Genomic DNA, 72,089 nt, shown 5'->3' with positions numbered 1-72,089 from the left:
TAAAAAATTTCAGTAGCTTCTATTTCACTTGGCACACACTAGATTTCACATTTTCTCAACACTCACTAATAATCTGCTTAGTATGAACTAACTTTGTCGACACCCACTGATGAATTTAATCAAGCTTTGCAGATAATTTTGTTATAACTTATTCTTCAAGAGTTTCTAAGTGTAGCCAACCTTTATATCTTCAAGTGTATTATCAATACATCATTTTACCGTTGTCTTAATTGATCATTATGCTTCATTACAAAATCATAACACAACCTTTCCCTTAGGTGCTTTTGTTACATCTTATTGATTAAATCCTCTTCATCAATCAACTAAGTGATAGTACTTGGATCTTATAAGCAATTGCCATTCCAGCAAATAGAAGGTTTGACATCAATGACAAAACAATGATTGAAAACATTCTTTATCAACAATCTCCCTCTTTGAAATTGATGGCAAAAAAAACTGATCAACCAAGTTATGAAAATGCTAACTAGGTTAAAACAATAAGTCAAATGCCAAAAAGAAAAACTTTGTATCCAAAAGTATTCATTCAATCAGAAATTTTGAATTTCTTATGACTCCCTCTAAATTTTTTAATATTCCATCTTTCAAAGTATTAGGGATATCTCTTTTACTAATGTATTGTCTTCTCCTTTTTCTATTTGTTCTACTCCCTCTCTGATCTACTATCTTCTCTTTTTTTGTTCTACTCCCTCTTTGATATTGTCATCTTGATTGATTTCTATTTGTGTTGTTTCCTCTCTCTTAGCTACTATTTCCCTTCTCCTTCATTTTTTCTATTTCTCCCTTTACACATTTGATCCTATAGATTTGATTAGTTTCTATTATTTCTCCCTCTTTGATGACAATGGAAAAGACATATTATTTCAGCATCTTATCATGCAAGTGTAGCATTTGTAGGAACTCCAATTTCTCCCTCTGTCACCTTTCCTATGACTTGTTTGGAATTTAAATATTTTAATTATTTCATGAAAAACCTAAAGTAAGTATCCTCTGCATCAATTTATATCATTTCAATAATCAAATCATTTGACGTAGGCCAGTCCTGCTATTACTCAAATAGCCTTGGATAGGGGTATCACCCCTAACTTACCTCTAAGATACTCAAATTCATCTTTAGGTAATGGTTTTGTAAAGATGTCAGTGATTTGTTCATTTGAGTTGACATATTCCATCTTCACTTGTTTGTCTTTCACCAATTCTCTTACATAGTGATAATTGCAATGTGCTTTGTTTTAGCAAGCTTCACAAGATTCTTTGATATGTTGATGGCACTTGTGTTATCACAATTGAGTATCATAGGTTTAGTTATTTCTTCCTTCATACATTTCAACAGGTGTCTGATCCATACAATATTGGTGTAGTTTATGGTAGCAACAAAATACTTAGCTTCAGCTATGGACTGTGAGGTACAAATTTTATTTTTGCTTGTCCAAGTGACTAATCTTTTACCTAAGAAGATTGCTCCTCCACTAGTGATTTTTCTATCATCAATATTACCTCCCAATATGCATCAATGTTGACATTCAACTGAAAATTTTTAGTCCTCTTGTAGTATAAGCCAAAGTCATCTATTCATTTTAGGTACCTCTTTATTCTTTTTACTTTTGTAAGATGATTTTCTCTTGGGTTTGTAGAAAATCTTGCCACTATTCCAACAAATAATGCAATGTATTGTCTACTATGTACAACATACTATAACTTTCCAATAATTGATCTATACATTGTCTGGTTTACTTCAACTGATTCATCATTCTTGGATAAATTATGTCCTATTACCATTGGTGTACTAACTAGTTTTGAATCCTTTGAGCCAAATTTTTTGAGTACCTCCTTGATATATTTTGATTGGATCAAAAATATGCCATGTTTCAATTGATATGCTTGCAATCCAACAAATAATTTGATTTCCCCAAACATTGACATCTCAAACTCATGTTTCATCTAATCAGCAAAATATTTTCTTTCTTTTCCTCCAAATATTATATCATCAACAAAGATTTTACATATCAGAATGTCTTTACCTTTTTTTTTCTTGATATATAGGTTGTTATTGTCATCTATTTTCTCAAATCCTATCTTCATAAGATATTCATGAAGTCTCTCATACAAGGCTCTAGGCACTTGTCTCAAACCATAGAGTGCTTTATGTAGTTTGTAAACCATATCCTTGTTGTTGTCATCAAAAAATCCCTTTGGTTGTTCTATGTGGACTTCCTTTTCTAGTATACCATTTAGAAAAGAAGACTTTACATCCATTTGGTAGAATTTAAAACCTTTGTAAGCAGCATATTCAAGTAGAGTTCTTACTCCTTCCATCCTTGCAATAGGGGAAAATATTTCTCCATAGTCCAATCCTTCTTCTTGTGCATAACCTTTATAGACTAGTCTAGCTTTATTTCTTGTGATCTCACCATTCTCATCTAGCTTGTTTCTAAATACCCACTTGTTACCAATCACATTCTTATCAACTAGTCTTGGAACTAAAGTCTAGGTTTTGTTCTTCTCTATTTTCTCAATCTCTTCTTCTATAGCTTTATACCAATCATCATCTTATAGTGCATCTTTCACTACTTTGGGTTCAATCTTTCTCTATAGATAGGATTCATTTTTTAGTTTGTTACTTTTCATTGGTCTAGCTTCCTTATCACCAATAATTTGTTCAGTAGGGTGATGTCATCTCACATACTTGGATAACCTTGGTTTTGTTCTTGTTTCCATGTCTAGTCTCTCAACATCAGAGTCATTGTGCATATCTCTTTCAAGTAGCTCAGCATCTCTTTCATGTGTACCAATTTTAGAGTTAGAATGTGCATTTTCTTCATTCTACAGCTTGATTTCTGAATGCAACTCAAAATTTACTCATTGTGACTTGACAGATACTAAAACTTGTTGTTGATTCCCAACTTGATTGGTAGTTTCTTCTTCATCAATAATTCCTTCATAGAAGTATACAAAGATTCTTTAGTCTTCTGGTTTCTTGATGGATTCATCAACTTGAACTTCTATATGCTCATCAAAGTTTACATTTGCACTCTCCGCAATTTTTTTAGTGTTAGTATTTAAACACTTATATGCTTTACTTCTAGTGGAGTATCCAAGGAATATACCTTCATTACTCTTTGCATCAAACTTTAAATTTCTAGAATCTTTAAGAATATGGCACTTACAACCAAATACTTTGAAATTTTTTACATTGGGTGAGTGACCATACCATAATTCAAAAGGTGTTGCATTTGTACCTTTCTTAATTTGTACTCAATTCAGGGTGTAGATAGTTGTACTTATAGATTCTCTTTAGTTCTTTAGAGCAACATTCTTCTCCATCATTGATGTTCTGGCATAGTCCATCATTGATATATTCCTCCTCTCTACAATTCTATTCTGTGGGGGAGTCTTGGGTGTTGATGTTTGTCTCTGAATTCCTTTATCATTGCAAAATGTCTCAAATCCTTTTGATGTGAACTCTCCTCCCCTATCTAATCTTAGGCACTTTAGACTCTTCCCTATTTTTTTCTCAACCTTGGCCAAGTACCACATAAAAATATGAAATGCATTAGATTTTTTCTTTAAGAACATGACAATCATCATTCTAGAGTAGTCATCAATAAAAAAATTATATAGATGTCTCCTTTGTAGATTTGCACCACTATTGGACCACACAAATTAGTATGGACTAACTCTAGTACTTCTTTGGAAGTATAGGTTTTTCTTTTGAAACTTGACTTGGTCATCTTTCCTAGCTAACACTATTTGCACATTGTGTTGTTGGGCTTCTTCAGTTTAGGCAAACCTCTGACTTTCTTCATTTTGTTGATGCTAATCAGATTATCAAAGTTGACATGACATAGCCTTTTATGCCATAGCCACACATCATCAAATCTAACAATAAGACAGGTAGCATCCTCCACATCTAGGTAAAAAAAATTACTCCTAGTTTGGTCTCCTTTTCCTATCAAATTTTTATCAGTGTCATAGATTTTGGTAGTTTTGTTTCCAAATTCTACTTTGCATCCTGCATTGCCTAATTGTGACACACTAAGTAGATTGTAGTTCAATCCTTCAACATAATATGCATTATCACATGAAGTTTTCTCTATAAGCTTAATGGAACCTTTTTCTTTGATTATACATCGAGCATAATTTCAAAATCTAACACTATTTCCATCATACTGAGTTAAAGTAACAAACTTACTTTTGTCTCCTATCATGTTTTGTGAATACCCATTCTCTATGATCCACCTGTCATTCTTGTTTACATAGGTTACCAGTGTTGTTGCTGCATCTTCATATGACTAATCATTCATAGCTACACAGACTACCTTATCATCATTTTCATTAGAATTCTCTTCTTCAATAGGGTAGCACTTTTTTCTTTTGTCTTTGTAATCTTTGTTATCATCTTCTCTTCTATTTTTGTTCTTGTTTCCTTCTATGTAATTCTTTTTCTATGTGCACCTTGTAGCAATATGTCCTACTTCATTGCAATTTAAAAAAATGATAGGCAATATACCTTTGAATTTACTTTTTCCTCTATAAAATCTTCTATCCAACAATGCTTCCAATTGTTCTACATCTTCTTCATCTATGCGATTGTCACTGGATGCATATTTTATCTTTCTTTTCTTCTTCTTTGGTTTCACTTCTTCGGTGTCTTTCAACAACAACTTGGTCTTGAAAGTAGATTCGAGATTCTCTAGTCTATAGTTATCAAGGTTGGATAACTCAAATGTAGTAAGTCTTCCCACTATACCTTCAAAATTTAGTTTGTTTCTTGGTATGCATATCAACTCTTGGATGGTTGATACTTTGATAGCATAGATGGGGAGAAAGGTTCTTAAAACTTTGCTAAATAATAGTTTCATCATCTAAATGACCAAGTGCACTTCTTATTGCACTTACTACTTCCTTTATCCTATAGGCATATTGAGCAATGTTCTCACCTTCCTCCATTCTCATGTCATCAAAATTTCCTCTAAAGCTTTCTACGTTGCTCTTTGGACATTCTTATCTCCTCCATAAATATTTTTCAAGGATTCCCACATCTTGAATGTAGAGGTACATCCCTTGATGTCATCAAACTTAGCATAGTTGAGGGTAGAGGCAATTTCCAACATTTCCTAATTGTGCTCCTTTTTCTTCATATCTTCTATAGTAGGGATACTAGCTGGATCAACATGTTCCACTTTAATTGAGGTTTGTCCATGATCACCTATTGATCCAAGGTATAGCTTCATTAAACTTTTCCATGCAGCAAAGTGATCTTTGTTGAACTTGGGAACTTCTTGTTGAAAATGATTGAAATGATCATAAGAAAAGTTGTTGGAATAATAATGGAACTGGTAAAGAATGTCCTCAATCATTGTTTTGTCATTGATGTCAAACTTGCTACTTGCAGGGATGACAATTGCTTTAGTGATCCAAATACTATCAATTAGTTGATTGTCAAGGTGGAAGCAATCAATAAGATGTAACTAGAACACCTAGAGAAAGGTTGAAGTTATGATGTTGTAATGAAGTACAAGGATCAGCTAAGCCATTGATGAAAAAGTGTATTTGAAGATATACTATAAGATATAAAGAATGGGCACACTGAAACATATCTAAGTCTTTTGTAAAGCTCAAACTAAGTTCATAAGAGAGAAGGAGCTGAGCAAATTCCTAGTTAAGTGCTGAGCAGAACCAAGCGCCGAGCAAAACCAAGTGCCAAGTGCCAAGCAAAACCAAGTGTCGAGTAGAACCAAGTGCCGAGTAGGTATAGGTGTCGAGTAACACAGAGGTGCCGAGCACTAGTAACTCAATAATGCCAAGTTGCTGCATTATTTTGGAAATCGAAGATTTGCCAGATCTAAGCCGACAAGGTTGTTATCTAGAATTTTGTGAATTAAAAGGAAGATAAGAACAATGAGTTGGTGGCACAGAAAACCATGTAGAACATTTTTAAGATACAACTAGCAAAGTTTCTAGAAGAGAACAAGATATAGGGTAGATACATTGTATCCTACCTAATCCATTTTGAAACCCTAAAATTGGAGAGGGAGAATTGAGTGGCAAAGGAAAATCAAACTTCTATATAAGAAGACATAAGTTAATGAAAAGAACAGAGGGGATAGTGAGAGAGAGAGAGCCGTGGTCAAGCATAAAAGCATGAAATGCTAAAGAATGTGCTAAGGAGAAGATAGCACAGGAACTCTGTTTGGATAGATGACCACAAGGATGATTGCATTGGCAAGATGAGTAAGAAGACTCAAGAAGACGAAGCTTGAGAGGGAGACAAGCAGTCAGAGCTGAAGTGAATGAAGCCAAGCATAAAGATTGAATAGAAAGTGTGATCTAAAATCTACAAAGTATGTTGTAAGTTATATCAGATCAAAAGACCATTGTTGTTACTTTTTAGCAATTGTAATAGTAAGATAAATCCTATGGGCTTAGGTTGGTTTAACAGCCATTAGATAAATCCTTTAACATGGTGACATTCCAAGTGAATGTTCTAAAGACCTTTAATCAGGCCCATTCCTAACAGTTTGGTAAAATCTTCTAACAAGGTCACATTTAACAATGTGTTGTAAGCCTTTAACAGGGTAGGCTTTTAACAGGGCATCACTTCAGAAGAGTTAGAATCAAGTAGCATGTTATTGGTGGTTTTTCCCAAATTGGGTTTCCACATAAATCATTATGTCATGTGTTGATCTTGAATATTTTATCTTTGCATGTTGATTTACAGTAATTTGCTTATATGACTGATTTAAGTTTGAACAGATGAAAAGGGTATGGAATGATTAAAAGTATTAAAAAGATATTAATAGGGAATTTGGACCTTGAATAAATGATTCAGCCCCCCTCTCAATTATTCTAGAGAATTCTAAAAATTGGTATCAGAGTCTGATTGCTGATTTAGTTTAAAGGGACTACTAGCAGAAAAGATCAAAATGCCAAAGAGAGAAGTTCCCAAGCTCAACAAAGACAACTTTGTTGCATGGAAAAGTTTGATGAAGCTACATCTTGGATCCATAGGGGATTATGCCTAAAATTCAATTGTCACTGTACATGTAGATCCAACACGTGCCCCTACTATAGAAGACATGAAAAACAAGCAAGAACACAACCAGACAATGCTGGAAATTGCCTCTGCACTCAGCTATGCTGAATTTGATGATATCAAAGGAAATGACACTGCATTCAAAATGTGGAAAGCCCTATCAGACATCTATGGAGGAGATCAGAATGTACAAAGAGAAAAAAGAGAAAGTCTCAAAGGAAAGTTTGATGACATGAAAATGGAAGAAAATGAGAATGCTGCTCAGTATGGTGCAAGAATAAAGGAAGTGGTAAGTGCAATAAGATGCTTGAATGGTCAACTGGATGAAGATAATGTTAATAGTAAGTTCTTAAGAACCTTGCTCCCTATCTATACTATTAGAGTATCAGTAATACAAGAGCTAAGATGTATACCAGGAAATAATCTAAGCTTTGAAGGTATAATAGGTAGACTCACTGCATTTGAGTTATCTAACTTTGACAACTACAAACCTGAAAATGTTGAATCTGCTTTTAAGGCCAAGTTATCACTGAAAGATGCCAAACAGATGAAATCAAGGAAAGAAAGAAAAATGAAGTATGTATCTAGTGATAGTAGTACTGATGAGGAAGATGTGGAACAATTGGAAGCATTGCTCGCTAGAAGATTTCACAGGGGCAAAGGAAAGTTCAAAGGTAAGATGCCTATCATTTGTTTCAATTGCAATGAAGTAGGTCATATTGTTGTAAGGTGTCCACAGAAAAAGGATTCCAAGGAAGGCAACAAATACAAGAACAAAAGAGATGATGACAAGAGAGATTACAAAGAAAAAGGTAAGAAGTGTTATATTGTTGAAGAAAATTCTGATGACAATGATGATGAAGTTGTTTATGTATCCATGAAGGACCAATCTAATGAAGACGAAGCCACAGCACTGGTGACATGTATAAACAAGAATGATAGATGGATCATAGACAGTGGATGCTCACATCACATGACAGGAGACAAAAGTAAGTTTGTTAACTTCACTCAGTATGATGGAAATAGTGTTAGATTTGGTAATGATGCTCCATGTCAAATTAAAGGAAAAGGTTCCATTAAGCTCACAGAACAAATTTCATGTGACAATGCATACTATGTTGAAGGATTAAACTACAATTTACTGAGTGTCTCACAATTAGGCAATATAGGCTGCAAAGTGGAATTTGGAAACAAAACTGCAAAAATCTATGACAATGATGGTAAACTGATAGGAAAAGGAGATCAAACAAAGAGTAATTTGTTTTAAGTTGATATGGATGATGTTTCTTGTCTACTTGCAAGATTTGATGATGAATAGTTATGGCATAGAAGATTATGTCATGTCAATTTTGATAATCTAGTCAACATCAATAAAATGAGGAAAGTCAGAGGTTTACCAAAATTGAAGAAGCCTGATAATATCATGTGTAAACAATGTCAGCTAGGAATCAAGTTTCAAAAGCAAGAACTATACATCTAAAGAGAAACTTGAGTTAGTTCACACTGACTTATGTGGTCCAATGGAAATACAAAGCTATAGAGGAGATAAATACATAATGCTATTTGTTGATGACTATTCCAAGATGATGACTATTATGTTCTTAAAACAAAAATCTGATTCTTTTCAAATGTTCAAGTGGTATGTAGCTAGAGTTGAAAAGGAAACTGGAAAAAGCTTGAAATGCCTAAGATCAGATAGAGGTGGTGAATTTACATCAAATGAATTCAAGATATTCTGTAATGAAAATGGAATCAAAAGACAAAGGTTAGCCCCTAGAACTCCCCCACAGAATGAAATTGCTGAGAGAAGAAACAAATCTGTAATTGACTGTGCCAGAACATTAATGATGGAAAAGAATGTTACTCTAAAATACTGGAGAGAGGCTATAAGCATAGCTGTTCATACACTGAACTAAGTACAAGTCAAGAAAGGTACAAATACAACACCTTTTGAATTATGGTATGGTTACTCACCAAATGTAAAACATTTCAAAGTGTTTGGTTGCAAATGTTTTATCCTTAAAGATGTTAGAAATGGAAAATTTGATGCAAAAAGTGATGAAGGTATATTTCTTGGTTACTCCACAAGAAGTAAGGTATATAAGTGTTTGAATATTAACACTAACAAAATTGTGGAAAGTACAAATGTAAATTTTGATGAGCACACAGAAGTCCAAGCTGAAGAACCAAAGAAAATGGAAGATTATAGAACCTTTATATATTCTTATGAAGGAATGACTACTGATGAGGATGATGTCAATCAAATTGAAAATCAACAAGTGTCAGTTTTAGCCAATTCACAACCAGTGAATGCCGAGTTGCATTCAGAAGCCGAGTTATAGAATGAAGAAAATGCACAATCTGATTCTGAAGACAGTACACATAATGAAGAACAACCTGACAATGAAGTACATAGTGATCCTAAATCTGAAAGATCAAATATGGAAACAAGGACAGAGCCAAGATTATCCAAATATGTAAAACTACATCACCCTATTGAACAGATAATTGGTGACAAAGATGCATGACCAATGATAAGGAACAGACTAAGACATGAATCATGTCTGATCAGCAAATCTAAACCCAAGACAGTATATGGTGCATTAGAAGATGATGACTGGTATAAAGCTATGGAAGAAGAAATTGATCAAATAAGAAAAAATAAAACTTGGAGTTTGGTTCCTAGACCAACTGACAAGAATGTGATTGGCACCAAATGGGTATTCAGAAACAAACTAGATGAGAATGGTGAGATTACCAGAAATAAAGCCAGATTAGTATGCAAGGGTTATGCTCAAAAAGAAGGAATAGACTATGGAGAAACATTCGCTCCTGTTGCTAGAATGGAAGGAGTAAGAACTTTACTTGCATATGTTGCCTACAAAGATTTTAAAGTCTATCAAATGGATGTAAAATCCGCCTTCTTAAATGGTATACTAGAAGAAGAAGTCTACATTGAACAAGCAGAAGGATTTGTTGATGAAAACAACAAGGATATGGTGTGTAAGTTACAAAAAGCACTCTATGGTTTGAAACAAGCACCTAGAGCATGGTATCAGAGACTTCACAAGTATCTAGTGCAAATTGGATTTGAAAGAATTGATGATAACAGCAACATGTACATCAAAGCAGAAGAAGGTAAAGACATTATTGTATCTGAAATCTTTGTGGATGACATAGTGTTTGGAGGTAAGGAAGTACTTTACAAAGCCTTTGCTGACAAAATGAAACATGAATTTGAGATGTCTATGTTTGGAGAAATCAATTTTTTTGTTGGATTGCAAGTATATCAACTCAAACATGGAATATTTGTTACACAATCAAAGTACATCAAAGAAATTCTTAAAACATTTGGATTGGAGGAATCCAAACCAGTCAGCACACCAATGGCCACAGGAAATAAGCTATCCAAAAATGATGAGTCAGCTGAAGTCAATCAAACAATGTATAGATCCATGATTGGAAAACTACAATATGTTGTACATAGTAGACCAGACATAGCATTAGCAGTTGGAATAGTAGCTAGGTTCTCTGCTAATCCTAAAGAAAATCATCTCATAGCAGTAAAAAGAATAATGATATATCTCAAAGGGACTGATGACTTTCGTCTATACTAAAAAAAGAATGGAAAATTTGAACTCAATGCATATACAGACGCAGATTGGGGAGGAAACATTGATGACAAAAAAAGCACAAGTGGAGGTGCATTATTTCTAGGCAAAAGGCTGGTTACCTAGACTAGCAAGAAACAAACATGTATATCTCAGTCCACTGCAGAGTCAGAATATGTGGTAGTTGCAGTCAATTGTACAAACATTGTATGGCTCACACATCTATTGAATGGAATGAAAGAAGAAGTAACAAAACTGGTGATACTGGATTGTGATAATACAAGTGCTATAAATATATCCAAAAATCCAGTAATGCATGCAAAAACCAAGCATATTGCAATCAAGTATCATTATGTCAGAGAATTGGTAGAAGACAAACAAGTGAAATTGGAATACATTCACACAAAGGAACAAACTGTAGATATCTTCACCAAACTGTTGCCCAAGGATGCCTATGAACATCTTAGAGGCAAGTTGGGGGTTATACCCCTAAGTCAAGCAGTTTAAGGCAACACAGATGCATCAACAGGAATAAATCATTGAAAAAATAACAGGTTGATGCAAAGGATGACAGTAGGAATAGACACTCCAAATTAGTCACAAGCATGGTGACAAACGGAGAAAAACAACAAGAAGCCAAAGCTTATATACTACATCTTTGGCATTTATGTCAAAGAGGGAGAAATATGCAAAAAACTGATCAATGCAAATAAAGAGGGAGATATATATGAAAGAGGTAGATATATGTGATCAGTAGTGAAAATGCAGCAAGCTAACATATACAATCTTGGTGGTAACTGAATTGATTACTTGATCAGTTTGGTTTTCCATCAATGCCAAAGAGGGAGATTGTTGGAAATGATTGAAATGATCATAAGAAAAGTTGTTGGAATAATAATGGAACTGGTAAAGAATGTCCTCAATCATTGTTTTTTCATTGATGTCAAACTTGCTACTTGCAGGGATGACAATTACTTTAGTGATCCAAATACTATCAATTAGTTGATTGTCAAGGTGGAGGCAATCAATAAGATGTAACTAGAACACCTAGAGAAAGGTTGAAGTTATGATGTTGTAATGAAGTACAAGGATCAACTAAGCCATTGATGAAAAAGTGTATTTGAAGACATACTATAAGATACAAAGAATGGGCACACTGAAACATATCTAAGTCTTTTGTAAAGCTCAAACTAAGTTCATAAGAGAGAAGGAGCCGAGCAAGCTAGTAAGAGCTGAGAAAATTCCTAGTTAAGTGTTGAGCAAGTTTAGATGCCAAGCAAAACCAAGTGCTGAGCAAAACCAAGTGCCAAGTGCTGAGCAAAACCAAGTGCCAAGCAGAACCAAGTGCCGAGCAAAACCAAGTGCCAAGTAGAACCAACTGTCGAGCAGGTATAGGTGCCGAGTAACACAGAGGTGCCAAGCACCAGTAACTCAATAATGCCGAGTTGCTGCATTATTTTGGAAATCGAAGATTTGCCATATCTAAGCCGACAAGGTTGTTATCTAGAAGTTTTTGAATTAAAAGGAAGATAAGAACGATGAGCTAGTGGCACAGAACACCATGTAGAACATTTTTAAGATACAACTGGCGAAGTTTCTAGAAGAGAACAAGATATAGGGTAGATACATTGTATCCTACCTAATCCATTTTGAAACCCTAAAATTGGAGAGGGAGAATTGAGCGGCAAAGGCAAATCAGACTTCTATATAAGAAGACATAAGTTAATGAAAAGAACAGAGGGGATAGTCAGAGAGAGAGCCATGGTCAAGCATAAAAGCATGAAATGCTGAAGAATGTGCTAAGGAGAAGATAGCACAGGAACTCTGCTTGGATAGACGACCACAAGGATGATTGCATTGGCAAGATGAGTAAGAAGACTCAAGAAGACGAAGCTTGAGAAGGAGACAAGTAGTCAGAACTGAAGTGATTGAAGCCAAGCATAAGGATTGAACTGAAAGTGTGATCTAAAATTTGCAAAGTATGTTGTAAGTTATATCAGATCACAAGACCATTATCGTTACTTTTTAGCAATTGTAAAAATAAGATAAATCCTATGGACTTACGTTGGTTTAACAGTCGTTAGATAAATCCTTTAACAAGGTGACATTCCAAGTGAATGTTCTAAAGACCTTTAATCAGGCCCATTCCTAACAGTTTGGTAAAATCCTCTAACAAGGTCACATTTAACAGTGTGTTGTAAGCCTTTAACAGGGCAGGCTTTTAACAGGGCATCACTTCAGAAGAATAAGAATCAAGTAGCATGTTACTGGTGGTTTTTCCCAAACTGGGTTTCCACATAAATCATTGTGTCATGTGTTGATCTTGAATGTTTTATCTTTGCATGTTGATTTATAGTAATTTGCTTATATGACTGATTTAAGTTTGAACAGATGAAAAGGGTATGGAATGATTAAAAGTATTAAAAAGATATTAATAGGGCATTTGGACCTTGAATAACTAATTCACCACCCCCCCCCCCCCCCCCCCCCCTCTCAGTTATTCTAAAGAATTCTAACACTTCTCTCTTAGACATCTTGATCTTTCTGCTTCTAGTACCTTTAAACCAAATCAGCAGATGGCTCTGATACCAATTGTTAGAAATGCTTTAGAATAACTAAGGGGGGGGGGGGGGGCGGGCGTGGCAGTGAATTAGTTATTCAAGGTCCAAATGTCCTAATAATTTTTTTATATATACTAAGTATAGTGAGCCCATTTAAATTAATCATGCATCCAAGCTAAACACTATTCTGAGCAAGTTACTGGTAAATCAACATACAGAAATAACACATTGAAAATCAACACATGACATAGTGATTTACATGGAAACTCAATTTGGGGAAAACCACCAGTAACATGCTACCTTGTTTCTCATTTTCCTAAAGTGATGCCCTGTGAGAGGTCTCCCCTATTAAAGGCTACAAAATACACTATTAAATGTGACTTGGTTAAGGGATTTCAACCACCCTATTAGAAATGGGCCTAGTTAAAGGACTTTGGAACATTCACTTGGAATGTCACACTATTAAATGATTTCTCAATGGCAATTAAACCAACCTAAGTCCATAAGATTTTTCCCTAATTGATACAATTTCTAGAGAGTAATAATAAGGGCTTTTGATTTGATATAATTCACAACATAACTTGTAGATTTCATATCTCAATTCAGTTCACAAATTTGTCTAGTTTTCAATCTTTGCAACTCTGACAGCTTGTCCTCCTTTCAAGCTTTGTCTCCTCGAGTCTCCATGCTCATTGTGCCAATGCAATCACCTCTATGGTCACCTATCAAAGTAGAGTCTTTGTAATCTATTCTTCCCTTTCAATGCCTTCTCCTTAACACCACACACTCTCTCCAATCTCCCTTTGCTTCTTGACTTGTAACTCCTTAAGTAGGAGTTTGGAATACTTTTCCCGCTCTAATTTTCCTACTCTTATTTTGGGTTTGAATGGATTAGGTAAGATATCTTCCCCTTATCTTGTTTCTTCTATAAACATCATGTAGAATCCACCTTTAATTGCCTAAAAGTGGTTAACCTAGTATTCTTTACCATAAGCTCAACATCCTTATCTTCTCTCTAGTTCACAAAATTCAAGGTGACAAACTTATTAGCTCAGATCTGGCAAATCTTTGACTTTTCAAATAATGCAGCAACTCAGCACTATTGACTTTTTAATTCTCAACACATACTATGTTACTTGACACCTAATGTGGATTCACTCAACATCAACTAAGTTTTATTGATGCTCAACACCTATTACATTTTATCTAGCTAAGCACCTGAACTTGCTCAAAAACTTTTGTTTCACTTGGCATACACTAGATTTTGCATTTTCTCAGCACTCACTAATAATCTTCTTGGCATGAACTAACTTTCTTGGGACCCACTGATGAATTTAGTCAAGCTTTGTAGATAGTTTTGTTATAACTTATTCTTCTAGAGTTTCTAAGTGTAGCCAACCTCTATATCTTCAAGTGTATTATCCATACATCATTTTACCATTGTCTTAATTGATCCTTTTACTTCATTAAAAAATCATAACTCAACCTTTCCCTTAGGTTCTTTTGTTACATCTTATTGATTAAATTCCCTTCATCAATCAAATAAGTGATAGTACTCAAATCTTATAAGCAAATGTCATTCCAAAAAATACCAAATTTGACATTAGTGACAAAACAATGATTGAAAAACATCTTTATCAACAATCTCTCTTCTTCAATAATGATCTTTTCAATCAAACTTCAATAATATCGTAATCCCTTATAAAATATTATGATGTAAAACTCTAATATAAATCATATTACAATACCTCAAAATTGATTTCTAAATTCTTACACATGCCCTGAGATATTCAAATCTATCATCCATGCGATACAAAAATGAAATGGATAGGAACCTAGAAGCCACTCACAAAATTTAGACTTTACTATAGCAAGTCAATATAGCAGTGATGGAAATGTAGCAATATCTAACTTATTCCTTCAATTGCACTCCATAATGTAGGCCTAGGCCACAAATTTGGCACAATTAAAAGACTAATTTGTCTTCTCCAATAGTTTTAACCCTTTGGAGGATCTTTCACCAATATGTTCGAATAGAAGACATGTATGATATCCTCCCAATACCAATTCACTAGATATTTTACTAGCTCAAATGGGGCCACACAAAAGAAATCCACTCTCCAATAGAAAATGTTGAAACCCTTTATTAGAGTTCAAAGAAATGAATAATCAAATAAGAAAATCATGGATGCCTAGAAATGAAGCTCTTGCCTCTATTGATTCTTTTCATTCACCCTTCTAGAAGGAAATAATATTTTATTTGATTACACTCTCTAGAATCTTCCCCCTTTCCAATACTATAATTAGTTGTGCTTCTAAAAAATGTACTCTCTCAAAGATTCCCCTTTGTAATACAATAGTTAGTTGTGCTTCTAGAAAATTAAATTAATTACATATAAATTTTTCTTTAGATTTATTTATTTATTTATTGACTTTAATTTAATTTATTTCTCCTTACTTCTCAACTTAGGCTTCTAAGAACAAAAGGCTAAGAACTCCATAGAGGGCCTAAAACATGGGGGGCACTAAATCAACCCTTTCTAAAATTTCTTTTCCTCAAGCAACTTCAACTTCAGGTGCTACAAAATCTCCTCATTCTCCCATGTCGTATCCTCTACTGGCAAGTCCTTCCATTTCACTATATACTCCCTTATAGTATGTTGTCTCAAGTTCCTTTCCCTAAATTCAATGATAGCCTTTGGTATCAACACCGATTTTCCCTCATCATCCAAGGGTGGAAACATTATAGAAGGAATGATGAGGTGTCCTAATGCTATTTTGAGACATGACACATGAAAAAATTATGATCTTTTCTTTTTGTCAAAAAATATAATTCATCTGCTACCTCTCCAAATCTCTTGATCACTCTTGATTCTTCTATAGGTACTATCTTAATCTCAATTCTCATGAAGGTAGAGGAGTAGGCATGTTTGTTTTCCTAGAGTGCATCCTATGATCTCTAGGAGACCCCATTTCTCTAATGTTATCCCCTTATGATTTTTTCTATCTTGTGGTTTCATGTGATGAACCATGGTGATGAGTGCCTAAAAAACTTGATCCATCTACTCTTGTCATCTAACAATTGTTCATAAAATTTCCTTTGTTTCCTTATCCTCATTCTTATTTCCTTTGGGTGGGATACCATCTTTCCTATCACCCATGGTCCCTCACTCCCTATAATATTCTTGTTCCCTATCAAAGTTCACCTACATGTGAGAACTTTGGGAGAGCCAACCTAAGGCACTTGCATGCAATTTCTAAACCCTCAAGATGGTAGGATTTAACTATGAAACCAATGTAATATCCCTTACAATTCTGATTTTAAATATCGGATTTCTTAACTTGAGAATTTTATCAAACACTTTACATGCAAGGAATATATCATTGATCTAAATTATCTAAATAACATTCTATATTTGAACTTGCCCAAATAAAATTGTTCAATATAGAATGACTACTAAGTGGTAATTAGGAGAAATTACTTCAATCCAAAAAGTACATGACAGTTTGTTTACTTACAAATGTGAAACCTCCCATTTTGTATGAGGGACCAAGTCTCATATAGTCATTGCATCATGTTGATAGAAATTTTGTTTTGAGAACTAGTTTATTCTTCAAATATGGCAGCCACTTTTCCTTATCGAATGGCTTAAACATCACACACTAAGCTTTGATTCCTAATATAATAGTGTTAAATAGTTAGGTTTTTTTATTCAATGCATCAACATGTTTTCAATAGATGAATACACACTAAGAGTTATTTGATTGACTCCAAGCTATCATACCATGTGAGGCATCACCCTAGACCATCATAGGATAAAATATCAATTTTTGAGACCTCGTTATACTTTAGACTTATATGGGACTTTTATTTAGACTAATGGATACCATGTGATGATTACTATAAGGTGCTTATTTATGATGATTAGGGTATAATGTTGTTTGATGATTAAATTATGTTCATGCTTCTATTTTATTATTTATTAATGGATGTGTAATCATTTTTTAATATAAATGTTAGATGAAATATACCATATTTAGTTGAAGAAGCAAATTGGATTAGAAACAAAAAATTTTATTTAATATTGTTTGATAAAGGTTACATGAAGTGATTCTGTTATACTAATATACATTTAGGGCATGCAGGAAATAACCTTGGTAAAATGGAGAATCAAGACTATACCTTTGTATTAACTAAAACTGCCAAGGTTAGATCTAACGAAGAGATCTTAACCTCATTGTTAGATGTTTTACTTTGTGAATGCAATGTAAATGATTTTTTTAGATTAGATTAATTTTGCAAAAATTGATTTTCTAGTCATAATATAAAGTGTATATTTTATAGTGTCACTTGACACTTGAGATGTTATGTGCATAAGTGGGAAGTCAATTTGAGATATTGGCAAAAGAAACCCAACCTTAATTTTAACCAATTAGAAATGTTTAAGTTATATCTTGTTACATAATATTGTTGTGTTAAGGCTTCAATTAGGTGAAATTACAATTCTAAATTAAGGGTGACTTTAGAGGGCTTTATTAGAGTGCTAGGATATTGTTTTGGTAAAATTGAGTTACCTACATGTTAGTGTCATAAGTTAGGGATCTAATTTTGACCTTACTAATGTAAGATTAACTTTCATGACCCTCTTAATATTCCACTTAACAAGTGTTGCAAAAATTGGAGTTATCTAAACCAAATTTCCATCTCGTCTACTCTTAGTTGGAGTCTCATTGAAAGAAGTAGTCATGAGTGGAGTAAATGTATGAGCTTAGATGCCTATTAGAGTGGAATTTTAAAATAGAGGGGTTTTTCACCCGCTCTCTAGTTTTAGAGATCTTGCGGAATTGGGAGTTGGTCAAGAAAGGAAATGAAAAGTATATTCTCAAGTCATTCATTGTCATAGTTTTGCATCAAGGTTGGTGGATTTTTATATGGAAAAAATATCATGTGTATGGTTATTTTCATTATGTGATTGTAGCAAGAAATCATGTGAATGCATATGTGTATTGTGTAATTTGTTCATATTGTATTGTATTGGGTATCTTGATTTTCTTTTCTTCTTTTCTATTTTGATTTTTGCAAGCATGATGTTCATGGGTGTGGAAGGAAGAGGGAAAAAAATGGCCTTTAGGTGAAGGGGTTATTTGGGTTTTTTCCCTAAGTACACAGTCTCTTCTCTAGAAGGAAGAGGGACATGCATGAATGTATGGGCTTTATGTGCCAATACAATGTTTTTGCAATTTGGGGGAGATAAGGGGAGAATTTTTGTGAGCTATGGTATTTGTTTTGAATGCCTTGTAAAGGAAAATTTGATTTCTATATTTGTATTCTCCTAATGGTTTAGGAACACTTTCACCCATCTTATTGGTTACTATGGTAACCTATTGTGTAAGATCAAAGTGTGAGCTAAATGTTGTATCCATTAATTATTGTATTGCATGTTTGTGCTTGATTATTACTTGGTTTGTATTGCTTCTTCAAGCTCAGTGTGTGGTCTCATAGAGATCTAGGTTGGGAGGTGATATTTCCATGGTTTCATTGATGTTTCTATAGGTTTTAGGATGTATCTATTGAAGAAAAAGCATGGAAGATTGCATACTATGTTGTTGTTTTCCAGATGAAATATACCGAGTTCTTCTAAAGCTATTGTATTGTAAAAGATGATATGTTGATCTTGATTATTGTAATTGTGAATTGATTAGATGTTTTCAAAGGAAATTATAATATCATAAGTAAAATAAAAATTCTTGTCTACGCATTTTCCATTTGAATGATTTCTTGAAAAATGGCTTAAGAGTTATTAAAAGCTTCTTTCCTTGTATTCAAACATTTCTTGAAAATGGTTTAAAATCTATTTAAAATTATTTCAAATATTTAAGAATAAATTGATACAAAAGCTTTAAATGGTTAAGAAATTTTTTTAGTATGTATTGCGTGTGTCTTGTTCAAATTCTGGGCATGACATACCAAATATTAGTCTACCAAAGATGCCCATAGATACTTGATTGCCAGATTTTGGATGATTAGAGTCTCAAGAATCTCAAAATTGGGTACGCTTTGTCTAAGTGTAAACATAAAAGATAGGTTGGTGTGATGACTTGACAATAACACAAAAACAACAATGGTGAAAATTTGCACCACTAGTCTACCCAACAAGCTTACAATCCTCTTATCTGCACAATCAACAAAATTGATTTATATTTCTTAAGTGCTATATATTTCACTTTAGTCTAGTTATCTTTTAGATACTTAGAAGTAATAGAATCATGTTACTTTGAGCTGTGAAGACTAGAAAAAAAACATGCATATCAACAGCCATCTAATTGAACTAGAAAAGTCTAAAAGATCCATATGTTGTATGCAAATGTACAACAATAAATTTTTGAACAAATATTTGATTTGGCTTGATGATCACATTTGATTTCCAAATTAGATGCATATCTTAGATAAGATATGTATTTGATATTGGATATTTCTTTCTTTTTTGTTTTCTTTGGCCAAATGTAGTGACACCTAGGCCTAACAAAAAGTCAACATAATTTTTTTTTGCATTTTGAGGAAAATGAAAAATGATTTTTTCACATTGCTACTTTTTGGCACCTTATTATCCTCAACATACGCACAAAATTAAAAATTACTTCTAAACTATCCTATTACATTCCAAATTCAAGTTTATGGCATTTAAAAACTAAAACATGGTCATTTTGTTTCAAAAATATACTCTAAAATTATGGGAAAAAACTAGTTCAAATGCACAAAATGTTGGGTTTCATAGATCTCCTCATTAGGGAAAATATAAGATTATAACTCCATGAAATGATTTCTTATTCAACAATTCAACATGTAGACCAATGGAAGCATAACAATGAAGATTTTAAGAATAATTGATCGCCAAAATTGGTGATTTGATCAAACATGTAATTGATTATACTATTGTACTAGTTGTAAAGACCAGTAGAATAATGAAATAAAATTAAAATTTTAAAAAATCTATGAGTGCAAAAATATCTCAACAAAGGCCTAGACATATTTATCGACCATCATATTAACATCATTGAATGAGGATGACTAATATACTTTATGTAAGCCTATTGATTTTTCTAGAAAATCATAATTTATTTTCCTACATGTTGGAGTTGTGTTAATTCATCTCTAATCTAAATTAATCCCCTTTTGGAAATCTCCATCCAATCAACATTTTCCTTTACAACTTATTAATATTAGCAAGATTTTCTTGGAATCATTGAATGATGTCATTGATGTTGTGTGTCTTCTCTCTCTCTCTCTCTCTTTTCATCTTGATACAACTCACATGCTAGGGATTTAATAAATTTATCTACCTTATATACTCATTGAATCGCTAAATATCTTCTATTTGTGACCAAATCTTGTCTTTTGTCAGAATACTTTACAAAAAGATTAATTTGTTTGATCCATGTATCTAATTTTCCTAGTTTAATCAAAGATCTTGGTTAATAGACTGAAACCTCTCTTAGGAAACTTCATTAGTTCTTTAGGCAAGAGCCTACTACACAATGGTAAATTGTGAGCCTCCTATCGAAGAGGTCTTTGGTTTGAATCTACTCACACTTAATAAAATTATAATAATAATTAATCAAAACAAATAATCATTAATCTTGGCTTTGGCCTCTTACCAATTCAAAAAAAAAAAAAAAAAAAACTTCATATGTTCTTCCAAAAATGGGTTTGTCCCAGGAAGATAGATTTTGGATGCGGTCATTACCTCCTAGAAAGTTATGCATTCCAAGGAAAGAAGCAATGACCCAGGTATGACCATGAAGCTAGACATTTCCAAAGCCTATTATAAGAGACAACCATGGAAACCTTGGTAGTGTCTATTTCTGTGTGTCATGTCCCCTTTTCAAATAATTAAAAAATAATAATCTTTGCTAACGCAGGCAGGCTCAAGAAAGTGAAGTTTCGAAAAAAGGGGGGTTAATCTTTGGAAACTGTTGGACTAATAAATGAAAATTATTATTAAAATATGTTTCATTAACCTCTCTTGGACGTGAGTTACAGTTATGCCCTCTTTTAAGGTGTTTGGAGGCATTTTGGGGGGATTCCAGAACTTGATTTTTGCTCATTCTTTGTTATTCTTCAGAGGCTGCCAAACCTGTGGAGAAGGAGACCCAAGAATGGGAGTTTGCAGGTTTCCAGGGAGACCCAAGAATGGGAGTTTGCAGGTTTCCAGGGAGACCCAAGAATGGGAGTTTGTAGGTTTTCAGGAAGGCTAAGGATGGGAGTTTGAAGCCATTCCATGTACATGCTCATACAGAGTTTGCCTTTGTGCTGAACAGTGTAGATTTGTGGGTTTTTGGGTGTGTTTTTTGCATGAGTTTGGTGTTTTCAGTTGAGCATTTCATATCAGTTTTGGTTGCTGCTGTATTTTAGACTTTAAGCTATTAAAATAGAGCTGAATATATGTATTGGGACGTGATTAAACTTTTGATATAGTTTATTAGTGTTTTTGTGGTGTTTTCGGGTATTTTTGTGTTAATTTCGGGAGCCCGATGAGCATAGTTTTTGTCCTACATTTGTGATCTGTTGTGTAAAGGCTATATAGATCTGGAAATTTCATTGTGTAGGCTGTTATGCTGCTGAAATTTCTGTAAAAATGGCCATTTTCAGATTTATTAATAATAGGTGAAGCTGTGAAGCTTTTGGCACCATTTCTGGCATACCCGATTTGGGGTTTCTTGAGAAATTTGGAGGATCTTTGTGATATTAGTTGTTTGATCTTAAAGAACTGATTAAAGGTTGGAAATATCATACAAAATCAGAAAAGGGACATTTCAGTGGTATCAGAGCCATGATCTTGCCAGCCTGAGGGTTTGTAGAAGTTGCATGTCAGTTTTGACAACTACCCAAATCTTGCATTTCAGTTTTTAGAACTACCCAAATCTTGCATGTCATAATTTATAGTTGCATGTTGCTTCTACTCAGCTACATGTCAAAATTTATGGTTGCATGCTACTTCTAATCATTTTCATGTTAGTTCTTGGTGAATTTGGTGGTTGTAGAAGTTTGCATGTCAGTTTTGACAACTACCCAGATCTTGCATGTCAGTTTTGACAACTACCCAGATCTTGCATTTTTGACAACTACCCAGATCTTGCATGTCATAATTGATGATTGCATGTTTCTTTTAATCAGCTACATGAAAAAATTTATGGTTGCATGCTACTTCTAATCATTTGCATGTTAGTTCTTGGTGAATTTGGTGGTTGCATGTTGCTTCTAATCAGTTGCATGTCAAAATCTATGGTTGCATGCTACTTCTAATCAATTGCATGTTAGTTATTGGTGTTTGAAGAAGTTATATCCTATTGGGGTTACACTCTACTTTATCCAAAATGGATAGGTATAGTACAGAGTCTCAGAGGACATGATCTTGGACAATTGATATCCAGAGTCAAAACAGTAGAAAGGATGGTTATTTAGACATTCGAGATAAACTTATGAAAATAAGCCATGACATGTCTAAACAGTTGGTTGAGCACCACCGTATAATGAATGATATGTTGTCCGACCCAGCTAAGGTGGATAAGTTAACTGGATTTCTATTTGGTAGATTTTCTCACAGGACATATGACACAATTCCCAAGAACTTACATGAGGAGTTTGAGAAACTAGCTAATAGCCAGGTAGAGGTCTCAGATTCTACTCTGCCACAGGAGGTGGTGGGAAAGGATATTACACAGATTGATAGTAACGGTCAACTTGATACTCAAATTGAGACAATTGTTTACAGGTTGTCAAAGGGTGATGCCACAGGTATTCAGGATGGTATAGTTACAACAGGCAGTGACTATAGTGTAGTGGGTTCAGATGATGATTATGAGGATGTTGTTGTGTAGGATGGTGAGATACCTAGTCGAGATGAGCAGACATTGAGCATTCATGATTTTGCTGAGAAAGAGTACCAGGCACAGTTAGATGCTTCATCACATGAGGTTGAGGCTGGTAGTACTTCACATGATTTGTCCAACCAGCTGAAGGTGAACAAAGATAGTATTGTGACTTCATTATCTCATCATGATAGGTATGTGGAGTTAGTTGGTATTGGTCATATTACTCAGGTGAGGAGTTTGCTTGAGTTACCAATTGATTCTAGTTTATGGATATGGACTAGAGATTGTTATATTGGTGTTTGGGATTCAGGTGACTGGAGATCTTTAACACTTTTTGGTAGCAGTGTTTGTTTGGGTGCTATCATAGATTTGATTAGCAGATTACACGGTGTTGTCTTTTCTTGTGCCAGTATCTTATCTGATGTTGGTATTAGTTTTTATACACCAGTGTTGGGCTTTGTTCATATATCTAGTCGACCATACTTGCTGGAATGTGTTGATTATATTTCATATTTGGCAGTGTGTACAGTTGAGTCCCAGGATCATATTGGCATTGATGACATCCAGGAGGATGTAGTGGGTAGTTTTGAAGACTTAGTTTCCTTGGGTACAGAGGAGTTGGACAGCAGTGCTAATGTTTTTGATACTTCGTATGTTGATATGAGCTTTAGATTTGATTCACAGGGTATGGATTGTAATACTCTAGAGACTAGTGACTTTGAGGATACTCCTTTAGACAGTACATCAAAGGAGGTTTGTATGAGACAGTCAAGCCAGTGCCATCATGTGTCTAATCAGTTAAGAGTTAGTGACCGAGACATTGCTATCACTTGCCAGCATTTTGATGTTGCTCATCAGTTGTTAGCAGTTTATGGATGGGGTTCTCCTACTAGTGATGAGCAGGAAGGCAGTTATCTTTCCTTGACAGAGATCCACTCTTTATGGGAGGCTATTCGGATTTTGAGACATAATTATATGCAATTGGTAGCTGACAGAGATTATCTTATGGAGTGGGGCAGTACAACATATGATGCATTGTTGGCCAAGGAAGATGAGGTGAGTGAGCTTACTGAGCAGCTTGAGGTGACTTCTGAGATTCTTGAGAGTACACAGTTGGCTTTCAAGGAGTCACAGTTTCATTTGGCTAAGGTGACCATGGAGTTAGAGCGGCTATAGTCTTTACCTGATTCTATACAGTCACAAGCTATGGTGTTTGGTGATCCGAGGATGTCCATGGCCGAGATTGTCAGAGATAGTGGAGATGGGGATGCATCCATCCTTGATACTAACATTGGCATATCAGGTTCATTCCCACTAGAGTCAGGTTTAGTTGAGTTGGGTGTTGTAGCAGATTGTTGTATGCATGACATGGTGGTGGCCTCTAGTACTGATGGCACAGAGACTAGAGATGTATCAAAGATCATGTGTGATGTTGGTGAGTCGACAGTTGGCATGGTTCCTGCTAGTAATACTACTCCCTTGGTGATATCTTTGGAGGTAGTAATAAGTTCCAACATGGTTAATGATCAATTGCAGTTAGTTTCATCTAGATTACAGTTTGAGCCACTAACTGAGATTGGTGAATTCTATCGGCATTAGACTGTGAGGTACGCTCATCAATTTACCTTTGATGACCATGTTGATGAGATGATGATATAGAGATGTACTTTGGTTCCTAGTGCTTATCATCAGTTATGGGATAGTTTAATGCCTCAAGATGAGAGTTGTGATGGGCATGACATGGTGATAGGTTCTGCAGTTGACAGTTTGATAATATGTGACTTAGAGCAGGAGTTTGGGAGTGATGCTTCAGTGGGTGTTGTTATTGATTCTACTCCTTTGGCTATGACATCTCCTGACTTAGCTAGTGATCAGTCACAGTGGGTTGTATCACTTGTTCATGGTGAGCTGTTGACTTAGGTTGGTTTTTTTAATCAACATTATATTGCAGGGTATGTACATTAGTTAGCATTTGATCCTTGTTTTGAGGAGTTGATGGCAGGCAAATTCGGTTTGGATTCCATTTCTTACTCTTTATCTTGTAATGTCTTTTCACCATCAGCAGTGCATGGGAGTTATGGTTATGAGATAGTGGCCAGTGATTTGCAGAGTTGTGTTGACTGCAGAAGTTGTACAGTGTGTGGATTCTCCATACTTGGTACAGTTTCATTCGAGAGCATTCACCATTGTTGTAGAGTTAGATTGTACATTCCGTATAGGCCAGTGGGATGCATTGATGGTATTTACTGTGTTGGTAGTTTGATTTGTCCACTTTACTTGGGTTCTGATGTTCTAAGATTTTGTGTCTCATGGGTTTTTGACTATGGTAGTGGTGATTTTGGAGTTTGGTTGAGCTATAATTGTCAGTTTGATTATGGATTCCTCTTGGTCATATTGCAGAGGATATTGCAGGAGCTTGTGTTAATTGGCAGTAGTGTAGTTCATGACTACATTTGGGATCCAGGTGGATTGATTGGTTTATTGTTCAGCCATTGCTTGAGGACAAGCAATGTTTGGGAGGGGAGGACTTTTCATGTCCCCTTTTCAAATAATTAAAAAATAATAATCTTTGCTAAGGCAGGCAGGCCCAAGAAAGTGAAGTTTCGAAAAAAGGGGGTTTAATCTTTGGAAACCGTTGGACTAATAAATGAAAATTATTATTAAAATATGTTTCATTAACCTCTCTTGGACATGAGTTACAGTTATACCCTCTTTTAAGGGGTTTGGAGGCATTTTGGGGGGATTCTAGAACTTGATTTTTGCTCATTCTTTGTTATTCTTCAGAGGCTGCCAAACCTGTGGAGAAGGAGACCCAAGAACGGGAGTTTGCAGGTTTCCAGGAAGGCTAAGGATGGGAGTTTGAAGCCATTCCATGTGCATGCTCATACAGAGTTTGCCTTTGTGCTGAACAGTGTAGATTTGTGAGTTTTTGGGTGTGCTTTTTGCATGAGTTTGGTGTTTTCAGTTGAGCATTTCATATCAGTTTTGGTTGCTGCTGTACTTCAGACTTTAAGCTATTAAAATAGAGCTGAATATATGTATTGGGACGCGATTAAACTTCTGAGATAGTTTATTAGTGTTTTTGTGGTGTTTTCGGGCATTTTTGTGTTAATTTCGGGAGCCCGATGAGCATATTTTTTGTCCTACATTTGTGAGCTATTGTGTAAAGGCTATATAGATCTAGAAATGTCATTTTGTAAGCTGTTATGCTGCTGAAATTTCTGTAAAAATGGCCATTTTCAAATTTATTAATAATAGGTGAAGCTGTGAAGCTTTTGGCATCATTTCTGGCATACCCAATTTGGGGTTTCTTGAGAAATTTGGAGGATCTTTGTGATATTAGTTGTTTGATTTTAAAGATCTGATTAAAGGTTGGAAATATCATACAAAATCAGAAAAGGGACATTTCACTGTGCAACTCTAGAGAAAATAGTAGTAATTTTGGTAAAGCTATGGGTCTATTTTGGGGGGTTAAATTTTCCAACCTATGGGATATCAAAAATTTGATTGTGGAGGGAGATTCTCAGCTAATTATAGAACCTTTAAAAGGAAGGAATGGAGTTGGATAGAGTATATCCAAAATAACTAAATATGGTTGTATTTTTATATTGAGACTCTAGGATGTGTCTATTCAACATATGTACCATGAAGGAAATGGTGTGTCGGATGCGCTAGCAGTGAGGAGACATGACACTATGGACATGTACACCTAGGAAAATGTAAATGAGCTTCTAGCTCATATTCAAGAATTACTTAATAAATATTCAAAATTTTGATGAGATCTTTTGTTAATGCTATTTATATGGCCTTTTGAATGACAATTATTAGTTGGAGTGGCTTGCTAAAAGGTCACCACATAAGTATTAATTCATATAGAACCATGATTGGCCAACAAAAGGCAAATAAAGTTGGTAAATATTGCCTAAATTGGTATGCCAATTTGTAGGAGATTTTATAGGATCATGTCAGAAGGGAAATGACAAATATATTTAAAATTAAAGGTACCCACATCAAAAAGAAAGCTAGTGGGGTTTTAAATGAGGTGGAAAGTACCAAAGATAATAATGGGTTTTCATGAACCGAGCTTATTTAGTGGCATTATTTCTTGATAATGTTGTATTTCGGGTTCGTCATTTTATTTTATTAAGTTACGAACATGATTTTAAGATAGACAAAATTAGACTGTACAACTGTTATATCTTTCACCGACTAAAATATAATTATTATTAAAATACAAGAATTGTATATGTCAATGTGACTATTCGAAAATGATATTGTGACTAAAGTATATTTATTAAACTACAAGAATCGTTTATGCCAATGTGACTCTTCTAAGATGATCTTCGTATCACGACCTGTTTTTTTACTGAATAGTGTACTTGTGAAAATCTTCTAATAAAAATAGTATATTCCTCTAAAAACTCCACATATCATAGTCAGCTAAAGAAATAAGTTTATTTAATTCTATCTTGTGATAATACTTTGTTCAACGAGGTATACTAGGTCGGAATTAGATCTTGTCCCTAATGCACGGGATGGGAACATCCATGAAATCTCCTATTTTTTGACACAAATGAGCCAAACCACCACAAATCACACGGTTGACGAATTCTTCGTAGGCGTGATGAATGTTAAGGCATCTGCTATTTCAATGAAGTAAAATCGTATGTTTCAGACATGCCCATATTCGGCCCTCATATTCCTCTAGTTGAAATTCGAGTATATCCAAAGTGCGTAAATACGGCCACCAAATTTAGGAGTGGACACTGGTCAATAACCATTCCTCCACCGTCAGGCTCTATGATTTCACATTTCATACATCAGTGAAGGCAGCAATTCGCATTTTTGATATTGCTGAAGCTATGGGCAGCAGAGCCAACTTCGGATGTTCTTTTGTTGTGTGCTGTTTCACTCGGGAAAACGGACGTTCCATTAATAAGCATAGGTGGTATAATGGCGTTTGGCACAACCAGTGGAAAAATAGCAAAGACTGCTATTGAATTAGCGGTTGATGACGTAAACAAAAACACCAGTATTCTCAATGGCACGCTCCTCACCATTGACACAAGATGCACTCACCGGCGCTTCTCACGGTAAAACACATATCTTCTTATTAATTTCTTTTATCATTTCGTCACGTACGTGGGAACAAAGCAGAGTAGGCTACTTATGGGTTACCTTGAATTGGGCACTGCAGCGTTGCATCTGGTAAGAGAGGGAAGCGTGAGCATAGTGGGCCCACAGACCTCCCTTGTAGCGGAGTTCGTGACGAATCTGGGTGCTGCAGCGCGCGTTCCAATTGTAACGTTTGCTGCAACTGATTCGTTTCTGTCAATGCACAGATACCCGTACTTCATCCGTACGGTGCCGAGCGACTCCATTCACATGCGTGCAATTGCAAAGCTCATTCAAAACTACGGATGGAGGGAGGTGGCGCTTGTCTACGTAGACGACAATTTGGGGACGGGATCCATCCCCGCCTTAGAGGATGCCTTGCGAGATGTCCAGGCAAAGATTGTTTTCAAAGCCGCCCTCTCTCCTCTGCCGGATATCTCCAAAATGAGAAGAGTTCTTCAGAATGATCTCATGAAGATGGAGACAAGAGTATTCATTGTGCATATGCATCCCGGTATGTCCCTTGACTTCTTTTCCGATGCGCACAAATTGGGTATGGTAAGCAGCGAGTATGTTTGGATCATTACTGACGATTTTGCGAGTCTGTTAAACTCCTTCAACGACACTTGTCGCCTCTCTATGAATAGCGTGTTGGGTGTCAAGAGAAGACACAAAGTGACGGACGCTCCAAGGCTGAAAGAGTTCGGTAAAAGGTGGAAGAAGTTGTTTACAATCCAGAATCCTGAAATGCCAAGTCTGGAATTAAATAGCCGGGTGATTGTTGCATATGATACAGTGTGGGCGATTGCTATGGCAATCGACCGTCTCCTGCGTAAGGATGCATTCAATGGGGATTTCTCAGAGGCCCCTAAAAGCACCAAGGTATTGGATTTCAGGGTTTACGAAGGCGGAGAGCAATCGCGTAAAGAGAGCCTAAAGACAAACTTTGTAGGCCTCAGCGGCCATGTTAAAATAAGTCGTGAGACCGGAGAACCTTCGGAGAGCTCATATGATATAATAAATGTTGTCGGCACAAGTATCAAGGTAATTGGCTCATGGACAGGGTCGAAGGGCCTGAAAATGTCATCAAAACATGCAGTCAGTTGGGGCGGTCAATCGAGAAAGACGCCACATGGGTGGAAGATTCCTCTGACAGGCAAGAAACTTCAAATAGGAGTGCCTTGGGAGCGAGGGTTTCAACAATTCGTCAGTGTAAAACCAAATCTTCTCAACAAGAAATATGAGATTACAGGCTTCTGTATTGATGTGTTCAAATCGGTGCTGAAAAGATTGGACTATGAGATCCCCTATGACTTGGTACCTTACGGAACTGGCGATATCGGTAAGGGATATCATGATGAGCTCATCTACCAGGTCTATCTCTCAGGAACTGAGAGGAATAAAATGAAACAGAATTTTGATGCTGCTGTGGGAGATATAGGGGTGACTGCGAATCGGAGCAAATACGTGGATTTCACGCAGCCATACACAGAAGCGGGGCTGATAATGGTGGTGGCCAATTCAGAGGATTCAAGTGACCCCTGGGCCTTCCTGCATCCCTTTACTGCAGCCATGTGGATAACTACTGTTGCATTCTTCATATTCACAGGATTTGTTGTTTGGTTTCTAGAGCACAAGCGAAATAGACAGTTCAGAGGGAATCCTCGCAATCAAATCCGGACGCTAATCTGGTATTGCTCATTCTCTCTCTCTCTCTTTGATTTGTGGAATTATACGAATCAGTACTGAATATAAATTTTCCTTTTTATAAGTTTTATCCTTTTTCAGCATCGTTTTAATTTTGCACTTCATCGATTATATTTTATAATATGATAGTTTTAGATTGCGGGTTCTTATAAACAGAATGCATCTTTTTAGCAAAGATACAGGCGCCATTGGCTGCTGTTTGCGATCATTGACTAGATGAAGATAAAAATAAATTTATTTTTTTATAACGTTATATTTAATAAATAAATATTGAAAAGAAATTAAAACATAAACTTAAAACTTTATTTTATAAAGCATTTCAAAGGACGTTGATGGCTTGCTATCGACGTCAAAATTATTTATGAAAATCTCTTAAACATCTTTTACAAAGTTCTCGTCTTTAGTGGGGTAAAGTTACTGTTTTTAGTGCGGTGGGTCTTGAGGTAAGATTTGAGAAATTGTACATTTAACCTTGAATTCGAAGTAGAATGGTAGATATCATGGAGAGCTTTTAATTTGTGAAGAACAATTGCCTCAAATTTATGAGTTTAAATATTTACTTTATTTGAAACTTGGTAATTGTAGAAGGTTGATTTAATGTATCCAAACAGACAGTAAAATCTTTATGATGTAGTTAACAATAGAAGACATTCTTTATGATGTAGTTAACAATAGAAGACATTAATGAAGACATGCAATTTTTTAGGTGCCATGAAACAAATAGTTTTTCTAATATTGTTATTATAAAAGCATTAATCTATGTTGCTTTGCATGTTGAGTCACACTCAAAGACAATGAGAATTTTTGAATTAGATAATGGCATAATGATTTTTTTTTTAAATCAATTAATGCCGTAACATTCTTAATTTTTCAAAAAGTCAATCATGCCAATAAGTACTTAATAAATTGTCAAATAATGACAGACTTTCTAGCAACATGTTGCCAGAAAATTCTATCAAGAACTCTCAAAGCATCATAGAATTTGTTAGACACATCCCCACATAAAATAGCTTCAAGAGATTTCATTGAATTTTTTAGCAATAAATTTCACTTTCAATTACAACATAAAAATTGAAGAGCAGAGATCATTTTAAAAAATGATTATTAAAAATTTAATTTTTAAATTTAATTTTAGCTTCCATCAATTCTATTTAAAAACAAATAGCAATTTTTTCAATTTTTAAATATACTATCAAAGCATAGGTGTAAAGTATGCATTAAATGAAACACATCAAATTCTATGAAAAATGTTAAGCCTATTATAGTATAGGTTCTGCAAGTAGGGTAGCTCCATGCTTTTGAAGTATTAGATAGTGGTCTAAAGGATGGGGGGTTGACCCCTAAGTACAAAAAGGCTAAAGGATTAGCCAGAGGTTACCTCCCAATTATCTAACCGATACTAGTTCTAAACTACAAAAAAAAAAAAGTTCCACAATAGAACAATTGTTATGATTAGTCCTATTACTAATCAGCCAAAAAAATGGAAAAACATTTTAGCAGCAAGGGAACATATTGCTGCTATCAATCCAACACTTAATCATATGTACATATATAATAAAACCCCATAGGGCACCAAGTTCAGAGTGATCAAAAACATAAAAAGAAAAAGAAAAAAACATAATGAGGGCCAGTTGCCCTCATTCTTTTCTAGTTCCTCATTCTTCTCCTCATACTTGTCCATGTTCATGTCCACCCCCTCCTCTTTAATAGGTTTGTCTGAGACCATCTTCTGCCAATCCTCCACTAGGAAGCCATAAATAGAGCAGGTAGTTTCACTCTCCTTTCCCAAATCCTTCATGTCTTTATTCCCCTACAAGAAATAAAGAGTAGCGGCAGTCGAATGCATAACTTTCATGGAGAATTCAGCCAGGGTGTCAAATTTTTGGCAGAGGCCAAAGTGATTTTGTACCATCTCCTTCATTGAATGCTCCATCCTATCTAGTCAAGCCTTACTTTGGCTTTGGTTGTGGCTATGCTTCCCTTTTTCCCCCCACCTTTGGGAGTGCCTTTCATAGGGGAGGTAATGTCCTCCCCCTACTTCTAGTTGGGGATAGGACAACTTCAAGGCTATCCAAGATATGTGAGGGACTAGGAGGGCTAGATATAGGGTTCTTTCCAATGTCCTATTGAGGCCTCTTCCCCCTGGTGGATTTTCTCTCACTCTCGGTAGACTCAGAGCTAAAGTCTTGTTTAGGGGGGCACTTGAATTTCTCCAATTGGATTCATTTACTAGTTCTCTGAGCATTCTTCTTGCTCCTCCTCATGTCTATATCCAAATCAATGAGGCTTATTTTTACCTTAGAGGTAAGGGTTTTCTTGATTATTTTCATGGCTTGATCTAGGGCCAGGGTCCATGGATATTCGGGGAATGATAGTAGCCAATGGGTTGACTGACAATAGTAGGTTTAAGGCAAGTTGGTAGTTGTAAATTTTATTCATGAAACCCTAGTGGATGAGATAAAAGAGTTTACCCTCCTCTTTATTTTTCCTAGCCTTATAGACACTATCTTCCATGGAATTCAAAATAAGATATAGAAAATAAATCTAATCCAGGTTCCTGAAATGGTTGAGAATGGGGAAATGGTAGTAATATAGTACCTTGAACCAATCTACAAGGGTAATATACCTTATTATAGCATAGAAAATCATATTCCAGGGCTTCAAGACTTCCTCTCTAGAAAACCCACCATGCATTCAAACCAACTCCTCATTAAACTTGAAGAACTTCCTCATACTGGTTTTATCATTCACTCATGCCTTCTTGCACCAACTTTTGCCCCCCATGGAAAAACCCCCAACCCTAGCAATAACCTCTTCCATGATTTTGTATATCATCCCATTAATGTTCACTTTCCTATCATTCCATGAGTTGAGGAATTCCATCAAGATGTGCTAGTCATGTTTTTCCATTCCTTCCATAAATAGTAGTAAACCACCTTCCCAAAGATGAACTACCACAACTTCACTCTTACGAATGCAAGCCTCAAGCCCCACTAGTTTAATGTGGTCATTAGCACATATTTCTCCACCTAGCTCAACCACCAACTCCTTAGATTTTTCTAACATCTTCTTGTTTTAGATTTGGCAGTCACAGTAGGTTAAATAATTTGCACCTAGGATGAAAATGTGAAGGCATCTAAATCCCATCATAAGACCATAAGGTTTCCCAAAAACCTAAAAACCTCCTTCTGTGGCATGTGTGATTAGTACCTTTCCTTCTGTAATCACTTGTTGCTAGTTGTGGTTGGAGTGGGGTGTAATTAAAGTGTCTTTTTCATCTTTCTTTGTGAATTTTTTATATCTTGACAAATCTATTCCATTTGTCCTTTTTCAGAAATAATTAAGGCTCATAATAAGAGGATCATAAAACTGTATCCTCAGGCAATATTGCCAAAATATAGCTTTATGAAAGAAAATCTATTGGCCTTCCCACCTATGTGGCTCCTTAGAGATGTGCCACCTCTTGTGATGATTCATGCAATGTTATGAGAAGTATAGTCAAGTTCCATCATCACTTGAGTTGATAATGTAATTTGGCTAACATCCTCCATTCAATTAACTGTGTGACATTATGACCAAATTTTGCCAATTCTTTTGCCATGCCATTGCCTTCACAATAAATGCGGTCCACGTGGATCTCTTGACACCCCTCCATCAACTTGCAAATTTCATTTATTGTCACTTTGATCTTTCAACTACTCTGACCCTCTCCTTTAACAAATTTAATAATTAACATTGAATCCCCCTCTATTGCTAACCTATTAATTCCTCTTGCTCTCACAATTCCCATTCTCCATAGAAGAGCCTGGGTTTCCACTTCATTGTTTGAGCCCTCTCTACAATTCCTAGTATAGGCAACCACTAGTTCCCTCATATGATTGCAAAAGACACCCCCGTCAACAGTTCTTCCTGCCATGGTTGATCCATCAAAATTAAGTTTTATTCATGTTTTTGGGGGCCTGCCACACTATTCTTTGGTTAGCCATAGATTTGGAGTTGTCAAACTATGCCACCATTGGGCCTAAGTCCCAAGTGAACACCCACTTCATATCATGTCTTCCCAGGGGATTTGGGGGGGTTTCCATCTCTAGGTCCCACTATATTATTTTAGGAGTTGGATAACCTACTAGACCACCATTGAATTGGTAGTGTCTTTGTCCTTGAAGATTCTTTTATTCTGCTCCTAGATTTTCTATGATACATATAGTGGGATTATTGTCCATAGATTTTTAATATATGGGTGATACGATGGTCCACCCCAGTGAAAAAATTGTTGCAAGCTTTCATCAGCATGCCACTAGACCTCCCATGCCACAAGGACCCCACTCCATACATCAGAAGCAAAAGAGCATTAGATGGGAAGGTTTGGGATATATTCTGCATCTTGGTAACATAAGACACATCAGTTAGCTAGTTGATACCCTCTCCCTTGAAGATTATCAATTGTGAGGATAGTCCCATGCAGGGTCATCCACCAAAATAAATTTGTCTTTGGTAGGATCCATGGGTGGTAGACCTTTCTCCAATCTTTGTGGGCCAGCACCCCCCTTGAAAACAAAGATAAGACAAATTCACCATGAAGTCACCCAAGGGGGTAAGTCTCCAAACCAAGGAGTCATCCACCAGAGTGAAAGGGATCTTATAACACTAGTAAACTATTGATTTTGAATATTAATTCATAGATGATCAGGGGTGATATAGCTTTGAGTTAGAGTACCATTATGTCTAGTACAAGTCTCATGCAAGGGTAGGAACCTAGTGTGCATGAGGGGGTAATCTTGAAGCCATTGGTCTTCCTAGAAATCAATGATTATTCCATTCCCCACAATCCAATGATAACCCATCTTTAGAATTTTCTGGGTGTGCACCACATTGTTCTGAATTTTAGAACCCTGGGGGAGAGCATGGGTCCATAGGAAGTGATGGAACAGCTCCCCTCCAAGGCACTTGGCCATCACAATGTTTCACCAACTACCTAGAGAGTTCATCAATCTCCAACCAACCTTAGTTAAGATGGCCTTATTTATATGTCCTATAGTTCTTATATTCAAACCTCCAAGTGCCTTAGGTCAAAAAGCTTTTTCCTAGCTCACCAAGCTCATCCTAAACTTCTCTTCAGAACCTAACGATAAGAAATTTTGTTGAATTTTTTCAATAATGTCTTTAAATCTTGTAGGAAGTTTAAAGATAGAGAGAAAATACATCTAAATTCTCTGCGAAGATGTTGAGAGAAGCTAGAGTTTCCCTGCATTGCTCAGTATCTTTCCTTTCCAACCTGTCGTCTTTATCTGAAAGTGTTTAGCTAGGCCATTCTAGTACTGATTGGAGACTTCTTTAATTGTGACTGGAAGACTAAGATAGGTATTTGGGAGAAATGCCTTTTGGCATTCCTATATTTTAATCACTTTTCTCTCAATCTAACATCACTGTTGAAAAAATATACTTTTCTTTTTCAATATTTTATGCATTTTCCTGAAACCATTGCATACTAATTTAGAATAGCTTTCCACTCAATGGCATCATGGACTAAAGATATTCCAAATAAGAAATTGTCATCAACAAATTGCTAGATAATTTGTGGTGCTCACAAGGACGCTAGTTTACGCCTTTTATTCTGCCAGAGTTAGCCATGGTCACTAAATTTCTTCTTAGCACCTTCACCACAGTGGTGAATAGCTAAGGTGATAGGGGTTCACCTTGTTTCATACCTTGGGAGGAAGAAAAGACATTGTTAGGAGCCCCATTAACAAGCACCAAAAATGTGATAGTGTTAACGGAATTCCTAATAATTCTAATAATATTCTAATTGAAGCCTAAATTTGTTAGGATAGAAAAAATAAATCCCCTCCTAACCTTATCATAAGCCTTGGAAATGTCAAGTTTAAGGGCCATACCTAGGTTCTTGATCCTTTCCATAGAGCGAATTACCTCATGTGTGGTTATGACTGCATTAAGGATTTGTCCCCCTACAACAAAACCATTCTGGTAAAGTCCTATAAACCTATCAAGAAGGGGCTTGATATAATTAACCATAATATTGGTGAGAACTTTATAGATCGTGTTGTAGAGACAAATGGGTCTAAAATCTTCCAAGTGTCAAGGGTCATCTATCTTAGGGACTAGAACAATGAATGTCTGATTAAGTTCTTTAAATATTTTTCTCATTCTGATGAAGTCCCTAGCAACGTGGACCATATCATACTTAACAATATCCCAAAATTCTTGGAAAAAGGCTAGGGGAAACCCATCATGACCTAGGGTTTTATACTAATTCATGTTGAACATTTCCTTTTGTACTTCCTCCTTCTTGACCTTTCCAGTCATGGCCTCATTCATCTAGTTATTCAACATGAAAATAAATGACCTTAAAATATTATTTTACATGTTATTGTTGACCCGAACAATTGGTAGGTTGTAGATTTTCTAGAAGTAGTTATTGGCCCTATTTTTTATCTCCTCAACTTCCTTTATCTCCAAACCATTATCATCAACCAACAAGTTTACGGTGTTTCTCTTTTTTCTCTTTGACATCGATCTATGGAAGAAGGTCATATTTTGACCTCCCACCTCCAAAAATTGTACCTATATCTTTGTTTCCAAAAGATCTCCTCTTGATTTAGAAGGGTCTTCCACCTATCCTGACATTTCCTCTCCTCTTGCTAGTGCTCAATGTTAGCATTTCCCTGTGCTAGATGATTTTGAAGATATTCCAAATTTACATTAGTAGACTTCTTTTCCTTGGATATGTTTCCAAATGAATATTTTCTCCATCCTCTAACCTTTATGTGTATTCTTTCCAGTTTTCTAAAATATGAAACATATCCAACATAACTCAATACAATATCTAAACTTTGTGTGCAAGTTTCACATGACCTCATATATGAAGGGCCTTCATTTGGTTGTTTGACTCTACATCCATAAAAAACCAACATAGAGTGGTTTGATATGGTCCTCAGATTTGCCTTTAAGGATGTTTGTTGGAGAATTTCCCAGTCAGATGAGATAAGGGCCCTATCAAGCCTAACCTAAATCATATTTTCCCCCAATATATTGTTAGACCCAATGAAATTAGGACCATGGAGATCAATATCAATCAAATCATTTCTCCTAAGGAATCCCTCCAAGTCATGCATTCTTTCAGAAAAGTCCTCCAAGCCCCCCATTTTCTCTGAAGGATAAAGTGGGGTATTAAAACTCCCCATGCATATAATTTTTTCCTATCTCATAGCATCATCCACTATACTAGCCTCATCCTAGACAACCAATCTACCATTTTGAGTGTTGGGAGCATAGAAGTTAAAAAAATTCCAAGTACTAGCATGGGAGGTGAAAATCATGACCACAAAATAGGTATTGAGAAGGATTACTGAGGCCACCACCTTATCTGAGTTCCATAGTGTTCCAATGCCAGTAGAGGCACCATTAGCAACACTATAAGAAAATTTAGCACCTAGCCAAATGTAAGTAGCCATGCTAGAGGAAACTTGCACTATTATTTTCACTTCTTGCAAAAGAATCATGTCAATATTAAGTTCAATGATCTTTTGTTTAATTTTATACTACTTTATGAGACTATTCATCCCTCTCACATTCCAGGATATGATCTTCATCTCTTATGTAGTTGGGTTTCCTTCAGAATTTTTTGTTTCCTCTAAGCTATATCCTTTTCTATTTGCTTCTAACAAATTTTCTTGATTGGAGGTCTCCCAACCCTCGTGGTTGACCCAACATCATCCCTATTTCCCCCACTAGGATTTCTCTTTTGGACCATCCATTTAGATTCATTGGTTAGGTAGTTGAGACTTGGAATCTCAAAGATAGGAGAAAGTATTTCCACAATACCTAGTAGTGAAACCACCAGGGTTCCTTTTGTCAGTGGCAAACCATTCCCCATGTTTGGGGATATGTTGCAAGGGTTAAACACTACATCATCCTCCATCCCTTGGTTCATTAGTCCTCCTCTAGGTTGAGCCAGTTGCAGGGCTTGTCCATCAACAATCTCCCCCTCCTCTTGCTTAGTTGCTTTCTTTTTATCAGTTTAACCACATATGATCTCCTCAACCTACCCGTTAATATCCTCCTTCACAAGGGTTCTAACCTTGTCTCTATCCTTACTAAGAGCTTCATTCAAATCACATGGATCCTCCCTACAAGTTTCCATCAATCTTACTAGTTCCATGCTCTCATAGAGTTTGGCTTGGTTAGCCATTTTAGCTATGTTCGATAATTCAACCACCACCACACCTAGTGAGGTAACTTTGTTCTTGAGTTTCTCTCCCTTCATGCATTTCACAATCAAATATCCAAACATGTTGCATTGTTGGCAGAAGGGATTTGCATTCTCATAAACTAATAGTTGTGACCAAGTACCCCATTTAGATTTCAAATCCACCATGGTCGGAAAAGCTTTATTCATAGCCACATTCACACAAAACTTGGCAAAGCCTAGTTTAGACTTAGAGCTAGTTGTTATATCCATTTTAATGAACTATCTAGAGGAGTTTCCAATCTATCCAAAAACTCACTCATCCCAAAATTTGAATGAAGTTCGGGTAATCTTATCTAGACCAGTACATATCTATAGAGGTCATGCTTTGGGTTAAACCTTGGTTTCCATTTCACAAGCATCAATAGGTGTTTACCAAAGTTCTAGGATCCCACCATGGCTGAATCATGGTCCCTTTCAATAGTGAAACAAAATAAAAAGAGGGAGCCTAACATCGCTGAGATGGACACCGTACCCAAATTTTCCCACCTCATAGAGCCACATTTTCTCACCATATCCACCATAGGTTGGAGCGAGATAAAATTTCCAACAATGCACAAGGAAAGACCCAAGGAAATTGAATCAAACAATGAGCCAAATAATGAAATTAATGGTCCAATGGCCCATGAGGAAAATGTGGGTTTCTCTTCAGTGTCCACAGTAGTCTTGGATCCAACGATAGCCCCTAGCTAGTTTGACTTTAGAGTTGTAGCCATGTCCACTGCCATCGTGGGACCACCCAAAGATTGGGGACCCAAATCGGCACAATCATTAGGAATGTCACATGTTTCTATCAGGCCATGATTTACCACCTAATGAAACACCCAAGAATTCTAGGCCTTAGTGAAAAAAACCAATTCTAGATCTAGACACATATGGGCCAGCTCTAGTAGGGGGTAATGGTGGTGCGTAGAGCCATCCCCCTAAAGATTGAGAAGGCATTAAACTAGGTTGGAGGTTGAGGACAGGAAAGTTGCAAAGCTTTGATTAGAAAACACAACATGTTGGATATTTGTCTATGAGTATAGTCAAGGAAGTGGAAATACTCTTCCCTTTCCATTACGAACCTCAATTTTCTTTTCATCACACTATTCTTTTTCATAGCTAGGTATCCAAGAGAGTGGCAAGGCTAGTGGGCTACAACTATTGACATTGAATAAATGTATTAACTATTGGTTGTAAATGTTTTTGTGCTTTCTACTCTCATGCTTCTTCTATAGTTTCTTATGTTGTTCTTGATTTTTTGAATAAACATGCCTTGGACTATTGATCTTAGTGGCATGAGCCCATCTTGAACTACATGCGTGTAGATTTCCTATGACATTTTTTCAATCAGATATTTACATACAAACTACCTATCTTGTTAAGAGGTCTAAGGATGTGCCTGCATAGTTAGAAGTGTACTATTTTTTCAACTCCATAAAATTATATGTTAAGGGAATTGAATAGAAGTGATTTTAAACTATTTCCATCAAAACATTTAACAATAAGACCTTGATTCAAGACATAATTGTGTATAGTCTATAGTGTTAAATGGAATATTTATGCATTAAGATATGTAAATTTTCTTTCTTCAAACATTTATATCATAGTGAATTAGATTATGTAAATTTTCTTCCTTCAACTTTTAGATTGCATTCTATAGCCTATCATTAGAATAAATAATTTGTTCCACATACTGTATTTTCACCTATGAATGTGATCAATAACGATAGCCATGCATTAGCTAGTTTGAATGAAATATTCATAAGAACAATGAAGGATCTAATGAATTTTATCCATATTTTTTCTCAATATTTTAGGAACATAATTACCATAAATTCATAAATATTATATGTATAAATAGTTCAAGATTAGTGATACTTTCTTCAACAGTAACAACTTATTTTTCTTCCTTTGGATCGTTTGCATACATCTCAACACACTCAATGCATTTATGGATCACATCATTCACACTAGTCTCAAAATATATTATTTTACTCTTTGGGAAGCCCACAAAGAGGAAAATTTATAACTAATCTTGAAATCAATATTCACAAATTTCTTTATTTCATTATGAAATAAATTTAGAAAATCATAGAATAATTAAATGAAGCATACCATAGAAGGTAATATTTGTGTTTGCATATTTTATATATCCAATTTTGTAATCTATTTGACTATCATAAAGTACAATTTTTTTCCCTTTCTTGTGATGCAAGGAAAGATAGGGAAAACTAGGGCCAATGGTACACCCAACTCTCTGAACCACCCTGCAAGAGTTAACACAACTGAAGCAAACACAAAGAATATCAACCAAAGGAGGAAGAAGAGTAAAATGCAATTATTGATTCTTCAAATATTCAACATACATGCCTAGCTATAAAGCCTTCTAGGTTATGACCAAATACAAATACATTCAAATCCAAGATCCAACAACAAATTCACACTTTCCAGTTCTACTCTGCAATCCTTTTCAAAACTGCCTCAAAAACTCTTCACTGCCCTAGCTCCTAGCCTAAACACTTTATTTATACTACCCAAAATGGCTTACAGATCATTCTAAATCATGGAGAAGCCATAAATCAGCTCTTAAAAAATATTAAATGAAAATAAACCTAACATTAAATACACAAGTCAACCAACATTAGCAATTAAATGTCCTAAAATTAATGTCTGAGAAAAATCATGATATCTCCTAGCTTCAATTGAGTTAGAACTCGCACTTCAAACCATAGGTAGATATCTAGGTCCTTTAGAACCCATTAAGTGCACAAAGTCTGATTCATCAAGGAAAAGTGTGCATCCATTCCAAAATCTGAGCACAGAAAAATGTCATGTAGAGCTGCCAAAAATTGATGTTACGAGAGAATTGCCATATCTCCCAACTCATTAGGAGTTAGAACTTTCACTCTAGAATATAGATATTAATCTAGGCCATCTTAAATTATTGAAGTGTAAATCCCTTCATTCATTATGGAAAATTAGTTACACAATCTACAATAGGCACCCGAAAACCAAAAAAAATAGCTTCAACAAAACACAGTTTCAACAACAAGATAAAAATTGAAAACATGTAGGATAGTAGTGCAACCCAGGATGCTCCTACATCAGAAAACTAGGGTTAAAAGAAATGATTCTCCTTAATCATTGAGATGTCACAACCTGAGCCAAATCCAACTCAAATTGAGAAATCTATGAAGCATCTTCCATATGTTTGTTCTTCCATTTCATCATATATTCATAGTAATCTTTTCATCTTGTGCTCTTACCAGTTCTCTGATCCAATATCTTTTCAACTTCTTTAATCTACTTCTTAGTATAGTCCTCTATTACAATAACTTCATTATTTGACTCATGATACTTATACAAATCAACAATATTGAATATAGTAGATATATCCATGCCATTAGGTAACTCAACATCATAGGCATTTCCATTGTCAAATTTATTCAAGATCTTACAAGGTCCAAACTTCTTCATCTTTAGCTTATTGTATATTTCAATAGAAAATCTTCATTTCTTCAAATGAACCATCACCTCATCACCAACTTGAAAATCATGATGTCTTCTATACTGATCAACATTTTCCTTATACTTCCGATCACTTTGTTCTATCCTCAACTTCACTTTCTTATGTAAAGACTCCATAAAATATACAAATTCTTCTCCTACATCACTCCTCTTTTCTTCACCAATAATATCCCTCAAATTTGATACTCCTCTAGGCTTCATTTACATAACAATCTCAAAAGGTGTCTTCCCTTTACTCCTATTCGTAGAATTATTATATGCAAATTAAGTCTGTGCCAACACCATCTCCCAATTACTTGGCTTATTCCCAAATAAACATCTCAGCAAATTACCCAATCTTTTATTCACAACCTCTATCTATCCATCTGTTTGTGGATAGAATGTAGAACTAAACTTCAATTCAATACCCATCTTTTTCCACAAAGTCTTCCAAAAATAACTAACAAACTTACTATCTCTATCAGAAATAATACTTCTTAGTAATCCATGCAATCTCACAATCTCTTTAAAGAAAAGTTCAACAACATGCTCAGTATCTGATGTCTTCTTACATGGTATAAAATGAGCCATGTTAGAAAAATTTTCCACAAAAACAAATATGGAATCATACTCCTTCACTATCTTAGGTAATCCAAGAACAAAATTCATACTAATGTCACTCTAAGGTTTCTTAGAAATAATAATAGGTGTATACAAACCAATGTTTTGACTCACTCCTTTTGCAACTTGACAAACTCCCCAACTCTTTACAAATTTCTGAACATCCTTATACATTTGTGGCCAATAATACTTCTCTTTCAACAAACTCAGTGTCTTATCAATTCCAAAATGTATAGCTAATCCACCACTATCTTTTTCCTTAATCAAATTCAACCTCGTAGAACTCCTAGAAATACAAAACTAAATACCTTTGAATAACATACCTTCTTGAATGAAATACTCATCATACTTATTTATATGATTTTTCAGATTTGGTGCTTTGCACTCTCTCCACACCTTAGAAAAATCAAGATCAACATCATACAACTCTTTCATTTCATCAAAACCAAGAACTTCAACCTTCATTTTAGTCAACAAAGAACATCTTATACTCAATGCATCATCAACTCTATTAGTAACTCCACTCTTGTGCTTAGTGACAAATGTAAAATTCTGCAAATACTCAACCTACCTCATATGTCTTTGATTCAATTTATGTTCACTTCCCAACTATTGTAAAGCTTTATGATCATTATACAGTACAAACTCCTTAGGAATCAAATAATGTCTCCACTTCTTTAATGCTTGAGCAATAGCATAAAATTTTGATCATACATAGAATACTTCCTTTTAACATCATTTAACTTCTCACTAAATAAAGCAACGTGTTTACCTTCTTGACTTAATAAAGCTCCTATTGCATTACCACTTGCATCACATTCAACTTGAAATACTTTGTTGAAATCAAGCAAAGCCAATACAGGTAATTCAACAACCTTTTGTTTCAAAGTCTCAAAATTCTTATCAACTCCATGTGTCTACTTGAATTCCTTTTAATCTCCTCTCATTGTCTCAGTCAAAGAATTAAAAACAACATTGAAATTCTTTATAAATTTTTTGTAAAAACTAGTGACACCATGAAATGATCTTACCTCATCCACATTCTTAAGTGTAGGCTATTCCAAAATTACTTTAACCTTCTTAGGATCCATCTTCAACCCATTAGCTAAAATAAAAAATCCTAAATACACAATCTCCACTTGTATAAAATAACATTTTTTAGATTGATCAGCAACTTTTCCTTTTTCAACGTCTGGAATACTTGTCTAATATGCTCAAGATGTTCTTCCTTATTCTTACTAAATATTAGAATATCATCCAAATAACAAATCACAAACTTACCCAAGAATCTTTTTAGAACTTCATTCATCAACCTCATGAAAGTACTAGGTGCATTATTCAAACCAAAAGGCATAGCCAATCATTCATACAAACCATCTTTTGTCTTCAAAGCAGTCTTCCATTCATCACCTTCTTTGATTTTGATCTGATGATAGCCACTCTTCAAATCAATCTTTGTAAAAACTTTTCTCCACTCCAGAAATCCATCATGTCACCCATTCTCAGCATCGAAAACCTATATTTTACTATGATTTTGTTAATAGCTCTGAAATCAGCACAAATTCTCCATTTTCCATTCTTTTTAGGTGCTAATATAGTAGGTATAACACATGGACTCAAACTTTCTCTTATCAAACCTTTCTGCAACAATTCATGCACTTGTCTATTAAATTCTTCATTCTATGTAGGTGTCAATCTATATGGTGTTTTGTTTGAAAAAATAGCTCTAGGAATCAGATCCATACAATGACTTATACTTCTTATTGGAGGTAAACCATCTGAAATATCATTAGAAACAATATCTTTGTATTTATTCAACAATTCTGTAATTTCTACTGTCATACCAACTTTTACTTCTTGGTCATTACTACCAACACTCGATCCTCTAGGAACTATAACAAAACAAAATTGATTCTTCTTTACTTCCTTTTCAAATTACTTTCCATTAACCATGCAAACTTTTATTGTAGTACAACTGATCTCATCTGGAATTTCAATCAAAAGCATCAATATTTGTTTCTTTCCATTTATCCAAAGATTATTTTGATTCAATCTTCCATCAACCACAACATATCTATAATATTGCCAAGGTCTACCCAACAAAATGTGACAACAATCCATAGGTATAATATCACACAAAACTTCATCAAAGTAATGTCCAATCTTGAACTTCACAACACATTGCTCACTTACCAATATCTTATGCTTATCTTTGATCCATGAAACATGATAAGGTTTGGGATGTTTTAGCCTATGCAATTGCAACTTTGTAACCAACTCTTCTAATGCCAAATTTGTACAACTTCCACTATCAATGATTACCTTGCAGCATTTTCCATTCATCTTACATCTAGTCTTGAAAAGACTTCTTCTAAGGATAGGTTCCTCATCACTTCTCTTATTACATAAGGTTCTTCTAACCATCAAATTTTCTCCACCCTCATGTCCACTTGGTGAAAATTCAATGTCTCCTTGAATCACAACATTTCTATTATTCTGCCCACTTTCAGAAGATCTACATTCAAAATATATATGCCCTTCTTTACCACATCTAAAACAATTACCACAGAAACCACCTCTAAGATAAGAATTACTTGTTCCTTTGTAAGATCTAGTACCTCCTCGGTATGAACTACCACCTTTCCACTAGGTATTTTCTTTGTCATCATTCTTCCATTTAGATTTACCTTTATTTTGCACATAACTTTTAGCTCTGCCACCTTCACCATAAGATCTATGTTTTCCTCTCTAGAATCTACCACCTCTACCTCTTTGTCTTTGTTCATGCTTCTTTACTAAGATCTCCTCAGCTTTCAAGGAAATTTGATATGATTCTTCAACACTTTCCAACTTCACAAAATTTATTTCATCTTGAATTCTAGATCTCAATCCATTTATGTACCTTACAATTATCTCAACATCATCATCCACATGTCCAAATTTGATGTCCAATCTATAGAATTCCTCATTATACTCTTTCACAATTATGTCCTTTTGTTTCAATTTTTGCATCTTTCTCAACAAGCTAACTTGGTAATTAGTAGGAAGGAATTTTTTCTTTACCTTGTTCACCATCTTTGGAAAAGTTATAATATTCTCCTTTCCTCTCCTTTGTCTATCAGTTTGCAAATGCCCCCACCATAGCGAAGCATGACCTTTCAACCTAGTAATTGCAATCTTGACCTTTATATTATCAAGAGTGTTTTCATACTCAAAGAACTTCTCCATATCTGGGACCCAATCCAACACAACATTGGTATCCAATTTTCCATCATAAGGAACATATTCTACTACCCCTAGACAACACTCTCAACAATCTTTCCTCATCAAGTTTCAGATTATGGTTTGGTGTTTTTGCTTCATCATCACTTACATCACCAAGATGTACTCCTCTCCTCTAGGTTGTCTCCATAGTATCTAATTTGGCTACAATTTGTCTCAATTGATCCAATATAGCACTATCAACATTTCCTCTACCATGAACCATCTTTACAAATTAGGTTCCTACAAGATCATAACTGTCTACAAGTTATAGGCCAAATCCATAGATTTGCAACCATACAACCAATATATGAAATAGAGTTCTACACAATCCATTTACCACAAGGATGAACCTAACGCTCTGATACCACTTGATGTGAGGAAGGATAGGGAAAAATTGGGCCAATGGCACACTAAGCTCTCCAAACCACCCTGCAAGAGTTAACACAACAGAAATAAACACAAAGAACAGCAACCAAAGGAGGAAGGAGTAAAATAATTTTATTGATTCTTCAAATATTCAACATACATGCCCAATTGTAAGGCCTTATGGGTTACATCGAAATACAAATACACTCAAATCCAAGATCCAATAGCAAATTTGCACTTTCCAATTTTGCTCTACCATCCTCTTCAAAACTACCTCAAAAACTCTTCACTACCCCATCTCCTAGCCTAAAAACTCTATTTATACTAGCTAAAATGTCTTATGGATCATTCTAGAACATGGAGAAACCACAAGTTAGCTCTCAACAAATATTAAATGAAAATAAACCTAACATTAAATACACAAGTCGGCCAACATTAGCAATTAAATATTCTAAAAATAATGTCTAAGAAAAATCATGATATCTCCTAGCTCTGATTGATTTAGAACTTGTGCTTTGAACTATGGGTAGATATCTAGGTCCTCTACAACCCCTTAAGTATGCAAAGAATAATTCATCAAGGAAAAGTGTGCATCCATACCAAAAGTTCAGCACAGAAAACTATCATGCAAAACTGCCATAAATTGATGTTCTGGGAGAAATGTCATATCTCCTAATTCACAAGGAGTTAGAACTTGCATTTTGGAACATAGATATTTCTCTAGGACCTCTTCAATCTTTGAAGTGAACATCCCTTCATTCATTATAAAAAATTAGTTACATAGTCTAGAATAGGCATCCAAAAATAAGAAAATACAACTTTAGCATAACACGGTTTCAATAGCAAGATAAAAACTGAAAACATGCAAGATAGTAGTGAAACCTATGATGCTTCTACATCAACTTGTAATAACTCCATAAAGTGCAAGTAAAATTATGGTATTTACCTACTTTTTACAATTATTGTGAAATGTGAAAGCATGAAAGAGAAATGCTTTGTAATAGGAAAATAGACAAAATGTATTTAATAAACATAGAAGTGTTGAATTTCAATTGAAACATATTCAAAAAAGTGAATCTATAGTATTCTAAAATATACCAAGAAATTAGCCATTTACCATTGATTTCCTTTTATCTAGGATAGCTCAACATTCATATCCTTTTGAATTTCCCTTATGTCTTTGTTACATATAGAACAATGCTATGGGCTAATATGTAGAACTATTATAGAAATTTTCTTATATTTATTTATGTATGTATGTTATGTGTCTATATCTATGGGTAAAAGTACAAAGTTGTGTCACATTTTAGGCTAACTTATCAGAACAACCAAATTCAAGTATTTCTATTCAAGAATCAATTTTATTCAAACACGTGATCTAGATAAATTCATCCTAACTAAGTTATATATGGTCTCACACTTTTCCATTTGAAAATGTCTATTAAATTCATGTTTTATTCTAATTTGTATCCAATTACTAAATAAATAAAATTATTTCAAAAAATTGACATTTCAATAACTCTTAATATTTTTTATGATATCTTTTTAATAACATATGAACACTATTTTATAGATATCAAAGTCAAGAATATTCTCATATAGAGTTTATAGTGTTTTAATTAGATATATATAGTGTATTGTAATTAAAAATATTCTATAAGCACACATTTTAACACTCTAAATGATGTCAAATTTGAGAAAGAAAAAAAATATTAAATCATATAAAAAAATTAAAAATTATATGATATTCTAGAGGAGAGAGTCCTCATCTAAAATGCATAATTTTTCTTTAGGTTAAAATAGATTTAATTTGAAATATGTGATGGGAGATGAAAACTATCGATTTCAGGTGAGTTGAAATTTGAATCATTGTAAAAGAGAAAATATAGGTCTAAAGCCAATTTTTATTTTTTATTGTTCTATCTATATATATTATCTATAACATAGTCTGAGATCAAAGGGCAATAATTTTATTTGCATATAATTTTGTGGTGGGAACTAGACCCCTATTTTTTTTGCATTTTTCAACAATTAAAAAATTATCACTAAAGATTAGGAAAATATATCAATTCTTGTTACAAATAATTACTAAAAATTATAATCCTAAATTTCACCCATTTCTACACATTTCATTCATTTAATTCATTTTCAAATTTTAAATAATAATTACAATTCAATGTTATTGAAGGTGAACAATTATACTTTTGTTAATATTTTCCTTTACAACAAGGTGACACAGGTTTTTGCTTTTACCCCTACATTTTTAGTCCTCATCTGGTTTCACGTCTTTTCTACATTGAATTTTTTTAGTGAGATGGTCATCTATACAAAATTATAGTATTTTTTGATCTTTGATTTGGATAGAAGTAGAGTTCAAATTTTAGATTTGTATTTTATGTTAATGGATTTGTAGAATCAATAGATGAGTGTAGGAAAGCTATCAACAATATAAAAATATTTTCTAACTTTAAAAAAATAAAACAATCAGTTGTGACTAAGTATGGAGCATTTGATGTAAATAAGAAAACTAGAAGACATGTAAATATGGAAAGTGTTGCATTCTGCCTACATTATCATTCCACCATTAATCCTTTTAATATTCCTGGATAAAAGTACAAAGTTGTGTCACCTTTCAGGCTAACTTATCAGAACAACTAAATTTGAGTATTTCTATCCAAAAATCATTTTTTTTTCAGAAATATGATCAAATATAAATTTATTCTAGATAAGTTATATATTGTCTCACACTTTTCCAATTGAAAATGTCTATTAAATGCATGTTTTATACTAATTTGTATCCATTTACTAAACAAATAAAATTATTTCAAAAAAATAACATTTCAATAAATCTTACTATTTTTATGATATATTTTTAAGTAACATATAAACACCATTTTATAGATCTCAAAGTCAAGAATATCCTCATATTGAGCTTATAGTGTTTTAACTAGATATAGCATATTGTAATTAAAAGATTCTACAAGCATGTATTTAAACACTCGAAAAGATGTCAATTGTGAGAAAGAAAAAATATTAAATCATATTAAAAAAATTTAAAAATTATATGATGTTCTAGAGGAGAGAGTCCTCTTCAAGAATGTGTAACTTTTCTTTTGGTTAGAATATATTTGTTTTCAAAAATGTGGTGGGAGATTAAAACTATCAATTTCAAGTGAGTTGAAATTTGAATCATTATATAAGAGAAAATATAGGTCTAAAGTTAATTTTTATATAATTGAAAAATCATCTATAAAAATTAGAAAAATATATCAATTCTTATTCCAAATAATTATTAAAAATTATAATCCTAAACTTCATCCATTTCTACACATTTCATTAGTTTACTTCATTTTCAAATTCTAAATAATAATACCAGTTTTATGTCATTGAAGGTGAACAATTATACTTTTATTAGCCTTTTTCTTTATAAAAGGGTGACATAGGTTTGTGCTTTTACCCTCCTTAAATTTATGCAAGGTACAGGGGTTCACTTATATGAGCAATGAAATCATAATTACATTTTTGACCTTGCAGATTCATGATGTACACTACCTTTCTAGCAATTCAATTATACTTCCTCATTCAAAATCTAGGTAGGAGAAGCAATCATAATAGAAAACACAACAAAATTTCCTATCACTTTCCAAACTTGAATAATTAGAGTTGTATCCTTTTATACCATATGATGGATTTAAAGACTTTTACGTGGGTAGAGATTCAATTCTTCTGTAACTTGTTATTAGAAAAGAAAATATCATGCAATACAAGGAACATAATATTCTTGAACGAATTGTCTCTGAAAATCCCTTAATGGAAACTAGTATTCTAGATGAGGAATTATATTAAACTTCAAAAATTAAGAGATACATAAATTGCTCGCCTCTTATTGGAAAAGCTCTAACAATCTCCCAATTTCTTGGACTGAGATTTTACCTCTACTAGCCCCAACACTATCACTATACCCTTTCCAACATTGTAAGACTATTTTCAAACACTAAAAATATATTTTTTATCAGTGCAAATTCTTATCAAACTTTTGATATCTAAATTTCCACTGACCCCCTTTTATATACTACTTGCATTGGAAAACCAATTACTAATAGTTTTTGCAATCAATGGTTGGGATTAATAACACCCCAGAAAACCCAAACAAATTAGTTTCTATGTGTTTCTAAAAGAGATCAACTAATAAATCAGTATCCTTATTCACAAAAAAATTGTTAGAAAAATAATTAGTTGCAATATCTTAGAAAATGAATTAATACTTGACCAAGTTGTGCTAAAGTAACACTCCCTCTTAGCAAAAAGTTGTTTAGTAGACATCCAAATTATCTCTTAAAAAGATTATATTTTCCTTGTTCAGTGTCTTAGTCAAAATCTCTACTACCTACTCCTTTATAGGTATATATTATAGATGGAGAATCTCTCACTATATACAATCCCTAATGAATTAATACTCAAAGTCTATATGCTTAAACCTATCATGAAGCACAAGGTTCTTATATAATTTAATATAGCTCTAATCTTCATAGTGTATCACAAAATAATTAACTCTCTAACTAAATAAGTCTATGAGAAACTTCCAAATCCATATATCTTCATATGTTTCCATGTTGATTCTTATTTATTTTGACTCTACAGGAACTCAAAGCCACAAAATTCTACTTCCTACTAAGCCAAGAGAGATATCTTGATCCCAACTATAGAAACACACTATAGTATTTTTATTGTCCTCTATATTGCTTACCTAGTTTGTGCCACTATGTCCTATTATCTTTATTCCTTCACCTTTATTATATCTAATTGCGTACTCTTATACCTTTTAAATATGATAACACTTGCTTTTCCACTATCCAATGCACTCTCTTTGGCTCAAACATGGATAGACTAGAAGATTTTACTAAAAAATATATATGTGGCTTGATCTTGACCAAATACAAGAGAGAGTCAATCAACTACTTATATAGTATGGGATCTACATCCATGTTCCTTGATATGTCTACCTTCTTCTAATTTGTGATCGTGGGTGTAAATATGGATTTTCTATCCTCCATCTTGAACCTTTTCAAGATGTTGATGTAATATTTTCCATTTCCAATGAAAATATCTCCATCTATCAGCCACACCTCCTTGTCTAAAAAGTTATGTGTATTTCCCAAATCATTCACCTCAAAATCTACCACAAGATCTCTCTTGCACTTTTCTATGAGCCTTAATGAGCCTATTAGAAATAATTCATCCACACATAGAACAATAATGAGAGTCCCAATACCAACCATAAAGTAATAGACGTTAACTTTTTTTTAGTCTTCACAAAGTGCATTCATTGCAAGTACACATTGACGAATTAGAACCATGCTCTAGGATTCTATTTGATTTTGTACAAGGATTTGTTCAATCTGCACAAGTGGATCTCATTTTTTGTGTGCTATTTAGCCTTCTTATTATTCTATCTCTACCTCATCTTTTAACTAAACAATTAAGTTATATTGTCTTAACATTTATTTGATAGATTTTTGATCCTATTTGTGTTACAAATAAGATCATGACTTATATAGAAGTATACATTTCCATGGGAGATATGTCTCCCCATGCTATATTACCTCTTCTAAGAGAATCCCTTGACCACAAACCTTACATTACATTTCTTGATGCTACCATCTATGTCATTCTTAATCTTATAAATCTAGCATGATCCAATCATTTCCCTATCTATTGGTCTAGGCACTACCTCCCACACATCATTCTATATTATTGAGCTATATTCCTCAACCATCGCATCTCACTACACTTGATGTTGTACAACATCTTGATAGTTGGAGTGCTCATTATCTACCAACTGGAAAAATCATTCCACATAGTCATTAAACTTGGCTAGTTATTATCTTTGTTGAATAGTAATCTTCCTAGAAACTCCCTTAAACTCTTGATTATCCCTATGTTTCTTTCAAACCTCATAGTTCCTTCATCTATCTATAGAGGATGAAATATCAACATCCTCATCTTCTCAAGGCATCACTTGCTATACTTATTTCTATATTTCTATAATTCACATCACCTAAGCATGAGCTTTTCTTAGTAATTATACTACTACTTTTTTGTCCCTAGTTTGATTGAACTATCTTTAGAGATTTTTTTGGTTCTCATATTATTTATTTATTGGCAAATCTGTAGACCTCCTAAATACCTTGTCTTCCATGAATTTGATATCATATTTGATTATAATTCTCTTAGTCTCTGGAATAAATACTTGATATGCCTTTCAAGTTCTATTGTACCCTACAAAGTTTCTCCTTTCTAAAGTCTAATCCAACTTGGAATGCATATCTCTTGGAATTTAAATAAGATAAAATTATAAATATCCTAAAGTGATTGACATTTGGCTTCTTACCTCACGCACATTCTCGAGTGATCATCTTCTTAAGTACCTTATGTGGAACCTTGTTATATATGTATACTTCCATATCACATGTTTCTACCCACAATTAATGTGATGTGTCATAGTCATGTAGTATATCCCTTTCTACTTTCAATATAGAATTGTTCTTCCTCTTAGAAACCACATTCTTTTATGGACTATAACCTGAATAGTCCACTCTCTTAATCCCTTCACTAGTAGAATATTCTTGGTAATCTATCCCTTTGTACTCGCCTCTATTGTCTAATTGAAGAACATTTTTACTCCTTGTTTCCTTCTCCACAAGATCTTTTAACTCTTGAAAGTGAATGTAAACCCCATTCATGGTCTTCAAGAAGTATAAGGTATGTGCACCAAGATTGTGGACATAAAAGTGGGCACATATAAAAATCTTATATTTTCAATAAGTTGATCAGGTCATGAAAGAATTCAAATGGGACTATACGTGGCTTGGTAATCAAGCTTAGTAGAAAATATCTTTAAAAAATTATGTTAAATACCAAATTAATTTTTAAAATCTAATCAAGTTCCAAGGAACAAAACATTATTTAAAAAAATTTCGGGTTATGGAGAATAAAAATAATATTTTTACTATGTCAAAACCTGATCGAGTTATAAAGAAATAAAATTAGGCTCTACTCTACAAGCTACAAATTTTGCATCTGGAGTCTAATTGACTTCATTAAAAATGCATTGAGGATATATTGACAACATCTATAACATGATGGAACTACAACAATTCTAGTATATCAAAATTTCTTTTCTATCCATTCTAAATTAACCACGGTCTAAAATGTTTATTCATTTTCCCCCAACATGCAATGAATATTTAAATACCAATGTCAACATTTTCAAAATGATCTCTCTTAATATGAATGTGAGCATTATTTCTTTTGAAGAAGAGTCCATTTATTTATTCATAACTCGATCAGCTTTTGGAAAAGTATAAACAATTCCCCTTCTTCTCCATAAACTAATCATATTATGTATTATTTAAAGAAAGAGCACATTGACAAGTTTTAGGCCCATCCTTATACTATATGAAGCTATATTTTTTTTCCTAATTTGCATGTTTTCTATGCAGGTTTTCCTTTTCTACACTCTTCAAGTTTCAAGGTAAGAGGATTTCTATTATTTTAGTCTCATTACATGTAGCCAAACTATAGAATAATGTATAGTGATTTAAAATTCTAAATTAATATTATGGATTATGTAGGTGAGAGGGTTGTTAGTAGTCTAGGAAGAGCAATGATGATAATTTGACTTTTTGTAGTTTTGGTGTTAGTGTCAATTTATATAGTTAGCTTATCATCAATGCTTACAAAGAATGAAATTGGCCCAAAGGTCTATAGCCTTGAATCTCTCATTGCTCAAAATTTACCAACTGGGTATCCCCAAGGATCATACATAGATAAGTTTTTGGAACACCAACTTGGTGTGAATAAAAGTATGCTTCTCCCATACTTATCTATAGAAGAGTATGCAATTTCATTGAAGAAGGGACCTAATAATGGAGGAGTAGCTTCCATATTTGATGATGAAATTATATCTGAAAATACATTTCTTTCATCGGGATGTAATGATTATGTGAAAGTTGGTCCTACATATAGAACTAGAGGCTATGGATTTGTAAGTCTCTAAAATTGCCTTCAAATCTCCTATTGGTCTAATTTGTAAATTGTATTATTGATTCTAATTATGTACAGAGGTGTTTCCAAAGGGGTCTCCATTGGTTTCATACATTTCTAAGGAAATATTAAATCTTACAGAAAGCATAGAGATGGAAGAAATTCAGAAATGGTGGTTTAATTCAAGTCATTGCAAATGCAGTAAAGAGTATGGTGGATTGGAATCAATTAGATTGAGCCTTGACAACTTTTGGGGTGTATTTTTTTTGACAGGATGTGTTTCATTTCTCACCCTTGCCTACTATTTGTGTCACCTACTTTATCAATTTATGCACAAAAATGAGAATAATTCTCATGTTGAATCCATCTCCACATGCTTGCCAACATTTGTTGATTATGCGGACAAGAAGGACATCCCAAAACCAAAAAGAAAGAGACGTGACACTATTTCAACAAATGGAACTACCACATCAAAATCTTCTTAAATCACTCTTTCAATAGGACACAGTATAATTTTTCAAAGTCAAGAAGAAGATAAATAGGAATGATTGGGAGGAACCACGTGAATCCCTTACTATGAAGTGGAATCTCAAAGTATGGTTTTGGTTTCATGCATGTTGTTGAAGTGTTTTTTGTTTCTGTTATAATTCTTGTTTCTAGTACTATTAAACAAGGCTTGTACAATATTGTTCTTTTTAGTTATGGTCTTTGGGGCAAATTGGGTTTTAGTATGAAATGTTTGATAATGTTTCAATTTTTCTACTATTAGAGGCTAGATTTATTATTTGTTTGGTGTGACATCCATTTCAATACTTTTAATGGTTGTTATGTTATTCTTAATTCTTGAGATCAAGATCTTCCATGCCTAATGTATAAAAATATATACAACTTGTATATATTCATAGGTTAATATTTATCTTATTTTTAATAATTTCATATGCATATATATAGGTAATGATTTTAATTTCGCAAATATGTTAACACTTCTTGTCATTAATTTGAGGAAAGAAGATGTTAGAGATAGTTCACTTTTCAATTTTCTAAGTAGCACATAGTCTTATTTCCTATCATGAACTCTTTTTTCATTTTCCAAAGTCTTCAAGATGTACATTAATTTTCAATTTAACATTGATTAGAATCATGACACTTGGAATTTTATGATATTGGTGAACTTAATTGAAATATAAACCAATATTTATACCCATAATAAGAGCACCAAGATATTTGCATAAGTTCATAGGAATACACTTACTTTATTTAAATAAACTACATTACTAAGGCATTAAAAAACTGAACTAGATTAAAAAAAAGTATGCTACATTGCACAATCATGTTGATACTAAAAATTATGATACATAAAATCCCCAAAACTAGATCGCTTCTTAATTGTTAAACCTAGTGGTGTCAAAATCAAGACAAACTATTTAACTTATGATCAAGATAAAATATTTTACTTATGTTCAAGTGAGGATTGTTAATCTCATTAAGGTTTTGACAATGTAGTGACAAAATACTTAGTCATTATCTAGCAAAGTTGGTTGGTCATCATTGTGACTGAGCTATTACTTAGGTTGAGTGAATAGTATATGTCAAGCATAAGTGTTAAGACAATACATACCGAGTGATATGAGAAGCAGCATGTGTCGACTCACTTTGGTGTCAAGAAAATAGTTAATGCTGAGTACTCAAGTTTGTGCTAAGTAATTTAAGAGCCTAGAAAATAGTATGTGCTAAGCCATTCAAGAGCTAAGAAAACAACATAGAGCGTAGTTTAGGCCAAGCATCAAAAGCCTATTGATACCGAGTGAACTAGTTATTGACATACAAGTTTGTAATGGCACAAAATTTTATTTAAACCATTTTTGGTTGACATAATCTCGAATTTTCTATATTGTGAGATTAGAAAAAAGTCATATCATGCATTCCAAGTTAACTTGTGCAACTAGTAATAAAAAGGGAAGCTTTAAGCGACAATAATAATTAACCAAAGCCATTGATAACTACTTAAGATCGCCTCCAAATGCCTATTTAAAGAGGTAAAACCGAAGGGAAGTATAGTGATGATAGAGATGTGAAGAGGAGTATCATGTGTGAAAGGAGGCATGGAGAAGATGCTTAATTAAAGGATCAATATTATAGAACTTACTTTCTCATATATTTTTTCAACAAGGATAACTATATAAAATATATTTTAAGTTATATTATTCCTTTGAATAATTCTAATTCTTTTGGCAATGCAATGTTAGTATCCTATATTTATTTTTCTCACATCTCTATGTGTGGAAGTGAATGAGCTGAAATTGGCACAATATTAAAAAAACACTTTTATTTGAGTTTGAAAGTACAATGGGAGTTTGAATAGGAAGTAGATAACCCCTTATATATATTTTTGGAAGATAAAATTTTAGTCCCTTTATAAACTAGATGATAGAATCTTTAAATCCATTGTATGATAGCTTAGTAAATTTTAGAAATTGTTATGTTCATAATTTAGCTTATGATATATGAAGAATGAATAGATTACAATTTTTAATGTAATTTAGGAATTGAATTGTAATATTTAAATGCCAATAGTTAGAACAAGTAAAGTTAGTATTGGGAATTACTAGGTCACCTTTTTCTTCACATATTACCTAGTGTGTGCTTAGGATGTAGAATTGTCCATTTGAACCTATTATTTTCTACATTTCCAATTTTTTCATGAGACTTCTTGGTAGTTTCGATATTGTTAGAATATCTTGGTTACCCCACCCTATCAATATTTTTTGCATTCATCTAGGAACCAGTGCTCCATTAGTACAATAGAACCCTATCAATACTATAATTATAACAAACAAGTCCAAGACACACTAGATCTCTAATGTCAAATTTTGACTCAATGTACATGTTAGTGTCCACTCTAGGATCCAATGTTCCATATAAGTGACAGCTTCCTTAGTTTTTTATTTTTTTTTTGTTTCATCATCTATATGTATATTGTTATGACTTCCTAATAAAAACTTTAATGTAAAATTTCTCCCATGTATAACCTCAAGAATCATTTCAATAATGACTTCCTTTCACCAAGATAATAGTGGGTCACATTGCCCAAGGAAGTGTATCATTACATGGCACTAAACATAACCCTTTCATTCAATAGATGATTTATACCTACTAGTTAGTCACCCTCTTAGATAGTTTGGTTTTTTATCTTTCAAGGTTTTCTAAGATTTTGTTGAGTAGAATAAAGGTGAAAATTACTCATCCACCCTTTCTCAAAAATTAATACTATCACAATTTATTTATGCATTGTTATCTTCTAAGAATCCTTGATTGATGTTTATTTTATATACATATTATGAACATTGTGAGGAATTGTTTGGTGTAGAATAGACAACATTTTTTATCTAGCGATCTTTTCTTTTAAATTATAAATATGAAGTATAGTTGAATTATGATTAGGACAAAATTAGATTTTCTTATTCACTAAAGAAAAATTCCTTGATTAGAAGAATGAAAATTATTTCCATTTTCAATTAAATGTATTATGATATTTGAATAGATGTGACTTAAAATAGTACAATGATTATATGAGAACCATGCCTAATAATGCATACATTTATCATGATAGATTTAGTTTGACCACCAAATGAGTGTTTTTGGTAAGTAGAGAATTAATCCAAATGCACATACAATGTGTTTCTTAAGAGATTTTTACTTGATTCATGAAAGAAGAATTAGTCCACAACTAGTATAAAGTACACAATCCTAAATTATAGTTGCATATCATACATGTCTTATTGAAATATGAATTTTGAACAAAGAAGCCTCACTTGAATATTACAAAGTGGGGTCTAATGTCTCCTTATTTTTTATGTTAAGATCTCCTTGTTTTCATGATGGTAACAAATTCACAATTGGGTTCATATAATTTACTAATCATGGGATGAGTTCTCATTCATGTGCACATAATGGGATTGAATAATGTGCACATACTTATTATTCTATGAAGATTGTCAGAGTTATAGAGAAAGAAGTGTTTAACACAATTCAAGGATTGAATATTGTTGGGAATATAGAAGGAGTAACTAAGAGGAGGGGTGAATCAATTACCACTAAAATAAATTCTAGATCCCTTAGATGTCATCAATAAAATTTAGACTCAGAAAACTTATTGCTGCTATTATGTTGTAACTTGGTAAATGCAAAGTGTGATTTACTTTTAGTTGATCTTAAAACATTAATAGTGATTAATTTGGAAGCACAAGAGAAATAAAATGAACACATGAAACACTAGGATTTAATGTGGAAACCTAATATGGGAAAATCCACCAATGCAACTAGTTACTATTTTTCACTCCTCTGAAGTGAGCCCTGTTAGGAGCCAACCTAGTTAAAGATTAAAAAACACATTGTTAGGTGTGACCTTGTTAGAGGATTTAATCACCCTGTTAGGAGTGGCCTTGAAAGAGGTCTTAAAACAATTCAATGGAACTATCAACTTGTTAGAGGATTTACAACTGGCTGTTAAACCAACTTTTTTAAGACATTTTAGATCACTGCTACAATGGTTAGAGAGTAACAATGAGATGACCTGATTGTGATGCAACTGAATTACTTATTATAGATCTTTATTCTACTTCATACTTGATCCTTCTTGATTGAATAATACTTTTCTGCTCCACAAGGATACGTACGTATGCTTCAAGTTCACTCATACTCTTCCCTTCTCAATTCAATCAATACACTTGCATACACACTAGAAATCTCAACTTGACCTTTCATTTATATCATCCATATTGTCAAGTTGGCCCAAATTCAAATTATAATAACCAATAATTATCACCATAGTTGGCTAGAAATAATACTTAAAATAATTAAGCATCTTATGTGAAAACAACAAAATCCTTCATTAGCTGACCCTACTCAGTAAACATTAGTTCTGAGATTATTTCCTATGTTAACCAATAGAAGCTTGGTTAACACTGTAAACTTGCAAAAATCCTTTGGTAACTGAGTAAACTTGGTGAACACTAACTCTATCCAACTTTCCTTTGCTAACCATGTGAACTTGGTTAACACTGTTTCCTGCCTGAATTCCTTCAATAGCTGAGTGAGCTCGGCAGACACTATCTTTGTAGAGAAATCTTTAGGAATGCTTAGTAGACAAGGAAAATTGTCTTCCTAACCAAGTGATCTCACTAAGAACTTACTGAAAACTGATATGTCATTTGTGTAACATCAAAGACAATACACAATTAGACAATTGTATCCAACAATCTTCCTTTTTGGCATTGATGGCAACACAACATGTCATAGCATAATGAAATTTGAGAACAAGTCTTTCTCTGATAGAAAGTTTCTCCCTCTTAGATTTTTACCAAAATATTCTTCTCTTTCATGTAGAAATCTCCCTCTATGAAGGAATTACACAACTTTTATGATAATATACTTTTAGAAAAAGATATAAATAAAAAAAATCCAAAAAGATATGACAATATTCTTCTTGATCTTTGACAAAACATGCCAAAGACAACACATACCAAATTAGTATCAATGTACCTTGAGTATTGATTCGTATGTAATATTCTCTTTGATTCATCAACTAATCGATCTTCAACTTGGTTCCTGTTGATGCATCACTAAAACTTTATTTTAGTGAGCTTCAGATAGGGGAATGACCCCTAACTCACCTCTTAGATACAAGAATGCATCCTTAGGTAATGGCTTGGTGAATATTTTTGCAATCTATTCTTTTGTGTGAATATATTCCAATCTAATTTTTTTTTCCTACACCAATTCTCTGACAAAATGATATTTTATAGCAATGTGCTTAGTTTTGGAATGCATCACTAGGTTCTTTGATATGTTAATTGTGCTGGTGTTATCACAATACATGACAACTAGTTCTTTGATCTCAACCTTCATGCCTTCCAAAAAATTGTTTAAACCAAACAATGTTAGAACAATTCATTATTGTTGCAACATATTTTGCTTCTACTATAGATTGGGATGTGTAGTTTTTCTTCTTACTTGTCTAAGATACCAACCTTTTTCCAAGAAAGAATGCTCCACCACTTGTTCTTTTTCTATCATCAAGATTTCTTGCCTAATTAGCATCAATGAATACCTTTAGTTCTAAGTTTCCTCCAAGTTTGTACCATAATCCATTGTCTTTAGTACCTTTCAGATATCTCAAAATTTTTTTAATTTTCATCATATGATTTTCTTTGGATTTAGCTGAGAATCTTGCCACTATCCCAACTGCCAAAGCAATATTAGGCCTTGTATGAACTACATACTATAATTTTCCCATCATTGATCTGTATAAGGTCTAATCTACCTCTTTTGAATCATCATCTTTGGTAATCTTTAGTCCAGTACACATGGGGGTTCCAACTAGTTTATAATCTTCCATTCCAAATTTCTTGAGTATCTCTTTGATATACTTTGATTGAGTAATGTAGATACCATTCTTGTTTTGCTGAATCTATAATCCAACAAAGAATTTTTTTTCTCACCAAACATGGACATCTCAAACTCTTTGTTCATTTGTTCTAAAAATTCTTTGCATGGATCATAATTTCCTGTAAATAGAGTGTCATCCACAAATATCTTTGCCAATACAATCTTTATATATGTTCCTTCCTTTATATACAGACTATTGTTATCATTTGTTCTTTGAAAACCAATTTGTATAAGGTAGTTGTGCAACCTTTCATATCATGCTCTAGGATCTTGTTTGAGACCATACAATGCTTTGTGTAATTTGCAGACCATGTCCCTTTTGTCTGGATCAACAAAACCTTCTGGTTGTTCAATGTGGACTTCTTCATCAAGTATACCATTAAGAAATACAAATTTAACATCCATCTGATATACTTTGAATCCTCTATGAGTAGCATATGCAAGTAGAGTCCTAACACCTTCTAATCTTGTAATAGGAGCAAAAGTCTCACCATAATCAATTCCTTCTTCTTGAGAGTAGCCTTTACATACCAGTCTTGCTTTGTTTCTTGATACTTGTCCATCTTCATTCAGCTTATTTCTAAATACCCATTTTGTTCCAATCACATTTTTATCTTTAGGCCTAGGAACAATGGTCCAAATTTTTTTCTTCTCTATTTGTTCTATTTATTCATTCATAGCCTCAATCCAACTTTCATTTTCCAATGCATCTTTAACACTCAAATTCGGCAAGTAAACATGTACCTTTTAGCTTACTTCTCATCATAGTACCTTCCAATTTATCTCTTATAATTTGATTAGGTGCATGATGCCTTCTGACATACTTGGCCAATATAGGTTCTTTTCCTTTTGAATGAATTGTATTGTCTTCATTTTGAATTTCAAATTCTGGCTCGAGTTGCTCAAACTCAGTAGGCATTAGCTAGGTAGCTTCCAAATGTGCCTTGGGTCCTTGCGACAAAATTTTAACTTCTTGCAACTTGGTAACTAAGGAAGACTCAAGAGGTGAAGTCTCCTTATTGATAGATGTGTCTAGAAATGTATCAAGTTTGAAGTAAAAAAATATCTTGTAATCTTCTAGTTCTTTTTTTCTTTCTTCTTCAATCTTTTCTGCAAACTCATCAATTCTCACATGTGTACTTTCTATGATTTTATAAGTAGATAAATTCAAACATCTATATGCCTTAGTTCTGCAAGAATATCCTAAGAATATACCTTCATCACCTTTCACATCAAACTTGCCTTTTCTAGACTCTTTCAAGATATAACATTTACTTCCAAATACTTTCAAATAACTTACATTGGGTTTGTAGCCTTTCTCAACTATACTCAGTTCAAAGTATGAATTGCAGTGCTGATGGCTTCCTTCCAGTATTTCATAGCAACATTCTTCTCAATCATTAGAGTCCTTTCTATTGAGATAATGGGTGTTGCACACATTGCATAATATTGTTATTTTGTTATGTAATGTTGTGCCTAGCTGAACGTGCAACATGTAAAGATTCTCATAGAATATTCTTGATGAGTTGTATTGTAACATTGTGAAAATATTTCATGTAATTATTTAATATTGGGGAAAAGAATTAAATGCCCAATATTAAATGTGTGGTCAGTGAGTTAGGTAGCACATGGTTTTAGCACATGGTTTATGTAATACCACTTGGTGGTTTTGTGGGACTTGCTACTATATAAGCAGCCACAAGGGTAGTTGTTGTAGAGAGAGAGATAGAGAGAGTGACAAGGAGAAGACAAAAGGAAAGAGTCAAGCGGGACAAGGCTTGACAAGTTAGCCAAGGGAGCATTTGTGAAGGTTGAAAGCATGGCATGGGATGTGTGGATTCATGCTTGTTCACATAGTTTGCTCGGTTGTGGCTATGGCCATGAAAGCTTCCATGGTTGTATGGCAATGGTATTTTTTCTGAATAATATATGGTGATGGATGCTTTTGGAGGCTGGGTTTTTTTCCCTCAATGAGGGTTTCCCAGGGTATATCTTGTGTCACAATTTTTGTGGGTATGTTGTCTATTCTCTTGCATGTGGATTTTAATTCCATATTTATTTTAGATCTATTATGGGTTATGTGGAAACGGTGGTTATATTCTTTCTTGCCAAGTTTCCTTACAAGTGGTATCAAAGTTATGGTTTTATTATTGTAACCCTAGATTGAATCCATGGGAATGCATGAGACGATAAAAGAAAGGGCAAGATATATGAATGATTTATTGCAGATCTAAGGGTTTTTGGATTTGTTGTTATGATGGGATGTTAAAATATTTTGGGCATGTGAAATTGTTGGACAAAAGAGTTTTTCGGATGTTTCATTTAAAATGAGGGTTTTGGGGGGTAGCATGCAGAAATGACCTTCTGGGTAAAAATAGACCTCACCATTGGATCCGGGTCGACATTTCCATAAATTTTGATATATAATATGCCCTAGTTTGGCCATGTTAAGAGGAAATGAAAGAGCTTTTTGGTTTCAGCCCATGATGGCCGTCAAATTTAATCCCGTCGGAATTTTTATCACTGAAAAAAATTAAAAATGAAAAATCGTACTAAAAATCGTAAAAAGACTATCTTAGTAAAATGGCCATAACTTTCTCTCAAAATATCAAATTTTAGAGTTCTTACAAGCGTTGGAAAGCTAATTCAGAGCACTACAAGATGGTGTAGGTTTGGTTCTATGATTTTGAGATTTTGTTAGGTTTTAAGAGCCCTAAAGTCAGATTTTTTTTATTTTGAGCACGAATTAGGACATAACTTGGGCATACGGAGTCAGATTTTGGACTTCGAGTAGTCAACGGAAAGCTCTTGGAGAGATCTACACATTGGTTTAGATTTGGTGCAGCTTTGGCATGATTTATTTAGTGATATATTGATCTGAACAGCTTATAGATATATTTTGACTATGGTAACATTGTGAGTTTATGGCATTGGAGATTTAAGATTTGATGTCATTGTATACTCAGTTCATTATTCAGATTGGTCTCATGATGATATGGTTATCAATGTTTGATTTGGATATGCATGATCACTTGTTGGGTCTACAAGTTGTGCAGTGTTGTAAGCGGTCTATACTTACAGGTTGCATGTATAGCTTGGTTATGGGTTGTCTTTGCCCATTGATCTTTCATTATTGATGCATATTCAGATTGGTGGCTTGGATTTGGGTTGTCTATGCCCTAAGTCACATGATTTTATCTTCATGTAGAAGGGATGAGATGTTGTTACCAGGTACAGTCATGGTGGAAGATTGTGGTTGACTATGCTGACAGGTTGGACACTTTGAGAGCCAGATGCTCGGTTCATGGATGTGATCATGGTGCCATGAATTTTTTTGGCATGACATGATTGGTTATATAGGTACATCTTTGATGTTCATTAGCTTGGATTTCTAATTTGGTTATGGTGGTATATCTTCTTGGTTGATGATCATAGTTATTTAGTTTCTTTTGAGGAGCTCATGATGTGCACTTTGAGTTCCTTGATGATTTAATGCCTTGGTTGATTCTCATGGTTAGAGGATGGATTTTTTCATCATGATGTCATGGATAGCTTGGATACACGGTTTAGTGGGAGCTTGTGACAGTGATGGGGTGAGAGTGCAGGATTAATTCTTGGTTTGGTTTATATCTTCTTGGTTTGGAGAGGATGGATTTTATGATGCCATAGGTGACTTGGTACCATAGTTGAGTGGGAGTTGTTGGCATTGATATGTTTATTGAGTGTTTGCAGATGTCGGAGGTTTGTCTTAGATCCTGTTGCTACAGAAGCGTCTTTGAAATTTGCATGGTGCACTTGTTATCTTCATGGTGTGTGAAGATGGTTAGATCTTGAGGACTCATGGAGTTCCTGGTTATCTTCATGGTATGTGGAGATGGTTCTTCCTGGTATGTGGAGATGGTTTTCTTCATGGTGTGTGGAGATGGTTGCATCTTGAGGACTCACAGGGTTCTTGGCAAAGGTGTGGTTTATGCTTTTATTTGGCATGTTATCCTTGGTATGAGGATGGTTTCATTATTATGTCATGGTATACTCTTGATACGCGTTTAGAGTTGTGACATGTTATAGTATGTTCATGTGGAGCATGTTATCTCTTTAGTTGAGATGGTAAGATCATGTTGTCATGTTTATGTTCCTGAGGCCATGGTTGGAACTTTGACATTGATCTTGGTTTAGTTTCTTGGTATTGAGTACACTGATCATAACCTGGATACTTCATGATATTGCTATGTTGCATTTGGAGTTGGCATGGATTGATTGGTTACAGGTGCTCATGGATACTTAGAGACGGTGGTGACGCTGATTTCTCTTGGATTAGAGAAGTATTTGTTGGGACGGTTGATAGTTTCAGCAGGAAGTTCGAGGGGCAGTCACTTGATATAGACTTGAGAGGAGATTGTTCTTAGATGAGTCTTGGTTGGAGACTTGGGTATCTTGATGAGCATTTTCATTCCCCACTCTTGGTCTACTCGGCGGTTTGCTACTTGAGAGGTATAGCCCATTATTTTCTCTCAGTTGCATTATATTTTTTGCTTGTCTTTCATGGATATGGATCTTGAGCTATGGTACATGAGTTAGTTCTAGAGGGTTCATTTGAGATATGGTTTAGCAATGGTTATCTCTATGTGCATATGTTGTTATGCTGGTTGAGTTTGGGAGATGGTTTTATATTGGGCATATTCCTTGATTTAGGAATGGTTTTATTGAGTTTGATCTTCTTGTGAGAGGCTTACATCCATGATTAGTTATCTGGTATGGTTTGGGTGTTGTTGAGGCTTCTTGTTGGGGTTTTATGGAGGAGATCATACTTGCACAGTTTACATCTAGAGGTGTGTGTAGAAGGACATGATACAGGTTATGATTTGCATGGTTTCTCCGGTCTTAGTTATCTTCTTGGATGTTTAGTTTTTCCTACATTGGATTTGAGATTAGTTAGAGATTGTGATCACTAGTTTGTGCTCATGTATGTCATGTGAGAGATGACATGGTTATTCCTTTATCTCTTTCCTCTGTTGATTGTGGAGAATTTGGGAGACTATTGGAGACTTGTTATGAGAGTTGTTCTTGTAGGATATCAGTTTATGTATTGTGGATGTCCTTGATACTACATGGATTCACTTCTTTGAGATGTTGTGAGTGGATTGGTTATAGATTTGACATTATCTTTTGCAGTGGAAGCTTCTTGGTATATATGTGGCAGGTATTGCTCTTGAGGCTTGTGATTGTAGGTTGCAGATTGGATATGTTAGTGATATGAGATTCACTTGTTATACCTTTGAGGTATGGATAGTTGGATGGGTTTGGCACTTGTTGTGGGTGCTATTTCAGCTATGGATATTTTGACAACTACAGATACATGTGATTGCCTTTGGATCAGGTTATTTGTGCTTGGAATTTCAGTTGGTACAGGATTTTATGATCTGTTAATGTGACAGGTTGGGTGGCTTTCTCTTTGGATGGCTTCTATGTATGTCTAGTGGGAGTGGCATAATAGGAGGTGAGATCATTCATGTTTGAGATGCTGGATACTTTGATTTTGTTGTGGGTACCAGGATGGAGCACTTGGTGTATTTTGATCCATGATGATGGATGTGTTAGGAGGGATTGTTCCCTTGTTTATTTATGTGGCTACGGATTGACCCTATGCAATGTATACAACAAGTGGGAGATTGTTGAGATAATGGGTGTTGCACACATTGCATAATATTGTTATTTTGTTATGTAATGTTGTGCCTAGATGAACGTGCAACATGTAAAGATTCTCATGGAATATTCTTGATGAGTTGTATTGTAACATTTTGAAAATATTTCATTTAATTATTTAATATTGGGGAAAAGAATTAAATGCCCAATATTAAATGTGGGGTCAGTGAGTTAGGTAGCACATGGCTTTAGCACATGGTTTATGTAATACCACTTGGTGGTTTTGTGGGACTTGCTTCTATATAAGCAGCCACAAGGGTAGTTTTTGTAGAGAGAGAGATAGAGAGAGTGACAAGGAGAAGACAAAAGGCAAGAGTCAAGCAGGACAAGGCTTGACAAGTTAGCCAAGGGAGCATTTGTGAAGGTTGAAAGCATGGCATGGGATGTGTGGATTCATGCTTGTTCACATAGTTTGCTCGGTTGTGGCTATGGCCATGAAGGCTTCCATGGTTGTATGGCAATGGTATTTTTGCTGAATAATATATGGTGATGGATGCTTTTGGAGGCTGGGTTTTTTCCCTCAATGAGGGTTTCCTAGGGTATATCTTGTGTCACAATTTTTGTGGGTATGTTGTCTATTCTCTTGCATGTGGATTTTAATTTCATATTTATTTTAGATATATTATGGGTTATGTGGAAATGGTGGTTATATTCTTTCTTGCCAAGTTTTCTTACACTTTCACAATCCATGATGGATCTATTTCTTCTTTCAGTTATTCCATTCTCCTCGGGGGTTCTAGGGGCTGATACATATTTTTTAATTCCTCTTTCAATGCAAACGTTATTAAATTCATTGGAGGTTGATTCACCACATTTTTCTTATCTTAAGAATTTCAATCTTTTCCCTATTTCCTTCTCTATTCTTGCTAAATATATTTGAATTTCTCAAATGCTTAAGACTTTTCTCTAAGATACATAATAGTCATCATTCTAGAATAGTCATCAACAAAAAGAATAAAGAATTTTTCTCCACTATAGATTTCTATTACAATGGTTCCACATAGGTTAGTATGCACAATTTCCAAGACATCTTCAGACTAATAGTTTTTTCTCTTAAAACTAGTCTTTCCCATTTTGCCAATCTGACAATTTTTGCACAAACCAACATCTTGTTTCTTCAAACTAGGAATACCTCTTAGCTTTCTAAATTTTCTTATCTTGACTATATTATCAAAGTTTACATGACATAATCTTTTGTGCCATAACCATCTTTCTTCCACTTGAGCAATAAAGCATGAACAATCACCAAGATCAAGATAAAATAAGTTACCTCTTGTTTGTTTGCCTAATCTAATTAGATTCCCTTTGTCATCTAGCAGTCTTTCCTTGCCATGCATGAATTCTACCTTGAAACTAATGTTGATTAGTTGTGTCACACTTAGCAGATTATGTTTTAGTCCTTCAACCTAATAGGCATTATCACATACAAGTTCTTTGATTAATGTGATTCGACCTTTCCCTTTTATGCAACAAGGTTCATTGTTTCCAAACCTTAAACCACCTCCATCATAGTGTTCAAAGTGTTCAAATTTTTTTTTATCTCTAGTCATATGATGTGAACATTCACTATCTATGATCCATGTGTCATTTTAAGTGACATGAGAGATAAGCTCCATCTTATCTTCTTATTCATCAGATTCATCTTTCACAACAATGTAGACTATTTCATATTCACTATTATCAGAATCTTTAGCCATAAAAAAGGTCTTCTTACCTTTTTCCTTGAATTATTTGTGATTTTTGAAATCCTTCTTTTCATTATACTTGTGACTCTTCTTCTCATCCTTGCTTTCTTTTTTTGGGCACCTAGTTTCAATATGACCAATTTCTTCACATAAATAATAGATTAGGAAAACTTTACCTTTGTATTTTCCTCTACTTCTATAATATCTCTTTGTAAGTAAAGCTTCAACAAATTCAAGATTGCTATCAGAACTCTCCTCTAATTCCTCTTCACTTTTTGACTGGATGTCCTTTATTTTCTTGCCTTTCTCTTTGAGTGAAAGTTTGGCCTCAAATGTAGATTCAATATTTTTAGAAGTTGGATCATAATTGTCATAGTTGTCTAGCTCAAAAGCTATCAATCTTCCTACTAAGGTATCCAAACTTATCTTGTGATTTGGTTCACACCTCTTTTCTTGAATAGTAGATACTCTGATTACATAGATGGGAAGGAATGTTATGAGAACTTTACTTACAATAGTTTCATCCTTGATTTCTCCTCCATAAGCTCTATTTGCACTAACACTAGCTTTGATTCTCTATACATATTTGGCAACATTTTCATATTCTCTCATTTTCACTGATCAAACTTTCCTTTAAGGCTTTCTTTTTTGGCTCTCCTCACATTGTCATAACCACCATAGATGTCCTTTAGCTTGTTCCATATATCAAAAGTAGTTTTGCGGTCTTTGATCTCATCAAATTCATCATAGCTAAGAGTAGATGCAATATCAATCATCATGATGTTATGGCTCTTTTTCTTAGCAAGATCTCCAACAAATAATGTACCAATAGAGGTTGTGTATTCTTCATTAAGGTATTTCAAGCCTAAATCACTAATGGTAGCTAGATGAAGTCTTAGGAGTCCCTGCCATGCTGAAAAGTATTTTTTTTTAGCTTTGGAATCTCTCTCTTGTAACACATCCTGATCTTTAGCTTAGGTCCTTGAAACCTTTCCTGCAAGCACCAAAAGCTCTGATACCAATTGTTAGAAATATAGGAGTAATTGAGAGGGGGGGGTGTTGAATTAGTTACCATTAAAATAAATTCTAGATCCCTTAGATGTCATCAATAAAATTTAGATAGAGAAAACTTATTGTTGTTATTATGTTGTAACTCGGTAAATGCAGAGTGTGATTTACTTTTAGATGATCTTAAAACATTAAAAGTGATTAATTTGCAAGCACAAGAGAAATAACATGAACACATGAAACACTAGGATTTAACATGGAAACCCAATATGAGAAAAACCACCAATGTAACTAGTTACTATTTCACTTTTCTAAAGTGAGCCTTGTTAGGAGCCAACCTAGCGAAAGGTTACAAAACACACTATTAGGTGTGACCTTGTTAGAATATTTAATCATCCTATTAGAAGTGGCCTTTCAAGAGGTCTTAAAACAATTCAATGGAACTATCACCTTGTAGAGGATTTAAAACTGGTTGTTAAACCAACTTTGTTAAGAGATTTTAGATCACTGCTACAATGGATACTTTTCTACTCCACAAGGATACCTACGTATCCTGCAAGTTTTCTCTCACTTTTTCCTTCTCAATTTGATCAATACACTTGCACACACACTAGAAATCTCATCTTAACCTTTCATTTATACCATCCATATTGTCATGTTGGCCCAAATTCAAATTATAATAACCAATAATTATCACCATAGTCAGCTAGAAATAATACTTAAAATAATTAAGAATCTTATGCCAAAATAAAAAAATCCTTCATTGGCTAACCCTTCTTGGTAAGCATTTTTTTCAAGATGATTTATTGTGTTAACCAACAGAAGCTTGGTTAACACTACAAACTTGCAAAAATCCTTTGGTAACCAAGTGAACTTGGTGAATATTGACTGTGTCCAACTTTCCTTCACTAACCATGTGAACTTGATTAACACTATTTCCTGCTTGAATTTTTTTGACACTTGAGTGAGCTCGGTAGACACTGTCTTTGTAGAGTAATCTTTAGGAATGCTTGGTAGACAAGGAAAACTATCTTGCTAACCAAGTGAGCTCGGTAAGCACTGATTGACAACTGATATGACATTTATGTGACTTCAAAGACAACACACAACTAGACAATTGTATCCAATAAATATAAGCTTATGCACACTTGAGGATATGTTTAAGACTATGTCTATATGCTACAATTAAGTGCATGTATAGAATTATGAAGAATGGTTTGAGTTATGATTATTTTAGTGAAGACAAATTTCAAATAGTAAAGTGTGTGTTGATGTTTTGATTCTATCTCCTCACAGAGATGGTTTTGGCTTAATAAGACTGAGATAGAGGTTGAATACATGACATAGATTTCTTGTTTAAGAGGGTATTATTAGATGATTTTTTTGAAACATTATGAAGGTTGTGAGCCAATAGTTTGATGGTAATCTTGAAATTGTACTCAAACGTGTACTATAATATCTTAAGGATGTCCTATATTATTATTTTAAAATAGGAAATCCTCAAGGCCAACTCAATGACTTGTTTTAGGGCTTGGTATAAAGGAAAGGACATTTTCTTGGTTTCAATTATCAATGAGATTATAAATAGTATCCAGTCTAGGTAGTTATTGTATGAGAAAACTTGAATGTGAATATATTTTGATTAGAGAAGAGATTAATGAGGATTGATGTATTGTGATCTTAAAATGAAGGGTGAGTGCACAAAGTTGGTGTACAAAAAAATGGACACCCAACCAAAAAGAAAGAAAAAATCTCAATAACCTATTAAAAGTGAAATGCAAGTTAGGCTTGGTATCCAAGCTTGGCCATTAAATTTATCCTATTTAATAACCTGACTAGGTTTAACAAAACCTAATCAAGTTATTTAAAATTATGCTTCTTATAACACAATCAAGTTTTAAGAAACATAAATATTTTTCTCTTGCTAGAGTTTGAGGGCATTTTTATATCCTCAAATGATAGCAACAGTGTGGAGTGCAAAGGAGAAAGACAAAACCCAACCAATTTTGAGAGGAAAATAGAGTTTTTATTGCATTTTCATCCATGGCATCCCAAAAATGTGGTAGGTCTTCATTCTTTTGGTCATTTACATATTTTTCCATCAAATTTTGTAATGTGTTTTTGTAATTTATAAGTTTTGTAAATTTTTTTCCTAATTTATAATTATTTAAAAACAAATTAATATAGATGCATTAATGAATCCAAGAAAATGAGGCAGAGACAAACCTCCTACACAATAAAATCCTCCACCCATCATGACACAACCAAAAAATAGTCCACACATTATGATACAAACATAAAACCCTACATCCATAGTGACATAACCACAAAAACCTCTACATAATATTATCATTCAACAACCACTGCCACCTATAAACCCTTTGTGCATACCATTAAATCATTTAACTACTACACAAGAGGACTTCATAAATCACCTTATACAAAATAGTGCTAACATTACCCAAATAGTCAATAGGTTGTAGTCATCTATGCTTTATCACCACTCAACCCTAGCGAATACACTTGAACAAATGGAACAAAATATGAATGAGGTGTGTAGGGAGGTTAAGAAATAGGGTACATGGAGGGATAGGTGTCATGCATTTTATGTCAATGGGTTATCATATAAACAAGTGAAAGATAAGAACATAAAAAAAGGTATTATATGTTCTCTTTTCATTGATCATATATCTGGCAACTCCTTATTACAAACAACCAAAAATTTTCCTATTCATTGGTGCACTCATACTAGGATGAGATCATATTTTTGGGATAGGTGGCATATCATATTTGACCTACCACCATGTAATAATTCTGAGGTGCCTCTATATTTTTTTGAGAAATCTACGTTGTGAGTTCATCCTTGGCAAGAACCCAAATTACTTTGACATCCATGAGTTCTAGGGTAGAGGGATAGACATTGCATAGGATAGACTTGGGGCTCATAGGGTGGTACCACAACATGAGAGGAGATGTACAACATAAAAAACCATGCCTCATGTTTTACTCCTAACAATTATAAAGGAGTTTATTGATTTATAGACTCTTCATATGGATACATCATTGATAGTCGTTATCATTGAGCATGGCTCATATTTAGGTGGTTTTCCTTCACCTATGACACCCCAACTATTATTAGGTGCACTTTTAGGGTCATTATAGTCCATGATAGCTCCATCATCATCACCTATGACACCTTGTTCATCACATCCTATGATAGCTCCATTAGCATCACCTACACACCACTAGTGTCATCTTTGCTTGTATCAC

The 72,089-nt window shown here is 34.1% G+C and overlaps 1 pseudogene; it reads left to right on the top strand.

The window, feature by feature from the left end:
• Nucleotides 1–27,776: 27,776 nt before the first annotated feature.
• On the top strand, nt 27,777–54,461 carry LOC149543985 (glutamate receptor 3.3-like; annotated as a pseudogene).
• The last annotated feature ends 17,628 nt before the right edge of the window (nt 54,462–72,089 follow it).

Source organism: Cupressus sempervirens, chromosome 8 (genome assembly GCF_028749045.1).
Source record: "Cupressus sempervirens isolate cs-2001-9-10 chromosome 8, ASM2874904v1, whole genome shotgun sequence".
Lineage (NCBI taxonomy): Eukaryota > Viridiplantae > Streptophyta > Pinopsida > Cupressales > Cupressaceae > Cupressus > Cupressus sempervirens.
Note: the sequence above shows the minus strand (reverse complement) of the source record. Positions and strands in the feature narration are given on the sequence as shown.